The sequence below is a fragment of the Lactuca virosa genome, chromosome 1 (assembly GCF_052849685.1).
Source record: "Lactuca virosa cultivar CGN04683 chromosome 1, Lactuca_virosa_CGN04683_v6, whole genome shotgun sequence".
NCBI lineage: Eukaryota > Viridiplantae > Streptophyta > Magnoliopsida > Asterales > Asteraceae > Lactuca > Lactuca virosa.
This window is the reverse complement of record NC_136426.1, coordinates 332,317,774-332,389,862: the sequence shown is the minus strand read 5'-3', so window position 1 is coordinate 332,389,862 and position 72,089 is coordinate 332,317,774.

The following is a 72,089-nucleotide window of genomic DNA, read 5'->3' as shown; positions in this document are numbered from 1 at the left end:
CCATGTAAGTTTGCATGGTTATTCACACCCTGTTTTGTGATCCTCGGCATCCCAGTCACAAATCGAGGGGCATATCGAGATTTAAACATGCCATTGAAATGTTCAATGAATCTCAAAAGATCAAGGAATTTTCAATAGATTTAAAACTTAAATTTCTTTTTCGTTTTTCATGGTGGAAATTAGTGAATCGTCATTCACTTACCTTCAAATGTTCTACAATTTGGGTTACGACATCCCTCTCCCAAGTTGTAGAGTATTGTGTTGGGTCCTAGCCTTAATATCTCATTTGGGTGATTTATTAAGGACTCAATCAATCAACTAACTTGAATTTTTCTCCCATTTTGTAGATGTCAAAATATGACAACTATGGTCTTCCTAAATTCCGTGGAACAAGCTTTTCACATGAAGATGATATTCCACGATTCGATCGAGGAACACGAGATCATGCTTCACTTCCTCCACCTCCTACTATTATTCTCCCTAACCCACAAGTTCAAAAGGTTGAAAAGTTCAAACTCACTCAAGCCCTTTTGGCAAGTAAACACGAAGAAGGAAAGTCAGTGTGTGCACACGTCCTAGAGATGAAGTCGCACATTGATAAGTTAAGAATGTTGGGGTCTGTTGTCTGTGAGGAGATGGGTGTTGACTGGGTTCTTCAGTCACTTCCTGACTCATATAGTGAGTTCGTAAGAGAGTACTATATGATGAACCACGACGTAACCCTCATCGATCTCACCTATATGCTTATTGCTGCTGAATCAGCAATGATTTGGCGCACTGGAAAAGCAAAGTTGATTGGTGGATCTGCCTTCCAGACCTCTATGGATATAGACAATGGCAACGAAAGGCATGCCATGATCGAAAAGTTTGATCATAAGAGAAAGGCAAAGTCAGAAGTAGTTCCGTGTGTTGTTCCAAAAGAGTCAATTTGCTTTTATTGCCAAGAGAAGGGGCATTGGAGACGAAGATGTCCTATTTACCTAAGAGATCTAAGAGATGGGAGAGTCAAAACGTATGGCTCTACTTTAGGTAAAATCCATTAACTAACTCTTTTAAGTTCCTATTCTAGATTCTTAATACATAATGTGATAAGATTACATTTCGATGTCTTGTAGGATCGAAGAAAAGAGAGGAATCTTAAGGGAAGAAGTGAGCGGAATCTAATCGTGAAGAAATGGATTTCGATCGCATTACTTGAAGATTAGAATCTTAAGCTACTACTTGGAGTTAGAATAGATTGCTTAAGAATATTTAACAACATAGTTTTTCAGTTGAATTGCATTGTAAGGACAAATTTTTCCGCAATAATATAAATTTTGATTTTATATTATTTATTTATCCTTGCAATGGCGTGTATGAAAAATTGATGTAAGTTTCTATTATTAGCAATAATGGATTTGATTCTTAATTATGTTATTTGTGGAAAGGTCAAGAATATACCAAATAGGGAAAGTTTCTCATCGCCCAAGTTTCAATTGGACAGAAACTTGGAATCATACAACTTGGTTGCATGATGAATGAGAAATTTCATATTTGGAAATTAGACTAATTCATTGACAAAGTGTCAAGTGAAGGACTAGGAGATCGAGTACACAAGGTTGTGTGTTGATCAAGTCCACCACAAGAGTAACAAAGATATTCGTCATGATTTACTAAGGTTAAGTAAATATGATTATACTTATGAGATTAAGTGTAATTCTCAATTGATTGAAAGAGTTTCAATAAATAGCAGAACGAATAAGAAGAATCAAGTAGACAGAAAGATAAAAGTTTCTCTATTCTAAGAAGAAGGGATAGTACCTTTTTATTATGTTTTATGATAGGTCTTAATGATTAAGAACCATATCTCAATTGATCCTCTAAGTGACTCTTAGTGCAATTGTATGTCTGAGAAGACGAATCAAGAATTGAAGAAATGGTTAAATCAAGAAGTCAATCATACTTCGTTCCAAAACCAAGTCTTAGAGTTAAGATTGTGAATTGAGTGACAAGTCTTAAGAAGGTTTATAACATTCATCAAATGTGAAATTTGAAAAGGTTTTCTTATTCTTGCACAATTGGAAAGTTGTGATGTCTTGGATAAGACAAAGACCAACTAGGGCCAATTTAGTGAAGTGTTTTGTCTTGATAAAAACTACACTAACTCTTGAATATTTGTTTGTCGAGAAATGTTTATTGACAAAAGAATCTTATATGTCAAGGAGTCAGTGGGAGTCTTAATGGTCTTGAAAAGTTTCAAGAACTAATCGAGAATAAACCTTATCGATCATCACTAGCACACGACTTGAGGTTTACAACCTATCGTGTTGACATTATTTTGTTTCTGTGCCATTCCAATTAAGTTAATTATGCATGTGAGTTCTACGAGTTCTCATTTGAACGCATAAAAGGCAAGCACCTTGATCAATGAAAAGTACGTTGATATGAAAGGGTGAGCTGCTTAACTACTTGGAAGACATGGTGGGCACTCGTGTTACCATAAGGCAAGAAATCAAGATTGAGAAAGTTCAGTCCATATGAGTTTGGATTTGTCGCAAACTTTGGTTTTGACAAATTCGCATGGATAGGAACACATACACCATTAAAATCTAAGTGTCATAAGATTCCCTCCTTCATGAAAATGACTGTGAGGAAATGCTTTCACTAAGAGAGATTTTAAGACGATAGTGATTGTGAAATTGTATTCTCGAATTCGATTATGGTTACGGCATCCCTTTCCATAATTCGATTGTGAGATTTGGCAATTAGTCTGGATTGTTTAGACACACATATGAGCTATCTAAGGCAAAGGTGTATAAGTTTAAGAAGCTTAGATAAAGGATTATCAAAGCATTAGGTATTAGAAATATGAACTTCAGAAATTCAATAAGTATTGTTTTCTGGAAGTTCAGTTGTTTTCTAACACATGTCAAAGCTAGTGGGAGCATAAGTGTTATGCTTATATGATAATAATCATCATGATAGTGGGAGCATAAATGTTGTGCTTGTATGATTATTAAGGCAAGTATTGCAAGTTAGCAATATTAATTATAGAAAACAAGAGTCATACTTTACAAAGTCGTAAGGGTTGAATAGTTGTTTTGTTATAATTAAGGGAGAGAATATTGAGAAATTTTAATAAATTTAGTCAAAGGATACATAGTGTGTTCTTAAATTTCGATTATGATTACGGCATCCCTCTTCATAGTTCGAATTGTAAGAACGAGACACATAAAATATTATGGCAGAAGATGGATAAAGCATCATATCTTTATGTAAGACATTATGCATCATATCTTTATGTAAGACATTATGCATCGTGTCTAGCACATTTAGAGGGAAAAAGGACTAGAATCGGTTTTGACTAAAATAATTAAACAACTATCAAAGGACGATCCAAAGCTCGTTGAGGATTGATCGCTTGTGAGTAGTTGGAAGTATGGTATTGGATGACATTATTATGAATAGATAAGATTCTATTAAGAATGAATTGTCATATGGCAAATATGGAAATGCTTCCATATTGGGAGTTGGATATTGAGAATCTGTATCTAGATTAGAAACTTTTATGCAAGAAGGATGTTCAAAGGAATGTACTTTGAGTGAGAGACATCATATCTATAGAATTGTTTCTGATAGAGATTGGCCGAGTCTTGATGATTTTGAGCTGTGACTTTACGAAAGAATCATTGCATAAAATGTTAGAATCTAGCATAAGTAACAAGAATTTGATATTCTTATACTTGTGATAAGGATTGGGAGTTATGAAATGAATATGATTGGAAATGTGTTCATTTGATCTATTTCACAAGGAAAGGACCATAGGTAAACATTGTGTGCATGCTAAGAGCATGGGACAAGTGTAGTAATAATTCAAGTAAGAAGTTGATTACCCGAAATAACAAATAATGAGTAATCAATATGGTGATTAAATAAAATGTTTTATTTATACCCAGAGTTTGGGGCCATATGGGATTAGTATTATTCTTGTGTTTCACTTTGCATGTTTTGACTTCCTGAATAATTAAATTATTTCAGAATAATCAAATTATTCGAATGGTCCACAGTCGTTCATATGTTGGAAGTAGGTATGAATGAAGACTGTCATGAATTGGTTTGTAGATTGTCTAAAGTGTATTAGACATAAGCAAATGTTTGTTGCAACGTTCATGAGTGCTTATGAATATGAAATGAGCATTGGATTAAACCCACGCTCACTTGGATCACTTCATGGATTTTATCACGAGTGATTGGTGAGACGATAATATCTTATATTCTTGAAACCGAGATGTGTGAGTTGTATCTTGTGAGTCGGTTACACATTGATAATATGTAAACGCACCAGTAACTTGGTGTCATAAAACATATTGGTGTGTGTGATTCGGTGAGTGAGTGCAAGCGAGCATTGAGTCGAAGTTTATCCGTTCCTTTTACCCAAAGTAGGATAAAAGTGATATCTGTGGGCCCCTCGATGATTTAGTGATGAAACCTAAGCGCTTGGCCAAGCCGGGACTAATTTGATGTGTTCAATTGTAGTTTGTTGTCAGTCGTCATAAATCGGAAATCGGGAAACAACACATAGACAGAGAGAATGATTTAAATCCATGTCTCAGTCTATACGATATCTAGAATGGAGGAATATATGATCCCTTATCTAAAGGACACGCGTATCTGATAAGATCAGAGTTGACAGCGGCTGGAAAGCTACGATTGCAGATCAGGATCTGAAGTCATACGCAGAATAGTTATTAGACTTATCCAAGTGGGAGACTGTTGGATTAGTGTCTAAGTCCATAACTATTTTGGTATGTACTTGACCCGATGGTGCATGGTCCTTTTGGGTTGCCTTCACCAAAGCAACTTGATAGGATGAATTATGGAGAGAAAGGATTAAATATGATTTATTAATATATTATGAGAATAATATATTAAAGGAGAAATCATATTGTTTAATTAATATTAGTCAATAATTAATTCGTAATTAGTTTTGTGGCTAAAAGAGATTAATTAAACTTAAGGGACTAGAACTGTCAATTGTATGATAGTTGAATATTGAGCTAATGGACTACATATTAAAGGGGTGGACGAATTCTATGGGGAAACCCATTAGAAATCGTCCTAGGCCTTTAAGGAAGGAGTCCATGGGTTGCTTAGGGCTTAAGCATCCAAATTAGGGTTTCCTTGTTTGATAACCCTAATAGCCTCTCTATTTAAAGGACCCTTATGGCTCAAAAACGTGGTGAACTTGTTGATTAGGGTTTCCACATGTTTTTGGTAGCCTCCTTCTCTTCTCTTCTTCATCCTCTTGCTCTTGGTGTTTGTGAACCATTAGAGGAGTGACATTTGTGACTCTAAGCTTTCTAAAGTCATTACAAGGAGGATTTGAGATTGTTATTGCTACATAACAATTAAGGTATGATCTAAACCCTAATTCATATGTTAATATTGATTATCACATGCTAGATCTAGGGTTTAAAGTCTTGGATGAATTGCATGTACAATAGAGAAACCTAGATCCAAGCATTAGGGTTTGTATGAGCACATAGGATGTTCTGATGGCATAAACCCATCACTTGATTCATATCTACTTCCAACATATGACTGACTGTGGATAGTTTGAATAACTTAGTCAATCAGGAAGAACGACCTAGTTATTCTGGAAGTCAAAACATGCAAAATGAAACACAATAATAATAGAATCTAATATGGTATCAAAACCTATGAACATAAATAAAACACATTTTATTTATCACCATATGATTACATATTATTCATTGTATACTGTTTCAGCTATCAACTTTATTCTTGAATTTAAAACAATAGTTGTCCCATGCTCCAAGCATGTACACTATGTTTTCTAAACACTAGTCATGCCATACACCAAGTATGCATACTATGTTTGTATATGATCTTCACTTTGTGAATTAGATCAATTGAACATAACTCCAATGATCCTCTTTCACAGTCCCAAATCCTTACTGCAAATGCAAGAATTCCAAATTCATGCCATTTACTGAAATCTGTTAGATTCTAAACTTATATGCATTGATCCTCCTGTAATGATTATGCACAGAGTCAGAAAGACTTGACAACAACCATTACAGAGCATTCCAAGGAGATCAATTCCTTGGAAACATCCTTCTTGCATTAAGTTTCCTAATCTTACACAAATTGAATAATTTCCAACTTTGAAACATTTCCATATTCCATTTTGACTATCACTTCTGAACAAGAGTTGCCTCCTTACAGATTATGTCAATATGGTCCTTCCAGAATTAACACTATACTTACAACTGTCCTTGAGCAACCAATCTTTGGTAAACCTTAGATTGTCCTCGACAATTGCTTAATCCTTTTAGTCATATCCAGTTCTAGACCTTTTCCCTTCTTAATGCCCCAGGCATTTGGAAAATTTTAGAAAGGATAAATATAGCACATGAAATCGATCCTATATCTGAAGCGTATGGGACACGAGTCATGATGTCTCACATAAAGACTAAACCAGTCTTTTGCTATAATATTTCCATTTCTATTTGCCAAGTTCTCATAATTCAGATTATGAAAAGGGATGCCGTAATCATAATCGAATTTTAGAACGCAAATAATGGACCCATATATAGAATTTCCTTATGTTGAGCCATTCCAACATGAAATTCATATATATATCCTTGACTAAATACGATTAAAAATCTCAATCTAAGCTTTTAAAATTGAAATGAAGTATAATTTTCTCTCCCTTAATTATAGCAAAACAACTTTTTCAACCCCTGCAGCCTCACGAATTGAAACTTTTGTTTTCTATAATTAACATTGCTAACTTGCAATCTTAATCATAATTATCATGCTCCCACTAACATGATGATTATTAACATAACACTCATGCTCCCACTAGCTTTGACATGTAATCAGAAATCAGCTCGACTTCTAGAAATCAATACTTTATTGACTTTCTTATCAAAGTTCAGATTTCTGATACTAGATTGCTTTGATAAAACTTTATCAATATCATACACCTTATCTTAGATAGCTCACAGGTGTGTCTAAACAATTTTAAGAACTATGAAAAGGGATGCCGTAATCATAGTCTCGATTGTTTAGACCTTTACCACTTCTTACAAGTCCATGTTAGTGTGCCGATTAACCACACACGCTCCACTAACGACTTTGAGAATGCAAATATCACAATTGCTATCTATATAAAATCTACTTAGTGAAAGCGTTTCCTCACCATCATTACCATGAATCGAAGAGAAACCTTATGACACTTAGATTTTATGGTGTATGAGTTCCTATCCATATGAATTTTGTCAAAACCATAATCACAAGACAAGGTTACTGACAAATCCACACTTATATGGATTAAACTTGTGCAATCTTAAATTCTTGCCATTTGGTAGCTCAAGGGCCTGCCATTGCTTCCAAGTAGCTGTGCAACCAATTGAGAACTCTCAGAACTCCTATGCAAAGCCAACTTGAATAGGCACAGACATGCCGACACGATAGGTTATAAACCTCAAGTCGTGTGCTAGTGAAGAATTCAGGTTTTATTCTTGATTAGTTCTTGAGACTTTCAAGACCTTTAAGACTCCCACTGTCCTCTTGACATATAAGACTTTCTTGTCAGATATTCAAGAGATAATGTGGATTCTAATCAAGACAAACACTTCACACAATTGGCCTTAGTTGGTCTTTGTTTTATCCAAAAACATCACAACTTACCAATTTCAAATGTACAAGAGTAGAAAACTTTTACTCTTACATTTGACAAGTGTTTTAAACCTTCTTTAAGACATGTCACTCAAGTTACAATCTTAGAGTATAACTCTAAGAATTGTTTTTGGAACGAAGTATAAATCATTTTCTTGATTTAACCACTTCAACAATTCATAGCTCCTCTTCTTAGCTACCAGAATGCACTTAGAGGATGAATTGTGATAAGGTCTCTTAATCATTAAGATGATTATATAACATGATACTAAAGTACTCTCCCATCTTTTCAGATTTGAGAAACTTTTATCTTTCTGCCTAAGTTGATTCTTCTTATTCGCTCTGCCATACATTGAAACCTTTTCCAATGTCTCAGAATTACACTTAAGCTTGTAAGTATAACCATATTTACTGAATTTTAGTAAATAATGACGAATAGTCTTAACGATTATTTGTGGTGGGCTTGATCAGTGCACAAGAATGTGTACTCGATCCTTTACTTGACTCACACATCCATGTGAACAAGTAGTTAGTCTTAATTTTTTCAAATGCTTGAAAGTTCTTATTCATCATGCTATACAACTTGCATGATTCCAAGTTTCTATCCAACTGAAACTTAGGTGATGAGAATCTTTCCTTATTTGGTAAATTTAGACACTACCACAAATGAAAGAATCAAATTCATATTTCCACTCTTGTTCTTAATGGAATCTTATACGCAACACAGTTTTTCACAAATGCCATTGTAAGGATATTTTAAAATAAATAAAATCAAAAGATTTACCTTTTATTTTAAAACTTTGCGGAAAAACTCATCCTTACAATCCATATGAAAACTTGTTGTTATCTATTCCTAAGCAAAATATCATAACTCCTAAGAAGTAGCTCAAGAATCCGATCTTCAAACTATGCGATAGAAATCCATCTACGCGATCAGATTCAGCATAATCTTTCTTTAAGTTTCTTCACTTTTTCTTTGATTCTTAAAACATCAACATGTGACCCAGTCACATCATGTATCAAGAATCTCAGAATAGATACTTAGCAAAGTTAGATAGTGGACTTTACCCGAAGTAGAGTCAAACTTATTGACTTTAATATCCTTAGGTAAATTTGGCAGCTTCGCAACCAATGCCCCTTTCTTTGGAAATAGACCCTTGATAATGGGACTATCTCAGATTTAGCCGTTCTCTTTACCATTTGGTCAACCGAGTTGACTATGGCCGATCCCTTTCCATTAGGAAGAGAGTGCTTTACTGGATATCCAATGTCATCATTGTCAATGTCCATAAAGTTTTAGGAAGTTGATCTTAGCAAATATATAAGATCATTAAGGGTCTTGTCATAGTCTGTTTCATAGGAGTCCCAAAGGAACTCACTATGTGACTCAGAAAGTGATTGATCATCAGCTTCCTCTAGACTTTGACACCCAACTCTCCCGACTTGTCAATATGTGACTACATCTCCAAGATGTGATCACACATAGACCTTTGCTTGCCAATAGGGCTTGAGTGACCTTAAACTTTTCAGGAACTTGTGGGTTAGGGAGAATAATTGGAGGAGGTGAAAGAAGTATGATTTCCATGGGACATCATCTTCATTTAGGAAAACTTGTTTCAAGAGATTTGGGAAGATCATCTTTTGGGAGATATTCAAGATAGTTGATTTAAGGTCCTTAATATAACACCCAATATGAAATATTAAGGCTAGGACCCAACAACCTATTTATAACTGGAAGAGGGATGCCGTAATCCAAGTTATAAAATAGTTGAAGGTAGGTAAATGACGATTTACCAATTTCCACCATGAAAAACAAAATATAATTAAGTTTTAATTGGATTTGAAACTCCTAGATCTTTTGAGATACATTGAACTTTCAATGGCATGTTTGAATCTCGATTGTGCCCTCTCAAGTTTGTGACTGGGATGCCGAGGATCACAAACAAGGTGTGAATAACCATACAAATTGACTTGTTACCCTCAACAATATTACCTAATCGATGTGCCGGTTAACCACACACGCTCCACCGATCTATAATAAAGTTAAGTTACCCTTTGCCACTCTTACTAGTCCATGTTAGTGTGCCGGTTAACCACACACGCTCCACTAACGACTTGGTAAGGTACAAAGTGTAATTTTATTGGCTAGCACCAATTTCACATTTTCCTAAGTAACTAAGAATTGGGAATTTATAAATGTTTAGTTACTTAGTATTTATCATTAATACTTTTAATGAAGGGAGAATTATAGTCCTTTCCTACCCGTTCGGCTAACGACCCTCCACCAGTCAAGGAAGCGGTGGGTAAGAGTGGACACCCATTAAACTGCCATTTTATAGGCAGTAACCTTATACCCCCCTTATAGACCGACTTCGTGAATGAGGCCTACTAACGGTAAGATTGACTTTATCTTATAGAGATATATAATTAAAATTATAATAATTGTATAAGGGTTTGAATTTTAACTTTTAAAATTCTAAGGGCTAACTTGGAATTAAAGTATTCATAAGTGAAACTTTTCAAATTCCAAAACTTGAGGGCAAGTTTTGAAACTATTCAAAACTAATTAATTCCATAACTTATGTGTTTAAATTAGTTTTAATTAAAAAAACTCTTCAAGTTCCATAACTTGAGGACAAGTTATGGAAGACTTTAAACTAATAAAAGAATGTAACTTTTCTTTATTTTGTAATTTATGGAATTAACTAAGGTTACACATTTTATTACTTAATGAAGTGACTCTTGAACCTCCATAACTTGAGGACAAGACTCTTCATTTTTGTAACCATTGCCAACTTTTATGAGTTTTATGAAACTTAAATGTGACTTTTCATATAACTTGAGGACAAGTTAGAAAAACACATTTTAGAATCAACTCTTAGATTAAAATGGATTGAAAAACACATAATCAAATAACTTTTCTATTAATCTAAGCAACTCATAAGAACAAGATAATTCAAATCAAACTTTTTCATGTAATTAGCCTAATCACTAAACTAATACAAAACATGAATCTATTGACAATTATCTTTGAAATTGGATTAGTATGAACATTACCACATCAAAAACAAGTTTATAAGTTCAAAAACAGCTTATGGTAATGTTCATAGTCCATTTCTAGCCAAAAAACTCAAAAATATGCTGTCTGGGGCTCCTACTCGTCGAGTGTATCAACCTACTCGCCGAGTAGGATGATTTTCTTCATGGAATCGGCGAGTTCATCAGTGGACTCGGCGAGTACAGTGCCCAGAATGCCCGAAATTCGACTTTTTCAGCATTTTTTCAGCAATTTGCATCAAGTATAATTGAAAACATGCCTAGGCTCTGATACCACTGTTGGGTTTTGAGCATTCTAACACTCCTAAGTGTACATGCAACCCTAAATACCTTGGATCTATGTTCTCTCTATTATACATGCAAATATGATTATCCAAGGTATTATCCTAACTAGCATACCAAAACATTGATACTAGGATGATAAAATAGATAGAATACATACCTTGTTGTTGTTGCTTGACTCCATGAAGCTTGAGAGCCTAGTGTCCCAAGTGTGACACCTCAAATGGTTCACACAACATCATGAACTCTTGGAATAACCATGAGAAGAAGACATACATGTTCAAATTGGCTAGCCCTCAAAATATGTATCACTAGTGCCAATTTCTTGAACTAAAGGGGTTCTTATATAGTGTGGCTATTAGGGTTACACCATGTAACTCATGACTTTACCCATTCCTTATACTCCATGGGTTTTAACCTCCATGGAGTATCCATGGATCACCACATGGGTTAAACCCAACATAAAGGAATCTTCGATCATAAGCCCACATATATAAGAATGAATGATTTACACAATCAATCCCCATATATTTAATTAGTCTCTTTTTGATCACTAAATTAAGTCCAAATTAATTCTTGATCAATACTAATTAAATAAACATGATTTCATATTAATATATTAGAACTTATAATATATTAATATGTCACAAAATGTCTTTTCCTCATAAACGGTCTATCCAAATGTTTCGATGCCATGCAACCCAAATGGACCATGCCGAGTCGGGTCAAGTACATACCAATTATAGTTATGGACTTAGACACTAATCCAACAAAAGTTAGATATCAATTTTATTTTTGTTAAATTTGTTCATAGTTTTCTTCTAATTTAAATATCAGGGGAGAATTAAAAGTTTTAAAAAACCAAACAAAAATCAGAAAATTAAAAAATCCAAAAATAGTGTTATTTCTGTTTTATTTCTTTTTTAGAAAATATGAAAAATCCAAAAATATTGTGTGCTAAATTTTCTTTTAGTTTTGTTTTTGTCTTAAAAGTGAATCCATATGTAGATGAGACTCATGGCGACTGAATCGAAGATTGTTGAGCCAAGGTTTCATCCGTGATCATCGAAGAATACTCATTCGAAGGAGCAAGAAATGAAGATTATTCTTTCGACATTCAATCTTTCAACCCCAGAGGCAAGGTGAAGCTGCAATTGAAAATTATGTGACGGATTGCATTGAAGCCTCCTCAATCAATCTGATGCTATCTTGAACCTGCTGAAGTGATCCAGAAGATTTGTTCTCTCTGATGTTCTCTCTGAAGATTCTCAAGCTGAAAGTGCTATCTTTCAAGAATCAGTACATCAAGCCTCCTCACCCAATGTGCGTTCAATGTCAAATTCTGACGAAAAGCCCAACTGCTCAAGATGAAGCCATTCATTGAAGATTTATCAAGTTCATCTTGAAGTCGTGAAGAATTTGAAGATTAATGCTGAAGCCAACCTCTCGATGAAGATTGACAAGAAAAGCCAGCTACTTTTTAGGGGGAGCTTGTTGGGTCAATTAAGAAAAGAAAGCTATAAACAAGGGGGAGATTCTTGGGTCAAAATTATGGTTTATACTTTGCTTTTCTGAGCAATTGTATTTTTATGTAATATTTTATGAGTTTACGGTCAGGTTTACGGCCAAGTGGGTGTTTACGGCCATAAACAGGTTTACGGCCGTAAACCCTGTTTACGGCCCAATGGGTGTTTACGGCCGTAAACCCATTTACGGCCCATGTTTGTCATGTAGATATATAAGGGTGAGGGGTGTGAGGAATAGATTGATGAACAGAATAGAGGAGCTTAAGTGTGTACATTTGAAGGTGTTCTAGAGAGAGAGAAAAAAGAGAGTGTGTGTGAATCTTGTATCTGGATCTTCATTCTAATCAATACATTCACGATTCATCATCTTCTTCTTCTCCTTCTCTTCTATTTTATCTGACATCACCCAATTGATTGGGATTTCGCACCATCAATTGGATCTGATTGATACACAAGCAGATTAGGGACTTACAAAGTTCCTTCTTTCTATTCAATACCTTTGGGTAGCAAAGGTATACAAACATGTTCCTACATACAAACAATGTTACTAGTAAACTATAATAGGTGTAGTTTAGGAAGTTACTAATACTATTACTAGAACAATGAAACATACAATGAGTCAGTTCATACATGAGTCAATACATACTAGACAGGGAGAGAACATACAATACAGCTAGTACATACTATACATTACAATACAGCTAGTACATACTATACATTACAATACAGCTAGCACATACTATACATTATACAAGAGAACATACTATTATGAGAAACAGAGAGAAAATACATGCATACTAGACAGAGAGAGAACATACGATACAACTAGTACATACTATACATTATACAGGAGAACATACTATTATGAGAAACAGAGAGAACATACATACATACTAGACAGAGAGAGAACATACAATACAGCTAGTACACACAATACATATACAAGAACACTACTACAGTTATGTGAGCCACGTAACGGGGCATGACATCACCTGTCATGGCTCGTTTTGTATCCAGAATCTCCTGAAGTGGAGAGCGTTGAGTTCGTGTATGGATCTATACTGGATTGACTATCCTACACCTTGCTGCTCGCTACAGTGGGACTTGCAAGTCTACGGGTGCCAAACGTCATTCCTTCCGACGTCTTACATCGTCGTGTTTCTAGTCGGTAGTATGGTACAGGCCGATCACATGGTACTTTATATAACAATTGGTTTAAGGTAGTTAGTACAGCAGTAGTTACTTAATACAACACAACAATACTATTTTATTTCCCATTGCATTCACTTTGTGATCTTCACACAATGAACAGTAATGTAAAAACTATATTTTTGGTTATTGATGGTCAGATTTGGGAAAATACATACTCTTACAAGAGACACACATACAAACACTTGATGCCTTGGTAAAAGGCTACTTTTAGTAGAAAAACATAGGGTTTTCTAGGAGATTCAAACATTTTACAAACATTCACAAACTTTTACAAACTTACACATCGCATACTCACAAACACTTTCTTACAAACAATGACACTAAAATACTTATGATCTCACCAGGTTTAAAGCTGATCAACTCTTTCAAAATAACTTGTATTCTCAGGTCGCCAGTAGACAGGTACCAGTGCCAGGTTTTGAGAAGATGGAGCTCGTTCAAGACTCATCTTTTATTTTGTTTCATATTTTTGGTGTCTATTAAACTAAACAGAACACACTTGTATTAAATTATATTATTAATGCAGTGGATGATGTTGTTGCTTGTTTACTACTATTCATTGTTGTGATACTGTACATGACGTACTCCACCCCCGAACGATTCCGCCGTTCCGGTTTTGGGGTGTGACATCCAAGTCCGAGAAATCGGATTGAACCACAAAGCTCCAACCTTTGGACCAAAATCGTCCAAAAACTCAATCTAAGAGATCTAAGAAGATAATCACCAAGTTTAGATCTTTATACATTGAAATGGCTAGAAATGAAGCAACAATCCCAGATCTGCAACCTCTCCTTTGAACCACCAACTTTCCTTGTTCCTTTCTTGTTTGGAAAATGGATTCACAACACCAAGATGCTTCTCTAGTGACCTTCTAAGCTCCAAGAACACTCAAATATGGATTAGGGTTTTGTAGTAGCTCCTTTAGGGTGGAAATGGAGGCTGGCCTTTGAGACATAAGGTTCTTTATATAGGGCTCAACCCTAAAATTAGGGTTTGGGAACTCTGAGCGTACGCTGGGTGTAAGCCCTCCGCACCCGCGATCATTTTCCTTTATACGCTAGGCGTACCCCATCCTACGCTGGGCGTACTCTTTCGCTGGCCACCTTGCATGCATGGTCCTTTCTTGCCATCTTTCTCCATTAAGGACCAATATTGCCAATAACTTCAAAGTGCTATAAATCCTTCGTTCTAAGCCCGTTTCCGACGAACTTTATACCCACAAAAAGGTGGCGAGAAGCCCAACGCTCCTGACTACATACCCAAGCCTTAGAACCTTTCGAATAAAACCCGAGACCTATAAAAGACCGAATCGCTTATACCTTGGGCCACCGAACCCGCAATCGAAGTACTTTTCAAAATGGCGTGTTATAGGTCAACTCAAGTCCATGTCAAAGTCAAGGTCAAAACCTTGGTCAAAGTCAACTTTGGTCAAAGTCAACATCTTGTTGACTAGATTCACCGAGTTGGTCCACCAACTCGTCGAGTTCCCACGTCCACAAAATGCTACAACCCCGTCCCTACTCGTCGAGTCTAGCAAGAGCTCAACGAGTTATCCTTCACCAAAACATCAGGACCTTCTTCAACTGAATCGCCAAGTTCATCCTTGAACTCATCGAGTTCATCTTCATCCGTATGAAGGTGTTTAGTCTACGACTCGCCGAGTTCTCCTTGAACTCGTCGAGTCCGTCTTCATGTGGTTGGGACATTGCCTTGAACTCGGCGACTTCCTCGTTGAACTCGTCGAGTCCTTCTATCCTCAAGTCCATAACAAACCCCAACAGGCTGTGTTTTCCTTCAACTCAACCAAAGACCATTTCCAGAAGACGTTTGGGGGAAACTGCGACCCGACTCGCCGAGTCACCTAAGCGACTCCTTGAGTCCCTCTTTGTCCAAAACTATACAATCGATTTTAATCGGTCTAAATGTATCCAAAACATAGATCTGACCTCCTATGGTCCATATTATACGTAAAGTTCCAATCTTGACATCCATGCATGAGGTATTTGGCCCAAATGGCTCTAGAATGAAGTCTACAAGATGCATGGGGTGCTTATGGCAATAAAGTTGGCACCTTTATGCCATAAGAACCCCCGATGGTTCCAGATCTGAAGCCATACCCTCAATGAACCACAAAATTCCGAGTATGGCACCTCTAAGGCTTAGAAAAGGTAGAAATGAACCCTAACTAGAGATCTAAGAGATAGATGGTCAAGGTTTCAGCTTTATACCTCAAGTGATCTGGAAATGGGGCACAATCTCTGGATCTACCAGCTTCCACTCGAACTTCCAAGCTCCTCCTTCCTTCTTAAGCTTCGCAATCACCACAAGCACACAAAAATGGCTAAAGAACACTCAAACAAGGTTAGGGTTTCGATTTAGGGTTTCTCTAAGTTGGGAGGGATGATGGAGGCTGGGTTGAGACAAGATAAGTTGTTTAAAGACAAAACTACATAAATGGTCCCTGTGGTTTGCTCAAAATTGTCACTTTGGTCCAAAAAGGTTTAGACTAGCACCAGAGGTCCAAAGTTTTCATTTTGTTGCTTGTTTAGTCCAATCTATTCTGATTTTTTTAAAAATGACGGATTTGCCCCTGTTAATATGATTTTTTTCCTTAATTGTTTTTTCTAATTTTCAGATTTAAAAAAGTAAAAATAAATCTCTATCTCTCTCTCTCTCTCTCTCTCTCTCTCCAAATACCCATCTTCATCCAGAAAATTGTCTAGATGAACAAAAAAACACCATGAACAAAAAAACACCTAGAACAAATTGTTGAACACGTCAATTCTCAATGGAGATGGAGAAAAGAGAATGAGAAATCATATCTAGGGTTAGTCTTCTCCATCTGTTTTCAGATATGTTCGTCTTCTCCATCTTTTTTCATATCTGTTTGTGTTCTTCATCACTGTCAGGATCGGTTTACAACACCTCTCCCTTCTCAGTTCATCTTCACTATCTATGGCTCGATTTTCACTATCACCAAAAAACCCACCCCAACCACACCCTCCAATACCACGGTATCAGAAGACGAAATAGAGGTCAGATCGAATAAGGGAGAAAGAAGAAAACGAAATTAGAAGACGAAATCATGAAGACGAAATCATGAAGATGAAATTAGATCGATTGCGTGCGTTCTTGGGTTCTTCATCTGAACACACACAGATATGAAAAAAGATGGAGAAGAGGGACTCATCTCTCCTACGATAGTCTTAAATCGTGAGCTCATGTCTCCGATCTCCTCCTGAGATAAGAACGGATCTGCACCAGTGAAGTCTGAAAACCTTCTTCGGATCTGTTGATCTGAAACCCCTCCTCCTCTTCATATCTAGTCATCCAACTTTCTTTCATCTTTTTTATTCCTTTAGACAACCATCGAAGCATAAATCCAATTACACAAAATCGATTTCCAGATAAAGATGAGGGATGAACACCCAATAATCGATTTCCAAAAATTTAGAACACGCACACACACTCTTAAATTGATTTCAAGTAACACAAACACACATGATTTTAGTTTATGATTCGAATTTAGGAATTTGATTCTTAAGTTATCCTTCAAATAAAAACTCACAAATGATTTCCAATGAGTTATGATTTAGAAAAACCCAAATGAAAACGAGATTGGAAAGATACCTAGATGAGATATTGTCTTCAAAAGGAGAGAGAGAGAGAGAGAGAGAGAGAGAGAGATTTGGCTTTCTTAATTTTTTTAATTTTTTTAATCAAAAATATATTAAAATAAATAAATAACTAAAAAAATACAAAAAGCAAGGGCAAAATCGTATTTATAAAAATCTTCAAAGGAAATCGGACCAAACTCGCAACAAAATGAAAAATTTGGACCTTTGGTGCTAGTCCAAACCTTTTGGACCAAAGCGGCAATTTCCAGCTAACCACAGTGACCATTTGTGCAGTTTTGTCTTGTTTAAATAGGGTGCAAACCCTAAATATTAGGGTTTTGTCCAGACAGCCCTACTCGTCGAGTCGGTCTTCCGACTCGTCGAGTAGGCCACTAAACCTCCCGGTCAAAATCGAGTCTATTGGACGAGTTGGGCCTCCAACTCACCAAGCCCTGCTGCTGAATCCAGAAAAAGCTTGGGATAGTGCTCCCTCATCTTGTCCTCCGGCTCCCAAGTCCATTCTGAGCCCTTGCGGTGCTGCCATTGCACCTTTACCAACTCCACTGTGACATCCCCTAAATTCTCGGACAGAAAAGACCGATTTAATTTATGCTTTTTAAAATAAAATCAGAGAATCTTTTTAAAAGATGTTGCGGAATTGGTCCCCAAAACAACATATGATAAAAGTTTATCAAAACCTTTCTTTAAGAAATATAGAAATTCCTTTTTAGATTAAAACCTCGGGATGTCATGTTCCGATACAGATCAAAAGCATAAACAAGACATTATAAGCCTTACAACAGTTATTTATAACTACTGGCCTATAATCCATAAATCACTCATCATCATCATCCGACTATGCTCGGGGTCCACTACCTGTAATCATAAAAAGCTGAGTGGGTCAGGCTTGGAAGCCTAGTGAGCATATAGGGTTTTCAACCCACAATAAATAAATTTATTGTACTTAAACATCAAACAATCAACCAAATTACCCCAACCCCATTATCTTATTTATTTCTTAAGGGTTTAACCTAAGAATCAACTATCACTCCTTCCTAAGGATTCATCTTAGGGAATAGGCACAAGGTCACACCATCACCAGGGTTTATACAACATGCACTAAGTCCATAGCTGCCAAGGTTTATTCAACATGTGCTAAGTCCATAGTTCTCATTTATCGACAATATTATTTACAGGTATTCCCCCTGCAATACATGTCAATGGGTTTTTAGAGTACATCAAATGAACATACAGTTCATTACACCTACAGGTTGCGGGCCTGCTAGTGTTCCACAGACTGTCTAGAATAGTCCATGGTTGTCATCCATACTCTGCTGAATGACGGGGGCCAACATTTTGGGTAAGTGATTCTCTCAAATTTCACCAGTCACCCTCAACTCATGATCAATATTACTAATCATCTCATTTATCCAACTCACCTTTCATCACACCCACTACTTCATCTACCCATGTTTGACCCAACATTTTTCATAGATAAAAATACATATACAATTTAAATTATTTAAAAACCTGTATAAATCATTCCTTCAACAACCATCTCTAATAAACAAACAATATATATTCACACAACACGTATTTTATGTAAAATACTTCATATCTATGTATAAGGTGAAAGTAACTACACACTCACATGATTTGATGATAATCGGGCAGCAATTCGTTTCCTAAAACGTTCGTTTCTAATAAAACCGGGATTTTTATTGAGAAACCGGGCTCTGCAAAAGTCGGGCTTCGAAACCAAAAAGATAAATTTTCCGGGCTTCACGGGCACTTCGTGGCGTATTCCGGGGTTTATAATTGATATCGGGGCCTCGTGGGATGTTAATATGAAATAAATATGGGTTTAGGGGCTAAAAGTGACAAGTTTTGAAAATACCCCTAGGAGGTCTCGCACCCCCCTATTTATAGGGGCCGAAGCTCCTGATCCAACCGTTGAGACGAGGCCACGCGTCGCTGATCCGGAGTTCGCAGGGGAAGGCTCGCACGAGGCTCGCACCTGCGAAGGCTTGCTGGCAGCCTCCTACTGGACCGATGTCGGTTCTGGTGGTGGGGTCCGCAGGCGAGGGTGCGCAGATGGCAGCACGTGCGAGGGCCTCGGTGGCGGTTGCTGATTGGACCGCGGACTCGCAGTCCATGTGTGAGGCTTGGAGTCGTGGCGTGCGAGGTTCAGATTGGGCCTCCCTTCGGTCAAATCAGAATCTGACACGTGGCTTCGCATGACTCACCATTTCGGACACGTGGCACATGCGAGGCGAGGGTGACGTGGCAACTCGTGACTATGCGAATTTTCTCTGTTTTTGTGCAAAAACTTCTAAATTCCATAACTTTCGCATACGAGCTCCGTTTTTGACGTTCTTTATATGCACGCGTAGGTAAAATTACGCTCTACAACTTCCGTTTAGACTTCGTCGGCTTATTTTGATTTTAATTTTTATATTATTATTTTTAACAGACCGGGACAGGAAATCCGTTAAAAATTCATAACTTCTTCATCCAACGTTCGTTTTCGTCAGACTTTTTACTGTTGTGCTACTATTTACGAGACATTCGATTCTCGTTTAGGTTGTGTCAGCTAAAAATCACTCGATCTAAAATTCGAGTTTTTAGCTATCTACTGCTAAGCTGAAACTTCGAAAAATCATAACTTTCTCATACGAAGTCAGATTCGGGCGTTCTTTTTATCGAACTTCTCGGTTTAACCAACACTACAAGTTTCGTTTAGATTACTAAGGCTAAAAAGTAGTTTATCGAAAACTCACTTTTTACGACATTCAGCACCGAGCCGGTTTTGTCGTGAAACTTCGACATGTCATAACTTCTTCGTTATAACTCGGATTTCGGCATTCTTTATATATCCGTAATCCTTGTCACGACCGCTACAACTTTCTTAATAGATATCGGCTTTATCTAAAATTTAATTTTGACGCTTATTTTTATTCTTAATTAATTAACTCCTAGTAATTAAGCATAAAACACATAAAACACATAGAATTCACATAATTCCTTTTTCATTTCTTCAAAATGAGTCACAACGGTTAACCTAGACCGTTATGTCAATATTAATGCCTAGTCTAGAAACACGGGCGTTACAACTCTCTCCCCCTTAGGATGATTCCGTCCCCGGAATCACACAACAACAAACAACTATGGGTAGCGACTCACCATGTCTCTCTCCGTTTCGCAGGTGGGATTTGGCCCATTTATATGTTTCCATCGCACAAGCACTAAATCGACTATCTCACGTTACAACTTCTTAGTCTTACGGTCAACGATTGCCTCAGGTTCTCCAATTAACCTCTTCCTCTCATCCAACCTTAATTCAGAAATGGGAATTATGTCGGGCACACCTCCCGTGAACTTCCTCAAATAACACACATGAAATGTGTTATGAATACCCTCCAGTTCTTCCGGTAATTCTAGCTTGTAAGCTTGATTCCCGATCCTCTGAAGTACTTTAAATGGTCTAATAAACCTTGGACTCAACTTTCCCCTTTTACCAAATCTTATAAGTCCCTTCCACGGCGAGACTTTAAGTAAAACCAAATCTCCAACTTCGAAGGATATCGGTTGTCTTTTCTTGTCAGCATAGCTCTTTTGTCGATATTGAGCAGCTAACATCCTCTCCCTTATCACTTTCAACTTTTCAGCAGTTTGATGGACTATTTCAGGTCCCATAAACTGCTTTTCCCCAGCTTCCAGCCAACATGATGGCGTTCGACACTTTTCCCCATACAAAGCGTGATAAGGTGCCATCTTAATGCTTGAGCGGAAACTATTATTATAGGAAAATTCTACTAGAGGTAAGTGTTCATCCCAGTTACCTTGGAATTCTAGGGTACATGCTCTCAGCATATCCTCCAATGTTTGAATCGTTCGTTCGCTCTGACCATCAGTTTGCGGATGGTAAGCCGTATTCAAACACAACTTGGTACCCAATTCCTCTTACAGACTCCTCCAACACCTTGAGGTAAAACGGCTGTTACGATCGGATACAATCGTTAACGGAACACCGTGTAGCCTCACAATTTCCTTCACGTAAGAATTCGCAAATTTATCCATAGTCCATTTCTCGTTAGCGGCTATGAAATGCGCACTCTTAGTGAAGCAATCAACGAACACCTAAATCATGTCGTGACCAGTCCTTGTTCTGGGCAGTTTAGTCACAAAATCCATAGTGATATCTTCCCATTTACCCATGGGTATAGGTAAAGGTTCTAAACTCCCATACGGTTTCTGATGTTGTGCCTTAACCTTAGCACAAGTTACACACTCGGCCACATACTTAGCAACATCGAGCTTCATCGTCGGCCACTAGTAATAGGGTTTTAGATCCTTATACATTTTCGTACTGCCGGGCTGAATCGAGTACATGGTTTTGTGAGCTTCTTCCATCAGAAGACCTCTTACTCCTCCCGCCTTAGGTACCAAAATCCTATCTTTGAATACCTTCACTCCTTGACCGTTTGTATCAAACACCAACGTTTTGCCCAAACGTTCCTCCTTTCGGTCATTTCTCTCTAAAGCTTCCTCTTGAGCTTTCTTTATACTTTCCACAACTGTCGAGACAACTTCAATTCTCAACACTCTTGGCCTTTTATTTTCAAGATTTACCTTCCGACTGAGAGCATTAGCAACAACATTTGCTTTACCAGGGTGGTAAAGTATCTCACAGTCGTAGTCCTTGAGTAACTCTAGCCAGCGCCGTTGCCTCATGTTCAATTCCTTCTTCATATCTTTAAGGCGAACACTACCGCTGCCAACTCCAGACCATGAGTGGGGTACTTCTTTTCATGCTCTTTCAATTGCCTCGATGCATACGCTATCATTTTATCCCTTTGGGTCAGAACACAACCTAACCCAACTCCAGAGGCATTACTATAAAATGTGAAGTAATCAACTCCTTCAGGTAACGAAAGAATCGGTGCTTCACACAACTTCTTCTTTGACTTCTCAAAGCTTCCTATGCTTCTTATTCCAAGTATAGACAGCTCCTTTGTGGGTCAAAGTTGTCAATGGAGTCGCGATCGAAGAAAAGCCTTGGATAAATTAACGATAATATCCAGCTAATCCTAAAAAGCTTCAGATCTCCATAGGACTTTCAATCGTAACCTTCGAGTTACAAAATAAATCCTTATTGAGGACTCCTTCTTCTTCTTAGAATAAGTATTTTCCTTCGTTTATTGTAACAGACCGATGGGTCATGTTCTAATGATCTCTCATTGTATACTGCACTACTTAGACTCAGATCTCCTAGGGACAAATTTTGGAGCAAACTATACCTTCCTTCATGTTCTAATGTGATACAATCAAAGTTCAACATGTATTATTTCTAACTACCTACTTCTTTAACAATGAGTGCGATACTTCTATTAATCGCTTTGATCATTTCTCACTTCAATCTTCTGGCTTAAGTCAAATACTACATCGAACTTGGTTCTCTGAACCACATAATAAACTCATCTTAGTCGGACTCGATTTGATATGACCTCTAAGGTTGGAATAACAATCATCTTCTTAGTCATTACCGAAACGATGGCAACGACAGACTAGAATAAGACGGAATCAATTACTAGCTCCTTGGTAACCTTGTGACTTTCTCTGATCCAAGTGTGAGTCATGTGCTTCCAGTAGCATAGATCTCTACTATTATTCACACCTACTCATAATCGTCCCAAGTACTGTCTCGCAGTCCCCAAGTCCTAAAATCACAAAACAATTTAACACATACGAATGTGTCCAATTAATCATAAAATTTTCCTAGACTCTACTAGGACTTCTTCCATACGTATCTTCAATCATCAATTCTGCTTCAACTTGGTTGGTGATAGAAATTCCAGACGATTGGGACAACTTCAAAAATTACACCAACCATTCCATTCATCAGATGACAAAACCAGGGTTTATATTATTTCCTTGAAACGATTACACAAAGGTTCAAGTTTAACCTATACTATACCTCTAATAGGCTAAACCACTTGTTACTATTCACATTACTACTTCGTAACTTGATCTTCAGGTATCAAGTCTTTACTTCTACTTCCTAGCGTTATTAATCGCTTCGTCAAGGATATCCTGAAATTCCTTTGGCGTTGATGGTGCACTTGGCCTTGTTACTTCATTGTTCTTCAGACAGTTCTTAGAAATATGGCCTTCTTCTTTACATACATAACACACCTCCTTGGGAATCGTACACTTATTGGCGTAATGCCCTATTTCTCCACACCTAAAGCACTTCACCTTCCTGTCACAATCCCCAGAGTGTTTATTTTTGCACTTCCCGCACCAATTTCCTTTACCTCCTCTTTTTCCAGACTTTGAGGATATGTTGCTCTTATTAGGCCTTGAAGACCCGTCAAATTTCCTCTTCTTGCCAACATCAACCTTGTTGGCGATCCTGTCATTGATCATTTCTTCAATAGACTTAGCAACCCTAATAGTTGCCTCAAGAACAGATGCCTGACGTACTGGCATAGTAAGTTCATCCTTACTTTGTTGAAGTAAACGTTTTGTTTCTTCCATCTGTTGATCCAACATCGTACGCACCATTGCCTGCACCCCAGCCATCGTGATTGGATCAGGCTGTGGATTATCCTTTCCGAATCCACTTTGAATACTCGCCATTTCGATCTATACACCATTCGTAGGTGAATTTAGATCTTTATTTTCGATAGGCGTTAAATCTTCGTTATTACTCCGAAACGTTTATATGTTAGTTCTAATATCGTAGTCATACGTTTAGAATCCTACACACATTAGGTTTCCAGATCCGGCCTGCAACAGACCATAGATCCGAACAAATAATGGCATATATGGCAAACATATAGCATTTAGCACATAAAAACATTTTAGGCATCTTTCCTAAAATAAACTAGTGCTCGTGTCAATTTAGGTGTACTACCTAAAATATAATAGACACACTAAACTCACAATCATCGTTTAACATTCTAAGTTTAAGTCTAGAAATCCTACAAATTTCCTAGTTCGCTTAAACTAATGCTCTGATACCAACTGTGACATCCACTAAATTCTCGGCCAGAAAAGACCGATTTAATTTATGCTTTTTAAAATAAAATCAGAGAATCTTTTTAAAAGATGTTGCGGAATTGGTCCGCAAAACAACATATGATAAAAGTTTATCAAAACCTTTCTTTAAGAAATATATAATTTCCTTTTTATATTAAAACCTTGGGATGTCATGTTCCGATACAGATCAAAAGCATAAACAAGACATTATAAGCCTTACAACAGTTATTTATAACTACTGGCCTATAATCCATAAATCACTCATCATCATCATCCGACTATGCTCGGGGTCCACTACCTGTAATCATAAAAGGCTGAGTGGGTCAGGCTTCGAAGCCTAGTGAGCATAGAGGGTTTTCAACCCACAATAAATAAATTTATTGTACTTAAACATCAAACAATCAACCAAATTACCCCAACCCCATTATCTTATTTATTTCTTAAGGGTTTAACCTAAGAATCAACTATCAGTCCTTCCTAAGGATTCATCTTAGGGAATAGGCACAAGGTCACACCATCACCAGGGTTTATACAACAGGCACTAAGTCCATAGCTGCCAAGGTTTATTCAACATGTGCTAAGTCCATAGCTCTCATGTATCGACAGTATTATTTACAGGTATTCCCCCCTGCAATACATGTTAATGGGTTTTTAGAGTACATCAAATGAACATACAGTTCATTACACCTACAGTTTGCGGGCCTGCTAGTGTTCCACAGACTGTCTAGAATAGTCCATGGTTGTCATCCATACTCTGCTGAATGACGGGGGCCAACATTTTGGGTAAGTGATTCTCTCACATTTCACCACTCACCCTCAACTCATGATCAATATTACTAATCATCTCCTTTATCCAACTCACCTTTCATCACACCCACTATTTCATCTACCCATGTTTTACCCAACATTTTTCGTAGATAAAAATACATATACAGTTTAAATTATTTAAAAACCTGTATAAATCATTCCTTCAACACCCATCTCAAATAAACAAACAATATATATTCACACAGCACGTATTTTATGTAAAATACTTCATATCTATGTGTAAGGTGAAAGTAACTACACACTCACATGATTTGATGATAATCGGGCAGCAATTCGTTTCCTAAAACGTTCGTTTCAAATAAAACCGGGAGTTTTATTGAGAAACCGGGCTCTGCAACAGTCGGGTTTCGAAACCGAAAAGATAAATTTTTCGGGCTTCACGGGCACTTCGTGGCGTATTCCGGGGCTTATAATTGATATCGGGGCTTCGGGGGATGTTAATATGAAAGAAATATGTGTTTAGGGGCTAAAAGTGACAAGTTTTCAAAATACCCCCGAGAGGTCTCGCACCCCCTATTTATAGGGGCCGAAGCTCCTGATCCAACCGATGAGAAGAGGCCACGTGTCGCTGATCCGGAGTTTGCAGGGGAAGGCTCGCACGAGGCTCGCACCTGCGAAGGCTTGCTGGCAGCCTCCTAGTGGACCGAATTCGGTTCTGGTGGTTGCTGATTGGACCGCGGACTCGCAGTCCATGTGTGAGGCTCGGAGTCGTGGCGTGCAAGGTTCGGATTGGGCCTCCCTTCGGTCAAATCAGAATCCCACACGTGGCTTCGCATGACTCACCATTTCAGACACGTGGCACATGCGAGGCGAGGGTGACGTGGCAACTCGTGACTATGCGAATTTTCTCGGTTTTTGTGCAAAAACTTCTAAAATCCATAACTTTCGCATACGAGCTCCGTTTTTGACGTTCTTTATATGCACGCATAGGTAAAACTACGATCTACAACTTCCGTTTAGACTTCGTCGGCTAATTTTGATTTTAATTTTTATATTATTATTTTTAACAGACCGGGACAGGAAATCCGTTAAAAATTCATAACTTCTTCATCCGACGTCCGTTTTCGTCAGACTTTTTACCGTTGTGCTACTATTTACGAGACCTTCGATTCTCGTTTAGGTTGTGTCGGCTAAAAATCACTCGATCTAAAATTAGTGTTTTTAGTTGTGTACTGTTGAGCTGAAGCTTCGAAAAATCATAACTTCCTCATACGAAGTCAGATTCGGGCGTTCTTTTTATCGAACTTCTCGGTTTAACCAACACTACTAGTTTCGTTTAGATTACTAAGGCTAAAAAGTAGTTTATCGAAAACTCACTTTTTACAACATTGAGCACCGAGCCGGTTTTGTCGTGAAACTTCGACAGGTCATAACTTCTTCGTTATAACTCGGATTTCGACATTCTTTATATATCCGTAATCCTTGTCACGACCGCTACAACTTTTTTAATAGATATCGGCTTTATCTAAAATTTAATTTTGACGCTTATTTTTATTCTTAATTAATTAACTCCTAGTAATTAAGCATAAAACACATAAAACACATAGAATTCACATAATTCCTTTTTCATTTCTTCAAAATGAGTCACAAAGGTTAACCTAGACCATTATGTCAATATTAATGCCTAGTCTAGAAACACGGGCGTTACATCCACCCACTTGTTCCTCAGATCCCTCGCCTTCCTTTCGAGGATAGCTATTGGCCGCTCGATATAGTTCAGGCTGTCATCCACCTGAATATCCTCTAAAGGCACCACTGCTGAATCGTCTACCAGATACTTCCGCGGCTGCGAGACGTGAAAAGTACTTTGAATCTGATTGAGTTCGATTGGCAGGTCCAACCTATATGCCACCTTGCCCACACGGGCAACAATCCTGAAAGGTCCACTGTACCTGGGGGCAAACTTGCCCCGCTTCCTGAACCAAATGACACATTTCCAAGGCGACACCTTCAGGAGCACCATATCCCCGACCTTGAGTTCCCGGTTCGAACGACGCTTGTCGGCATAACTCTTCTGCCGACTCTGAGCAGTCTGAAGCATGCTCCGAACCTGCTAGATCCTCTCTGTAGTCTTCAGTACCACTTCGGTACTCCCCATGATCCTCTGTCGAACCTCACCCCAGCATATCGGGGTCCTACACTTCCTCCCGTACAACATCTCAAAGGGAGGACGGTCGATACTCGCGTGATAGCTTTTATTGTAGGAAAACTCTGCCAAGGGAAGGTAAGTATCCCAACTACCTCCAAAGTCTAAAACGCATGCCCGCAACATATCCTCCAAAGTCTGGATGGTCCACTCGCTATGACCATCCGTCTGTGGGTGAAAAGCGGTGCTAAAGTGAAGACGAATACCCAGCTCGTCTTGAAACTTCTTCTAGAATCTGGAAGTGAACTGCACATCTCTGTCAGAAACCACCGAGACTGTCACCCCGTGCCGAGCCACTACCTCTCTAATGTAGATGTCGACCATCTTTTCGGCCGAAATGCTCTCCTAAATTGAAATGAAATAGGCGCTCTTGGTCAACCGATCCACGATGACCCAAATCGAATCCACTCCCTGCGTGGTCCTGGGAAGCTTCGTGATGAAATCCATAGTGATATCTTTCCATTTCCGCATCGGGATATTCAACGGCTGGGTCTTGCCGTGGGGTCTCTGATGCTCGGCCTTGACCTTTCCGTAGGTCAGGCATCTCTCAACATACCAAGCTACATCCCGCTTCATGTAGGGCCACCAATAATCAAAACGAAGATCCTTGTAGATCTTCGTCGCCCCGGGATGGATGGAAAACCTGGATATGGGACCCATACCCTACGGTGTAGTGTCAACAATCCACGACTGTCATAATCGAAGGAGGAAACTGACCCACAATACGCTCACTCTTACGATGTTCCTCCTTCATAGCCTCCTGTTGGGCCTTTCCAATCCGCTCCAACAGCGGAGTTACCACGGTCATCTTAAAGCAGATATCTCTGATCGGCGCTGCCTTGCGGCTAAGCGCATCGACCACGACATTGGCCTTCCCCGGGTGGTATAGGATCTCATAATCATAATCCTTCACCACATCTAGCCATCGATGTTGTCTCATATTTAGATTTGGCTGATACATAAGGTACCTCAAACTCTTATGGTCCGTGTAAATGGTAGAACAGACCCATACAGGTAACGACGCCAAATCTTGAGGGCAAAAACAACTGCTGTAACGCCCGTGTTTCTAGGCTGTGCATTAATATTGACGTAATAGTCTAGGTTAACCTTTGTGACGCATTTTGAAGAAACGAAAAGGAATTATGTGATTATTATTTGAATTATGTGTTTTATGCTTAATTACTAGAATTTAATTAATTAAGAATAAAAATGAGCGTCGAAAATTAATATTAGATAAAGCCGATATCTATTAAGAAAGTTGTAGTGGTTGTGATAAGGATTTCGGATATATAAAGAATACCGAAATCCGAGTTATAACGAAGAAGTTATGACCTGTCGAAGTTCCGCGACAAAACCGGCACGGTGCTGAATGACGTGAATAGTGATTTTTTGATAAACTACTTTTTATCCTTGGTGATCTAAATGAAAGTCGTAGTGTTCGTTAAACCGAGAGTATGCATAAAAAGAACGCCCAAATCTGACTTCGTATGAGGAAGTTATGATTTTTATAAGTTTTAGCTTAGCAGTAGACAACTAAAAACTCGAATTTTAGATCGAGTGATTTTTATCCGACACAACCTAAACGAGAATCAAAGGTCTCGTCAATAGTAGTACAACGGTAAAAAGACAGACAAAAACGGACGTTGGATGAAGAAGTTATGAATTTTTAACAGACTTTTCCTGTCCCGGCTTGTTAAAAGTATAATAATAAAAATAAAATCAAAATTAGCCGACGGAGTCTAAATAAAAGTTGTAGAGTATGATTTCACCTACGCATGGATATAAAGAATGTCAAAAACGAAGTTTGTATGCAAAAGATATGATCTTTTGATGTTCGGGGCACAAACTTCGAGACTTTCATGAGGTGAACATTCAAATTCACGAGGTGAATTCGTTGCATGACACCTTTCGAGCCTAGAAGATACACGGCAAGCCTAGGAGATGATCAGGATCAAATTCACGAGGTGAACATACTTGGTTCACGAGGTGAACATACTTGGTTCATGAGGTGAATCTCAAATTTTCACCCTATAAATAGAAGTTCAAGGGGCAGCCGAGTTTGGTTGTTCCTTTTTCACTCTCTCACTCCCGATAGTCTCTCTAGCCATCTTGAAGTACCCCCGAAGCCCCGGTATCATCCCGACACCTGAAGCAAGTCCCGACGCCTCGAAGATCCTGAGAAAAAGAGCTTTCAAGCCAAAACTCTGCCCGCGTGAAGCCCGATTTTTGGGAAAACATCCCGATTTTATCGGAAACGATTGTTTTAAGAGACGAAGTGTTGGTCAACCATCGTCTTATCATGTGAGTGTATAGTCACTTTCATCTTACATATAGATATGAAGTATTTTATATAAAATACGTGCTATATGAATATATATTGTTTATTTGTTTGAGATGGATGATGAATGAATGATTTATACAGGTTTTTAAATAAATTTAACTGTATATGTATTTTTATCTACAAATTTTTTTGGGTAAAACATGGGGTAGATAGTTGATGTGTGATGAAATAAAATGATGAGAGGCCTCGATGTTATTGTGATCCAGTCATCTAGCGGAGTATGGATGACGACCACTGACTTTTCTAGACAGTCTAGTGGAACGCTGGCAGGCTCGCAACATGTAGGTGTTAATGAGCTTGGGTGTTCATTTTCTGTACTCCATCCCCCACATGGTTGCCTTATTTGACATAAATTTCTGGGAAACCCCCAAATCAGTGTTGTCGCCCCGATGAAAATCCTTAGACTAGGTCCCTTGTGATAGTTGTTTTAGGGCCGTAAAGTGAGGATAACGGGAATGGGTAATCGGGTTATTGTTGTTTGATGAAATTAATAAATCTCTTTATTGTGGGTTGAAAACCCTATATGCTCATCAGGCTACCAAGCCTGACCCACTCAGTTTTCTTTGTATTACAGGTAGTGGCGCGAGAGCATAAGTTGAACAACTTATCAATATAGTTTGATTATAGGCCTGTAGTGTATATAACTGTTGTAAGGCTTATAATGTGCCGTTTATGCTTTTGGTCTGTATCGGAACATGACATCCCAAGTTTTGTTATATAATGAAAATATATTTCTTTAAGAAATGCTTTGGTAAATCTTATTTTATCATATTTCATTTTGGGAACAAATTCCGCAACTCTTTTAATCAAAGGATTACTCTGAAATTATTTTAAAAGCATAAATTAAACAGGTCTTTGACAGGGCCATGATTGGATGCATAGGCTTCAGCTGCCTCGAAGCGTAGGCGATAACATGCCCCCTCTGCATCAATACCTTGCCCAAACCCGAGATGGACGCATCGCAATACACTACAAAATCCTCCACGCCCTCTGACAGGGCTATGATTGGCGCCTCTCACAATCTCTGTCTCAGTGTCTCAAATGCGGCCTGCTGCTCAGGCCCCCAGCAAAGGACCACGACTTTCCTTGTCGACCGGGTCAAGGGCACGGCTATCTTGGAGAAGTGCTGAATGAATCTCCGATAATAACCTGCCAGTCCCAGGAAGCTCTGAATCTCAGATGGATACCTCGGAACCTCCCACCTCATCACGGCCTCCACTTTGGTCGGGTCGACCGAAATCCCATTCTGGTTGACAAGGTGCCCAAGAAACTGCACCTCGCATAACCAGAACTCACACTTGGAGAACTTGACATACAAGCTCTCCTTCCTCAGAGTATCCAACACCTCTCGCAAGTGCTCCTCATGCTGCTCCTGCGTCTTGGAATAAATCAAGATGTCATCAATGAAAACTATCACAGACTAATCCAACATCGGTCTGCACATGTGGTTCATGAGATCCATGAACGCGGCAGGAGAATTGGTGAGCCCGAAAGGCATCACCATGAACTCATAGTGACCATATCGTGTCCGAAAAGTAGTCTTCTGCACATCCTCCTCCCTGACCCTCATCTGATGATAACCTAAGCGCAGATCAATCTTGGAGAACCAAGATGCTCCCTGAAGCTGGTCAAATAGATCATTAATCCTCGGGAGTGGGTAACGGTTCTTCACCGTTACCTTATTCAGCTACCGATAATCTATACAAATCCGATGCGACCCGTCCTTCTTCTTTACAAATAGGATTGGGGCTCCCCAGGGTGAACTCCTTGGTCTGATGAATCGCTTTTCTAATAACTCCTGCAGCTGTGTAGACAAATCCTACATATCAGGAGGATCCAACTGATACGGTGCTTTGGCTATCGTAGCCGCACCAGGGACTAGTTCGATCCTGAACTCTACCTTCCTCTCTGGAGGTATCCCAGGCAGCTCCTCTAGGAATACATCTGCGTACTCTCGTATCACCGGTACGTCACTCACTGTCGCCTTACCTGCCTCCCGGGTATCCAAGACATAGGCGACATACCCTACGCACCCCTGCTGGAGATAGCGCCTAGCTCTCGCTGCTGAACATAAAGCTGGTCCACGTTGTGGCCTCTCGCCATGAATCACCAGCTCTCCCCTACTTGGAGTCCTGACCCGGACCAACTGTTGCGCGCGATCGATGACTGTCCCATTGGGGTTCAACCAATCCATGCCTATAATAACCTTGTTCACCCGCAATAGTATGGGAACCAAGTCTACCAAGTAGCGCTCCTCGAACAACCTCAAAACACAATCCCTGAAAACCTCTGATGCTCGCACTGATCGGTCGTCCGCAATCTCGAGCTCTAGAGGGCAATCCAACATGCCCGAAGACTCAGGGAACCTCTTACTAAGCGCAAGAGAGACAAATGATCGGGTAGCACCCGAATCAAACAACACCTGAACTGGGATACCGTTCACATGGAACGATCCTAAACAAAACATATAACATGGCACATCAATATCACAAGCGACATATATTAAAAGTTAGAGAGAGAAGAAATCATACCCTTCATCACATCGGGTGCGGTGTGTGCCTCCTCGGCCGTCAACTGGAAAGCTCGGCTCCTCACAACTGGAGCCTCTGACTTGACCTTACGGCCATCCGTGACCCTAGTAGTCGCTGGAGTTTGTGCCACCACTGGCGCTGCTGCTGCTGCTCTCAACCTAGGGCAATTGTCCTTTTTATGGCCCCTCTGATTGCAATGAAAGCAAATCAGCTATGATGTCTTAACAGTGGGGGCAGGTGCAGTACAATCCCTGCCAAAGTGCCCTGTCCTGCCGTACTTGTAGCAGCCCGATGATACCACTCTACAAGCTCCCTCATGCGGCCTGCCGCTGCTCTGGCCCGGTTGGCCCTTCGACCTAGTGTCGGATCCCTTGGGTTTCTTCCCTGAAACCCCAGTAACCTGCTCCGTCTCTGCCTTCCTCTTCCTAAGGTGCTCTAAATCAATCTCCCTCTCCCTCGCCCTGGCAATCATGGACTCCAGGGTCGGGCAGGCTGAGTAGCTGACATGCTCCCGAATATTAGCCCTCAACATGTCATGATAGCGGGACTTCCGCATCTCCTCATCCCCTGCATACTGAGGTACCAACAAGGCCCTCTCTCGGAACTTGGCGGTGATCTCCACCATTGTCTCAGTAGTCTGTCTCATGTCAAGAAACTCCCTGGCCAGTTGCTGAATCTCTACAGCTGGCGCAAACTCAACCCTAAACCTGGTCACAAAGTCTGACCAAGTCATAGCCTCGATGGCTGGGGCTCCCAGTGAGTCACCAACCGACTTCCACCAATCCCTAGCTTTGTCTCTCAAACAACCTGCAGCAAAGCGAACCTTTGACCCCTCCGGGCAGAAGCTCGTCAACTGTACAGACTCGATGTCTGCGATCAATCTCCTGGCAGCAATGGGGTCCTTCGCCTCATGAAAGTCTGGTGCACCACTCCCCCTGAATTCATTGAAGGACAGTGTGCGCGTCCCTGACTGGCTGGACGCCAAGTCATTCCTGAATGTGCGGAGGCGATCCTCCATCAGCTCAATAATCCCCTCCTTGATCGACCCGAAAATGACTGGGGTCGCCTCAAGGATACCTCTCGTGATATCAGACGCGATGAACTCGCGTAGCCCGTCATCAACCTGCTCGGATCTCGCACCCGAGCCTGATCCTGATCTTGATCCAAACCCTGAACCTCCTGCTCCATGACGCGTAATCACCATTTTGAAATAAAACACATAAACGTCAGGGTCATACATACTCTCGAGAGGTCTCACGCACTCTCCAAGTTCCCTGGTTCTGTCTTAGTCCTCCTTGATTCGAGTACAGATCCTCTGCTTCCAGTAGTACGAGCACATACTACCTTCCACATCTATCCGTACCTTTCTCAAGGATTGCTTCGACTTCACCAAGTCCCTTTCACTAATACTGCTTTCCAAACTAACCTCATCCTAGGCTTGTCCTTGGGCACTCTCCGACCTACTCTCCGCCATCAGCTGCACAAGGAGTCCCTACCATCCTTCCCTAACTAGATTTCGAATATTGTTACATATTCGCTTACTAGTTAGTTAAAGCTAGCTAGAACTCCTATAAGCACAAAGCAAGCAGCATTCGTGTATCGAGTAACCATAACCAAGCATAAACTAATCAGGCTATCATACTGCTGACTAACCAGCCCTAGCATATAGCTCAATAAGCGCATACAATAGGCATATAAGGCATCCTTCCTAGATCCTTAGCCCTAATCTAGCATGCAGTTATCATAATCACATAACAGGCATACAAGGCATCCTCCCTAGATCCTTAGCCCTAGTCTAGCATGCAGTTCTCATAATCATATCATATAACATAACATATCATGTATGGGTAGATTGGGGAAAACTTACTTGAGCTCGACCGGTCGCACGCATCACACACCTTGTTCTTTCTCAAAACTCTTTATTTTTAAATTTTAGAAAACTATTTTGTTGTAAAAATCTTTCAAGCCCTCGATTGAGTCCAGATGCCCCGAAGATGTGCCCGAATCCCTCAAATCAAGGCTCTGATACCAACTTGTAACATCCCAAAAATCGAGACCAAAATTTTTGTTTTAATTATATTGCTTATAAAATTTGTTTGAGGAAAACATTACTGATATCATACTAATTCATAACCCATAGTTACATGTCTCAAAAACCATTTCGTCAAATAGTAATAATGTCAGAGTACAATCCCAGAAATCTCAAATGCGGAATCATGTGTGTGCGATGCACTGCTACCCTGCTGGCGCCTTCCCCTTAGACGAAGAGGTACCTGAAACCAAAACTGAAAACCTTAAACGCAAAGCATAGTGAGTTCCCCCATCATAACACATACCATACAATCATACATACGGCCGGGCAATTCTGGGGTGCCCGACCTACCCATGTCAAGTCATTCTGGGGTGCTGACCTACCCATGTCAAGCCATTATGGGGTGCTGACCTACCGATGTCAAGCCATTCTGGGGTGCCTGCCTACCCTCCGGTCTATCTCAACCGGCCACGGGGACTATTTCACCTCTACCACTATCACATAATAACATATCATAATCATGCTGTCAGACATATCTGGGGTGTCCGACCTACCCTTCGGTCCTAACGACCGAATCGGGGGACTATTCCCTCCTACTACCACTATCGCATATACCATATCATACTGGCACATAGAACACTTCAGGTAGTAGCAAACCTAGACAATTATCACAAAGACAATCATCTAAAGACATTCTCTGCTGGTGGGCCAGCATTATGGCCGTAGACCCACCTCTACTGGAAGGTAAATCACCTCAATGTCGTGTAGTGTCTGCACTGTCCTCGGTATGGAAATCAACTCTTCTCGACTCCTCAATCACTACACAACATCCTTTCTACATTACCATTTCATACTCATAACCCCTTCAAGGGTCAACTCAAGTCCAAGTCAAAGTCAAGGTCAAAACCTTGGTCAAAGTCAACTTTGGTCAAAGTCAACATCTGGTTGACTAGACTCGCCGAGTTGGTCCACCAACTCGTCGAGTCCCCACGTCCACAAAATGCTACAACCCCGTCCCTACTTGTCGAGTCTAGCAAGAGCTCGACGAGTTCTCCTTCAACAAAACATCGGGACCTTCTTCAACTCACTCGCCGAGTTCATCCTTGAACTAGTCGAGTTCATCTTCATCCGTATGAAGGTTTTTAGTCTACGACTCGCCGAGTTCTCCTTGAACTCGTCGAGTCCGTCTTCATGTGGTTGGGACATTGCCTTGAACTCGCCGAGTTCCTCGTTGAACTCGTCGAGACCTTCGATCTTTCAGTCCATAACAAACCCCAACAGGCTGTGTTTTCCTTCAACTCAACCAAAGACCATTTACAGAAGACGTTTGGGGGAAATTGCGACCCGACTCGCCGAGTCACCTAAGCGACTCGTCGAGTCCCTCTTTGTCCAAAACTATATAGTCGATTTTAATCGGTCTTAATGCATCCAAACCATAGATCTGACCTCCTAGGGTCCATATGATACGTAAAGTTCCAATCTTGACGTCCATGCATGAGATATTTGGCCCAAATGGCTCTAGAATGAAGTCTACAAGATGGATGGGGTGCTTATGGCAATAAAGTTGGCACCTTTATGCCATAAGAACCCCCAATGGTTCCAGATCTGAAGCCATACCCTCAATAAACCACAAAATTCCGAGTATGGTACCTCTAAGGCTTAGAAAAGGCAGAAATGAACCCTAATTGGAGATCTAAGAGATAGATGGTAAAGGTTTTAGCTTTATACCTCATGTGAGCTGGAAATGGGGCACAACCTCTAGATCTACTAGCTTCCACTCGAACTTCCAAGCTCCTCCTTCCTTCTTAAGCTTCACAATCACCACAAGCACATGAAAATGGCTCAAGAACACTCAAATAAGGTTAGGGTTCCTTTGAGTTGGGAGGGATGATGGAGGCTGGGTTGAGACAAGATAAGTTGTTTAAATAGGGTGCAAACCCTAAATATTAGGGTTTTGTCCTGACAACCCTACTCGTCGAGTCGCTCTACCGACTCGTCGAGTAGGCCACTAAACCTCCCGGTCAAAATCGAGTCTACTCGACGAGTTGGGCCTCCAACTCCACGAGTCCCAGAGCAAAACATGAAATTACTTGAATTTAAATACGTACAAGGAACCGGGTTTTACAGCTACTATCGGGTCAAGTACATACCAATTATAGTTGTGGGCTTAGACACCTAATCCATTAGTCTCCCACTTAGATAAGTCTAATAACTATAACTGCAAGTACAACTTCAAAAACCGACTAGCAATTGTAGCTCTCAAATGCCACCGTTGAACTTGTTGGATTAATGTCTAAGTCCATAACTATAATTGGTAAGACTTGACCCGACCCGGCATGGTCCATTTGGGTTGCATGGCATCATGCATTTGGATAGACTATAATGAGAGAAATAACACTTAAGGTTGGTTAAAATATTATAAGTTCTAATATATTAATAAGGTTATTTAATTATTATTGATCAAGAATTAATTTGGAATTAATTAAGTGATCAAAAGGAGACTAATTAAATATATGGGTTGATTGTGTAAATCAGTCATTCTTATATATGTGGGCTTGTGATCCAAGATTCCTTATGTTGGACTAAGTCCATGGGGTGACCCATGGATACTCCATGGAGGTTAAAATCCATGGAGCATAAGGAATGGGTAAAGTTATGAGTTACATGGTGTAACCCTAATAGCCACCATATAAAAGAATCCCATGGCTCAAGAAATCGGGCACTAATGTGTGAGTGTGAGGGCTAGACGATTTCAAGGAGTGTTCAAGTTTCTCTCAAGTTATTCCAAGTGTATTTGGTGTTGTGTGAACCATTTGAGGTGTCACACTTGGGGTACTAGGCACTCAAGCTTCATGAAGACATTCTACATCAAAGAGGTATGTATTATATCTTGTTATATTTATTATTTTGTGTGCTAGATTAGGATAATACCTTGGATGTTCATAATTGTATGTATAATAGAGAAAACATAGATCCAAGGTATTTAGGGTTGCATGTACACTTAGGAGTGTTAGAATGCTCATAACCCAACAGTGGTATCAGAGCCTGGTTTGTTTTCTTGTTATACTTGCAAAAGTAGCTGAAAAATCGAGTTGGATGCATATATTCGATTGTTTTGGCTGGAATTGGACTAGGAACATTACCCTAAGATGTTTTTGTAAACTTGTTTTTGATGTGGTAATGTTCATGCTAATCCAATTTCTAAGATAATTGTCATAATTTCAAGATTTGTATTAGTTTGTATCTTCATGCTAATTTGTTGAAGATTGATGATTTGAATTATCTTGTTCTTATGAGGTTCTTAGATTAATAGAAAAGTTGTGTGAAATAGTTGTTTTCAATCCATTTTAATATAAGAGTTGATTCCAAAGTGTGTTTTTGTAACTTGTCCTCAAGTTATATGAAAAGTCACATTTAAGAATCATAAAACTCATAAAAGTTGGCAAAGGTTACAAAATGAAGAGTCTAGTTCTAATTAAATGGTTTTATGACTCCATAACTTGTCCTGAAGTTATGGAGGTTCAAGAGTCTCTTCATTAAATTAAAAAAAAAGTGTAACCTTAATTAGTTCCATAAGTTACAATAAAAAAAAGTTATTTTTTTTATTAATTAGTTTAAAGTCTTCCATAACTTGTCCTCAAGTTATGGAACTTGAAGAGTTTTTTTTTAATTAAAACAACTTTAAACTCATAAGTTATGGAATTAATTAGTTTTGAATAGTTTCAAAACTTGCCCTCAAGTTTTGGAATTTGAAAAGTTTTTACTTATGAATACTTTAATTCGAAGTTAGCCCTTAGAATTTTAAAAGTTAAAATTCAACCCTTATACTTTATAATATTATAAGTTATTAATATTTATATATATGTATAAGAGTAAAGTCAGTCTTACCGTTAGTAGGCCTCATTCACGAAGCCGGTCTATAAGGGAGGTATAAGGTTACTGCCTATAAAATGGCAGTTTAATGGGTGTCCACTCTCACCCACCGCTTCCTTGACTAGTGGAGGGTCGTTAGCCGAACGGCTAGGACAAGGACTATAATTTTCCTTTCATTAAAAGTATTAATGATAAATACTAAGTAACTAACCTGGACTTAACAAGGTAGGCAAAGGGTAACTTAATATTTATCATAGTATCGGTGGAGCGTGTGTGGTTAACCGACACACTGATTAAGGGGTAAATATTAAGGGTACCAAGTATATTTGCATGGTTATTCACACCTTGTTTTGTGATCCTCGGCATCCCAGTCACAAAACCTGAAGGGCACACTCGAGATTGAAACATGCCTTTGAACAGTTCAATGAATCTCAAAGATCTAGGACTTTCAAATCCAATTAAAACCTAATAAATTATTTCGTTTTTCATGGTGGAAATTGGTGAATCGTCATTCACCTACCTTCAAATATTTTATAGCTTGGATTACGGCATCCCTCTTCTAAGTTATAAAATAGTTTGTTGGGTCCTAGCCTTAATATTTCATATTGGGTGTCATATTAAGGACTTTTAATCAACTATCTTGAATATCTCCCAAAAAGATATCTGGTCTAGACATTTATGATCTTCCCAAATCTCTTGAAACAAGCTTTCCTAAATGAAGATGATGTCCCATGGATATCATACTTCTTTCACCTCCGCCAATTATTCTCCCTAACCCACAAGTTTCTATAAAGTTTAAGGTCACTCAAGCCCTATTGGCAAGGCAAGGTCTAGGTGTGATCACATCTTGGAGATGTAGTCACATATTGACAAGCCGGTAGAGTTGGGTGTCAAAGTCTTGAGAAAGTTGGTGGCTCAACTACTTTCTAAGTCACATAGTGAGTTCTTTTGGGAATCCTATGAAATAGACTAAGAGAAGACCCTTAATGATCGTATCTATTTGCTAAGATCAACTTCCTAAAACGCTATGGACATTGACAATGGTGACATTGGATATCCAGTAAAGCTCTCTCTTCCCAATGGAAAGGGATCGGCCATAGTCAACTCGGTTGACCCAATGGTAAAGAGAGAGGCAAAGTCTGAGATAGTCCCATTATCAAGGGTCCATAGGTAACTATTGCCAAAGGAAGGGGCATTGGTTACGAAGCTGCCAAATTTACCTAAGGATGTTAAAGTCAATAAGTTTGGCTCTACTTCAGGTAAAGTCCATTGTCTAACTCTATTAAGTACATGCTGATTCTGATCGCGAAGATGGATTTCAATCGCATGGTTCGGTGATCAGAATTTTGGGCTATTACTTAAGAGTTATGATATTTATATATTGCTTAGGAATAGATAACAACAAGGTTTTCATATGGATTGTAAGGATAAGTTTTTCCGCAAAGTTTTAAAATAAAAGAAAAAGGTTTTGATTTTATTTATTTTAAGTATCCTTACAATGGCATTTGTGAAAAGTTGTTGCTTATAAGATTCCATTGATAGCAATATTGGAAAAATGGATTTGATTCTTTCGGTTGTGGTAGTGTCTAATATTACCAAATAAGGAAAGATTCTCATCACCCAAGGTTCAATTGGACCGAAACTTGGAATCATGCAAGTTGTATAGTATGATGAATGAGAACTTTCAGCTTGGAAAATTAAGACTAATTCCTTATGTGAATAAGGAAAGGACTAAGGGATCGAGTACACATTCTTGTGCACTGGTCAAGTCCACCACAAAAGATCAAGAAGACTATTCGTCATGATTTACTTAAGTTCAGTAAATATGGTTATACTTATAAGTTTAAGTATAAGTCTGTAGCATTGGAGAAGTTTCAATGTGAGACAGAACGAATAAGAAGAATCAAAGTATGGCAGAAAGATAAAAGTTTCTCAAATCTGAAAAGATGGGAGAGTACTTTAGTATCATGTTTATGATCATCTTAATGATTAAGATACCATATGACAATTGGTCCTCTAAAGTCATCTTAGTGCATTCTTATGACTAAGAAGAGGAGTCATGAATTGTTGAAATGGTTAAATAAAAAAGATGAGTCATACTTCGTTCCAAAACAATTCTTAGAGTCATACTCCAAGATTGTAACTTGAGTGACATATCTTAAAGAGGGGTTGTTAACACTAGTCAAATGTAAGAGTAAAAGGTTATCTACTCTTGTACATTTGAAATTGGTAAGTTGTGATGTTTGGATAAAACAGAGACCAACTTAGGCCAATTGTGTAAAGTGTTAGTCTTGATAAAGAATCCGCACTATCTCTTGAATATTTGACAATGGAGTCTTATATGTCAAGAGGACAGTGGGAGTCTTAAAGCTCTTGAAAGTTTCAAGACTTAATCAATAATAAAACCTAAAGTCCTTCACTAGCACACGACTTGAGGTTTATAACCTATCGTGTTGAAATTTTTGTGCCTATTCAAGTTGGCTTTGCATAGGAGTTCTGAGAGTTCTCAATTGGTTGCACAACTACTTGGAAGCAATGGCAGGCACCTGAGCTGCCAAATGGCAAGAATTTAAGATTGCAGTAGTTTAATCAATATGAGTTTGGATTTGTCACTAACCTTGTCTTGTGATTATGGTTTTGACAAATTCACATGGATAAGAACACATACACTATTAAATCTAAGTGTCATAAGGTTTCTCTCCGATTCATTAAAATGATGGTGAGGAAAAACTTTCACTAAGAAGATTTTAGCTAGATAGCAATTGTGATATTTGCATTCTCAAAGTCGTTAGTGGAGCGTGTGTGGTTTACCGGCACACTAACATGGACTTGTGAGAAGTGACAAAGGTCTAAACAATTGAGACTATGATTACGGCATCCCTTTTCATAGTTCTAAAATTGTTTAGACACACATGTGAGCTATCTAAGAGAGGTGTATGATTTTGATAAAGTTTTATCAAAACAATCTAGTATTAGAAATCTGAACTTTGGTAAGAAAGTCAGCTGATTTCTGAGTACATGTCAAAGCTAGTGGGAGCATAAGTGTTATGCTAATAATCATCATGGTAGTGAGAGCATGATAATTATGACAAAGGTTGAAAGTTAGCAATGTTAATTATAGAAAACAAAAGTTTCAATTCGTGAGGTTGCAGGGGTTGAAAAAGTTGTTTTGCTATAATTAAGGGAGAGGAAATTATACTTCATTTCAATTCTAAAAGCTTAGATTGAGATTTTAATCATATTTAATCAAGGATATATATATGAATTTCATGTTGGAATGGCTCAACATAAGGAAATTCTATATATGGGTCCATTATTTGCGTTCTAAAATTCGATTATGATTACGGCATCCCTTTTCATAATCTGAATTTTGAGAACTTGGCAAATTGAAATGGAAATATTATAGCAAAAGACTGGTTTAGTCTTTATGTGAGACATCATGAATCGTGTCCCATATGCTTCGGATATTGGATATGACTAAAATGATTAAGCAATTGTCGAGGACAATCTAAGGTTTACCAAAGATTGGTTGCTCAAGGACAGTTGGAAGTATAATGTTAATTCTGGAAGGACCATATTGACATAATTTGTAAGGAGGCAACTCTTGTTCAAAAGTGATAGTCAAAATGGAATATGGAAATGTTTCAAAGTTAGAAATTATTCAATCTGTGTAAGATTAGGAAACTTAATGAAAGAAGGATGTTTCCAAGGAGCTGATATCCTTTGGAATGCTCTGTAATGATTGTTGTCAAGTCTTTCTGACTTCGTGGATAATCATTAAGAGGATCAATGCATATAAGTTTAGAATCTAACAGATTTCAGTAAATGGCATGAATTTGTAATTCTTGCATTTGCAGTAAGGATTTGGGACTATGAAAAGAGGATCATTGGGGTGATGTTGAATTTATCTATTTTACAAAGTAAAGATCATAGACAAACATAGTATGCATACTTGGTGTATGGCATGACTAGTGTTTAGAAAACATAGGGTACATGCTTGGAGCATGGGACAACTATTGTTTTAAATTCAAGTATAAAGTTGATAAAACCGAAACAATGAATAATGAGTAATCAATATGGTGATAAATAAAAGTGTTTATTTATATTCATAGGGTTTGATACCATATTTGATTCATTTATTCTTGTGTTTCACTTTGCATGTTTTGACTTCCAGAATAACTAAGTCGCTCTTCCTGAATGATTAAGTTATTCAAACCATCCACAGTCGGTCATATGTTGGAAGTAGATATGAATCAAGACTGTCATGGGTTGGTTTGTAGAGGTCCAAGTTGGTGGACAAAAGTGGTGCTACAACACTCATGAGTGCTCATAAGTTCTGAGTATTGGATTCAACACGCGCTCATTTGAATCACTTCATGGATTTTATCACTAGTGATCATGAGACGATAATATCTTATATTCTTCAAACCTAGAGATATGAGTTGTTACTATGAGTTGGTTATACATTGATTGCACGAAAACGCATTCGTAACTCGATGTTATAAAACGTGCCTTTGTGTATGATTCAACAAGTAGTAGAACAAGCCATATGAGTCGAAGTTTATCCATTCCTTTTACCATCGGGATAAAAGTGATATTTATGGGCCCCTCGATGATTTAAAGATGATACATGTGAGTGCTTGGCCAAACCAGGACTGATTTGATTTGTTCAATCAGTCAGTCATCATGAATCGGAAATCGGGAAACAACAAATGGACAGAGAGAATGATTGATAATCCATGTCTCAGTCCATATGATATCTAGAATAGAGGAATATATGATCCCTTGTCTAATGGACAAGTCATTGACAAAGGTCAGAGTTCATCGACAAGGTCATAGTTCGACAGAAGCTTTTGAGAGCTACGATTGCTGATCGGTTCCTGAAGTCATACGCAATAATAGTTTTAGACTTATCCAAGTGGGAGACTGTTGGATTAATGTCTAAGTCCATAACTATAATTGGTAAGACTTGACCCGACCCGGCATGGTCCATTTGGGTTGCATGGCATCATGCATTTGGATAGACTATAATGAGAGAAATAACACTTAAGGTTGGTTAATATATTATAAGTTCTAATATATTAATAAGGTTATTTAATTAGTATTGATCAAGAATTAATTTGGAATTAATTAAGTGATCAAAAGGAGACTAATTAAATATATGGGTTGATTGTGTAAATCATTCATTCTTATATATGTGGGCTTGTGATCCAAGATTCCTTATGTTGGACTAAGTCCATGGGGTGACCCATGGATACTCCATGGAGGTTAAAATCCATGGAGCATAAGGAATGAGTAAAGTTATGAGTTACATGGTGTAACTCTAATAGCCACCATATAAAAGAATCCCATGGCTCAAGAAATCGGGCACTAATGTGTGAGTGTGAGGGCTAGACGATTTCAAGGAGTGTTCAAGTTTCTCTCAAGTTATTCCAAGTGTATTTGGTGTTGTGTGAACCATTTGAGGTGTCACACTTGGGGCACTAGGCACTCAAGCTTCATGAAGACATTCTACATCAAAGAGGTATGTATTCTATCTTGTTATATTTATTATTTTGTATGCTAGATTAGGATAATACCTTGGATGTTCATAATTGTATGTATAATAGAGAAAACATAGATCCAAGGTATTTAGGGTTGCATGTACACTTAGGAGTGTTAGAATGCTCATAACCCAACAGAAGTCTGATCAATAACGCGTCCTTTAGATAAGAGATCATATAATCCTTTGTTCTTCAAGATATTGTGTACACAAAGACATGGAACATATGCATACTTATTGTCCATCAGTTTGTTTCCACATTTCTGATTTGTTTGACATAGAACTTAATTGAACACATCAATTGAGTCCTGACTGGGCCTGGCATATAAGTCAAAACAAAATCATTGAGGGGCCCAAGATATCGCTTTTAATCCTCTTAGGATAAAAGGAATAGATAAGCATCGACTTATATGCTTGTACTAATTACTTGTTAAATTACACACAATAGCACGTTTTATAACATCAAGTTACTGATGCGTTTTCGTACTATCAATATACAACCAACTCGTTATCAACAACTCAGATATCTTGGTTTGAAAATTATATGATATTATCGTCTCACAATCACTCGTGATAAAATTCCATGAAGTGATTCATGTGAGTGTGGGATTAATCCAATACTCAAATCTTATATCAGGAGCACTCATGAACATTGTAGCAAGCTTTTGCTATGTCTAAACACCTTAGACAATCTACAAGCCAATTCATGACAGTCTAACCTCATAGCCTTGGATGGTTTGAATAATCTTATTATTCTGGAAGTCAAAACATTAAAATTGAAACAATAGTAAACAATTGACACAATATAGTAACTTTACTCATAAATAAAACTCCTTTTATTCAATCATCAAATGTCAATTACATTTTATCTATTACAAGTTTCTAAACATCTATCTAATCACTAAAACTAATATCGTCCTTCAGCCCAATACTCCTAGCATGCTGCAAGTGATTAACCCTACTCAGTCCCTTCGTAAGGGGATCTGCTGGGTTCTCCTCTGAAGATACCCTCTTTACTACGAGGAGTCCTTCTTCTATCCGATGTCTTATGAAGTTATATTTTCTGTCGATGTGCCTGGATCTGGCATGATCCCTTGGTTCCTTGGTTAAGGCAACCGCACTCTCGCTATCACATAATATCTCTATAGGCTCCTTTACAGCTGGTACAACTCCAAGGTGTCGGATGAAGTTCTTTAGCCATATCGCCTCCTTCGACACTACACTTGCTACGATGTACTCTGATTCGCACGTTTAATCAGCTATAGTTTCTTGTTTGGAACTTTTCCATGTTACTGCTCCTCCATTTAGGGTAAACACCCACCCCGACTGAGAGCGGAAATTATCTCTTTCGGTCTAAAAACTGGCGTCACTATACCCTGTCACTCTGAAGTCATCACTCCCACCGAGGGTAAGGACACATTCCTTAGTCCTCGGTAGGTACTTAAGAATGTTCTTTACTGCAGTCTAGTGAGCTCTACTAGGATTCCCTTGATATCTGCTGACCATGATCAAAGCAAAGGCCACATCAGGGCGAGTGCATGTCATAGTATACATGATCGAGCCAACTGCGGAAGCATATGGTATTCGACTCATCTATGCTATTTCGGTATTGGTATTTCTCTGGATAGGCAATTCTCCTTTCTTGGAATTATCCATGCTGAAACGTTTCAACACCTTGTCTAAGTAGGTACTTTGACTAAGTCATATTAGTCTTTTACTCCTATTTCTCAATTTCCTTATCCCTAGAATGTAAGTAGCTTCCCCGAGGTCCTTCATAGCAAAACACTTCCCAAGCCAGGACTTTACCTCTTGCAAGGTTGGGACGTCGTTTCCTATGAGTAGTATGTCATCCACATACAATACCAGAAAGCTAACTATATTCCCGCTAGCCTTGACATACACACATGACTCATCCTCGCTTCTCGAAAATCCGAACTCTTTGACTTTCTCATCGAAACAAAGATTCCATCTGTGAGATGCTTGCTTTAATCCATAAATGGATTTCTCAAGCTTACACACTCTATTAGGGTACTTCGCATCTACAAAACCCTCTGGCTGACTCATGTAAACATCTTCGTCCAACTTCCTATTAAGGAAAGCGGTTTTGACATCCATCTGCCATATTTCATAATCATGAAACACAGCTATGGCTAGCATAACCCGTATAGATTTGATCTTCGCTACTTGTGAGAAGGTCTCGTCATAGTCAACTCTAGGAGTTTGAGTAAAGCCCTTCGCAACCAATCGTGCATTATATGTGTGTACTTTCCCATCCATGTTGGTCTTCTTCTTGAAGATCCAATTGCACCCGACTGTCTTGCGACCCAGTACTTTGTCAACCAAGTTCCAAACTGTGACAACCCAAAATTCTAACGTGTACATTCTTCATTTTCATCAAAGTTAGCCTCGTTTCACTATTTTGTAATGAAGTTTTGGGTCTATATGAGTGCTTGAGACTTAGTATGACCTCGATATGAGTCTTAGGAAGGGTGAGAATGTGTGTAGCATCACTAAAACGGGCCAAACACACCTTGCAAGGCGTGTGCGGCCGCACACCCGAGTGTGCGGCCAACCAGCCGCACACAGCCGACCGCACACCCATCCTCCAGCCGCACACTCCCCCTTATATATATAAGGAGACCCCCTTCACTCATTCCTTTCCTTTGGCTGCACTATACTTTCTCTCACTACTTTCTCTCTCTAAAAACATCATCCAAAAACACTCAAAAGGCCTCAAAAACTTGAACTACTTCATCATTCAGCTCGTTATATTGGTAAGGCATCTGAATCAAAGCCTAAAACTCATAGTGTTCTTCGTGTTCTTCATCCTTTGAAGGTGTAAGGCCGCACACCTTCATAAGGTGGCCGCACACGCCATAAAAACTCTCCAGAGTGAAGAGTTTGGCCTCCATTTGCTAGTTAGACTTGGTTTAGACTTTAGAACACCTCAAAATCGACGTTTCGGACACAAATGAGGAGTGTACGGTCGCACACCCCTGTGTACGGCCACACACACCCTCTGTACGGCCGCACACTCTTGTGTGCAACCGCACACACAGTGTGGCCGCACACCCTGGCCGCACACACATACTGATGGCTGCACACTTCCTTTATTCGATCAATTATGGCTCCGACACTTAGTTCCAAGCATTTCCAAGTCCTTAGGGTGGTTTCCCATCTTGTTTTATCATGAAATGTCTTAATCTAATACGTATAATCATTATTATATGTTAATAGGATCCACTCGTGTACAAAACATCAGTTGACACTCAGTGCTCGAAACCGATCGTACATCCGAATCCTACGTCAAACTGTGAGTTCATACCCCTACGCTTTTATAAGTTTTTATAACGTTTTCAGGGGGGGAATACAAGCCAAACATAAAGCTTTTCGTAACTTAAAAACTGATGCAATTTGAATGGTTTTATGCTAAAACATTTAGATACTTTATCCCTTTTGTAAAATACGGAGCATAAGGGACGTTTTCTAAACATAATTGCATAGTTTTCCGAATAGTACATGAACATAACTTATCAATCAAACTATAATAGGTATACTTTGGAGAATTTCATTTCCGGTTTTCAGAATCAAACTCCATACAAGTCAAATATATAAACTATGACTGATTTAATTTATCCATACAAATAACGAGAGTATCTTACTAGATAATTATTTTGTATAATTATTATACTCCACATTGTTTATCAACGATTTCGAAATCGAGAACAACTGAACTACACGTAAACTAGTTAATACCGGCTTGTGAGATTAGTCTTCGTTTTGCCCTTCGGGGTACCAATAAATCCTTTCCGGAAGTATAACCAGAGTCTCCTGGAGGGAGAGCGTGAAATTTGTGAATAGATATATTCGGGACTGACAATCCCACACCTGCACTGTTAGCTACAGTGGGGCGGGCACGCCCGGGGTGACAAATTTTGTAATCGTACGACGTCTGAAGAAACATCAAGAAGGTCTTAGGTCAAAGTAGTATGGTTATCCGACTCACAATAAGTATAACTAACCTTTGTTTACACGATATTTTCTTCAATAGTTTTAATTAATTATTAAAACTATCTATCTACTTACTAGAGGGGAGTCCAGCAATCAAATTCTTGGTTTTATTTGAATAATAAAACTACTTATCTACTGGTGGCAACCAGCGTTTTCGAATGAAACTTACTCTTATTCAACGAACATGTTAGAAAATATGGGATTTTCTTGGAAAGCATGCATATCTATTTCTAAAGCCAATAACGAATGTTTTCGATACAAAACGATATTTACTTATAGTACAAAGAAATAATTTGTACAAATTTAGTGACTAGTTTCCAATACATAAACATGCTTATGAACTCACCAGCTTTATGCTGACCCGTTTTCAAAACCGCTTGTATTCTCAGGAAATCGATAGACAGGTACCTCCGCTCATTTTTGGAGAAGACGGAGCATCTTGAAGTCCAGTCTTTATCTTTTGTTTCTTCTAAATATAACGATATGTACAAATTATGTTTCCAAACAGATGTAAATATTTTTAAATCAATGTAATGGTTGTGTTTACTTTGATTACTATGATACGATTGTTGTGATACTACGAATGTCGTCCTCCGCCCCGGAACGTTTCCGCGTTCTGTTCCGGGGTGTGACAGATTGGTATCAGAGCTATTGTTTATAGTGAACTAAGTATACCGAACCTTACATGGTATACAACTATAAACACAAAGGGGAAAAAGTGTTCTGAACTAAAAGTATACTTTTCAAAATACAAGTATTTTCACAAAAAGTATATAAGTATACCTACGTACCATAAACAGTCTCATGAACATAAGAAGACAATAGTATTCGGATGTTGAACACTGCAATTAAACATGGGCAGTTATGTAATCATGTCTAGGGTCAATATAGCCTGATCAACTATATTAATTCGAGACAAGACCAACATGTGCTTGGTAGTAATGGTGGCGTTACAACAGACCCAAAACTTACCAAATATCCATACACCAAGTCATCGAAAGAACAAAACAGTCAAACTTAAAATACTATAGGAGTATTTTAATAGATCCAAATTCATCGCAGAAATTCACTTCCAACTGTTGCTACTCATTCCTTAACGATAATTTATTCGCATTGGTAGTCTTTCCTTGCTTATCGCTTAGTAGAGCACTCTAACTATCATAGTGAGATATATTTGCTTCATATCCCTTGATTCAATTCAGAGGACTTACAATCCTCATCTTCCTATTCATTTTAGAACAAGATGCCTCCTCGAAGAAGACCCATCAGAAGAAATGACGATGCTCCACCACCACCACCGCCACCTCAATTCGATCCCGCTATGTTTCAGGCGGTTGTTACTGCTGCGGTGGCTGTCGCGATGTCACAGATAAATTCTAGTGGATCTGGCGGGCAGGGAAGTGGTACTCATCCTGAAAGGAGTCAAGGGCACCAGAAAGAGTGCTCCTATAAAGACTTCATGAACGCAAAACCTACTCCCTTCGACGGCACTAGAGGTGTTATTGCCCTGACTCAATGGATTGAAAAGATCGAGTCCATCGTCGAAATCTGCTCTTGTTCTGAACCCGACAAGGTGAAATTCACCGCTTGCACTTTCACCAACAAAGCATTGACCTGGTGGAACGGTCGGGCCAAGTCCCTAACCCTGCCGATAGCAAATGCTATGGGTTAGGAGAGCTTGAAGGAGCTCATGCTAGCTGAGTACTGTCCACGAGACGAAATGCAGAAACTGGAGCACGAACTCTGGAACCTAAAGATGAAGGGTTCCGACATTGCTGCTTACACTTCTAGGTTTGAAGACCTAGCACTTCTTTGTCCGGGGATGGTCGCTCCGGAAAGCAAACAGGTTGAAAGATACATCTAGGGACTGACCCAGCCAACCAAAGGAAACGTCTTGGCCACTCGGCCAACTACATTCGATAGCGCCAAGTGCCTGGCGCAGACTCTGATCGATCATGGGGTCGATCTCGATGAAGTGATAGCCACTCCTGAACCGGCTAAAGGGAGTGGTGAGAAAAGAAAATTTTGGAAACAGAAAAAGGGCCAGTCTTCGCAGGAGCCCTCAAAGAAGCAACATACGGTAGCAGTTCACGCTGTTACTACCCATGTCGCTGCTCCTACAACTCAAGCACCTACCAGTAGGTATACTGGTACCCTCCCTTGGTGCAATAAGTGCAGTTATCATCACCGCATCCCTGGTCCATGTCGTGAGATGCTCTGCACCAATTATGGTAAAAAAGGACACTTGGATCGAGGCTGCAGAATCCCAGTCCAACCAACCGATCAGGCCTCTGGAGTAGGTGTTGGTCAAGCCTGCTACGGCTGTGGGGAAGTCGGGTATTTCAAGAGAAACTGCCCCAAGGCAGCAATAACTGGCAACACTGGGAGAGTACTATCTATGGGGCAAGAGGAGGCTGTGGCTGACCCTACCGTTGTGTCGGGTACGTTCCTCCTCGATAACTCTTATGCATGCATTCTTTTCGATTCTGGTGCTGAAAGAAGTTTTGTTAGTCATACATTCAAGCATTCTCTAAAACATAAACTTCAACCCTTAACCAAAACATTTACCGTCGAAATGGCTAACGGTTAGAAGGAGAGCGCTAATGAAATAATCCGCGGTTGTACTCTTACCCAGAACGGTCATTTGTTTCTCATCGATCTTATGCCAGTTTCCATAAAAAGCTTTGATGTCATCATCGGCATGGATTGGTTGAGCCCCAATCGTGCTGATATCCTTTGTTTCGAAAAAGCCATCCGTCTCAACCTTCCCTCTGGTGAAGCCCTCAAAATCTACGACGATAAACTTAGTTCAAACCTCCATATCATCTCGTGCATCAAAGCTCAGAAACTTATGCGGAAGGAGTGTCATACGTTCCTAACCCACGTTGTCAATGAAAAGCAGGAAGATAAAGACCTTGCGAGCATTCCCGAAGTTTGCAACTTCCCTGATGTCTTTCCTGAGGAGCTTCCGGGAATCCCTCCTGAACGCCAAGTCGAGTTTCGTATCGACTTAGTCCCCGGAGCTACCCCCGTAGCTAAATCTCCATATCGCCTAGCACCAGCAGAAATGCAGGAGCTATCTAGTTAGCTCAATGAGTTGCTCAACAAAGGATTCATCAGGCCGAGTTCCTCACCCTGGGGAGCCGCGATCTTGTTCGTGAAAAAGAAGGATGGATCCTTTCGAATGTGTATCGATTATCGAGAGCTGAACAAGCTCACTGTCAAAAACCGTTACCCTCTTCCTCGAATCGATGATCTCTTCGACCAACTATAAGGAGCCATCTATTTCTCGAAAATAGATCTAAGATCAGGGTACCATCAGCTACGAGTCCACGAGGGCGATGTTCCTAAGACAACATTTCGGACTCGATATGGTCACTACGAGTTCGTAGTAATGCCCTTCGGTCGAACCAACGCACCGGTTGTGTTCACGGACCTGATGAACCGGGTGTGTCGTCCTTTCCTAGACAAGTTCGTCATCGTATTCATCGACGATATACTTGTCTATTCCAGAAGCGAGGGAGATCACCAACAGCACTTGAGATTGGTGCAGGAAACTCTAAGGGCGGAGAAGCTTTACGCAAAGTTCTCCAAGTGCGAATTCTGGATTCGTAAAGTAACCTTCATAGGTCACGTGGTAAGCGAGGAAGGCATACACGTGGACCCTTCCAAAATCAAGGTGATAGAGAGATGGTCGGCACCGAAGACACCCACAGAAATTCTCCAATTCTTGGGTCTCGCTGGCTAGTATCGCAGATTTATTCAAAACTTTTCCAGAATTGCCAAACCCTTAACCACTCTGACTCAAAAAGGTGTACCTTTCTATTGGGATAAGAAGCAAGACTCTGCGTTCCAGACTTTGAAGCAGGCCCTATGCAGCGCACCTATCCTGTCTTTGCCCGAAGGGACGGAGGATTTCGTTGTTTACTGCGATGCATCCAATCAGGGCCTAGGTTGTGTGCTCATGCAGCGGGGAAAAGTTATCGCTTATGCCTCGAGACAGCTGAAAGCACACGAAGTCAACTACACAACACATGACCTGGAGTTGGGATCGGTGGTCTTCGCACTGAAGATATGAAGACATTATCTCTACGGAACTGTCACACCCCAAAACCAGAACGACGGAATCCTTCAAGGGTGGAGGACGTCATGTTTAGTATCACGAGATATGTATATGGTAAGCAAGTAATGAACAACCATTTCGTTTCGAAAGAAAGTGTTTACAAAGTGTGTGTCACAAAACATAGAATTCATAAACAAATAACAAAACAAGACTTGAAGCCATAATGCTCCATCTTCTGAATTCCCAGCACGAGCACCTGTCTAATAGTCTCCTGAGAATACAAGTTATTTGAAAGAGTTGATCAGCAATTAAGCTGGTGAGTTCATAAGATTTTAGTGATGTGAGTAAGTTGTAAAGTGTTGTTAAAAATATATATGTAAAAATGGTGTAAGTTGTAAGCTCTGTTTTGAAAAGATCAGCTGTTCCTCTAGAAAATCATATATTTCCTACTTTGATGGAAGTTTAAGTAAAATGACACTACAACCCATTCTATGGGTACTAAGTGGGTACAAGTTATATAAGACTCAGAGTAAACAAAAAATTGATTGTGCGTATCTACCTCAAGCTCACAACCAAACGAGGAACAGAAATTGAGGCGGATAGCACACATTCCATTGGTTGTTAGATCATCGTCATATATAACCCTGGTGTAATCACTTGTTACTCATGGAGTTAATTGTAATGTTTCCTTTATATCTAATGAAGAAGTTCTTTAAGAAAACCCTTATTTCTTATAGTAAAATAGTGACCACAGTGACTACTTTTATAATAGCTTAGTTTATACTGCTATATATAATCTAATATCGGATAGAAAGTTAATTGAGTGAATCTGCCCTAAGCCCACAACCAAACAAGGAACAGGAAGTAAGGCGGAAAGCACACATCTAACTACCTACTGGGTATTAGTTTTATATATAAACATGATGTATAAACTAAGGTATTATAGAGTTACTCACCTAAGGTCTTTTAAATTAAACTGGTTTAATAAAATGGATTAAACCCTTTACTTGGAAGTTTCTACTTTTGTATACCAAAAGTACTGATTTTGGGAAGTATGTTTTGTACTAGAAAAACTGTGCTTTGACTCTGTGTCCTATAACCTGACCCATACCTGGTACCCTTATGATGACTTAATGCATACTAAGCATACATATATATAGAATCGGGTAGATAATAGATTGGGTGAATTCGTTCCAAGCACACAACCAAACAAGGAACAGGAAATGAAGCGGAGAGCACACATCCTATTAGTTGTCGGACCCTATTGGTATATATGTATCCTGTGATGTATACATTAAGGAATCATAAGACTAGCATTATGGTCCTATCTTTTAATCGTAGCCTTCTACCAAGGCATCTTCTGTTATGTGCTAGACTCGACTGATCCATTTGTCGTTTGTAAAAATGTATATTTTCCCTAGTTAATAACCTGAAAATAGATTTAGTTCGACTTTCAAGCAGTACTGTCACTTTATGAAAGTAATGGGAAAAGTAAGTACACAGTTGTCGTTTATAATGACATGCGGATGTACTAATAACCTAAAAACGTATTTGTTTTATTCGGTTATAATGTGAAGGCTAGAACCCTTACTATACGCTCTCCCTGTCAGGAGATTAGGGGAACTAAACACGACCTCTGTAAATTCTTGCAAGCCATGTAATTCACATTAAAGTATATGATCATGTATACCCAATATAACTATCACCTTTTGTTTAAAACAATGAGTTAGTGATTCATTGGTATAATTAGATCCTGTATGTGTGTTCTCATGCTATAGCAACCTAACTTGTTTTTTCTGTATGGTATTGTTTGATTCTCTTCACTATATGTTCTGTATGGTATTGACTCTTTGTGTGCTTCATTGCACTAGAAGTAATGAATAACATTCTCCTAAACTATACCTATTATAGCTTACTAATGTTCTACTTGGACTGTTACTGGAAATACTCGTTTATCTACTAAGTTATGTTTGTACTTTAAAAACAAAGTTTTGTATAACTATAAAGCAACATAACTTTTAAAAGAGTTTTTGAAATGTTTTGATAACTTATAAATAACGTAAGTAATAATTCTGAAAGATGTTTATAACAAGCATTTACACAATTATCATTGTGTTCAACTTGTATTCCCCCCCTTAAACAGTTAAAACAGTTAAAAGATTCATTACGGGGTATGAACTCACCTGATGTGGGTGATTCAATAAGTCCTAAATGACATATGAGGACACATATTGACATGAATATAGTGTTTATAAACTAAGTATATTAAAGGAAACACCTTCCGGGACTAGGAAACACCTTGTTTCAAGTGTTATAAGTACTAAGGATTGCATCTAAGGGTGGTAGGACATTGCTATTGAGTTTAGGGTTCAAGGGTAAACCCCCTTGGAGTTTACGGTTCTGTGACCATAACTCATTGAGTTTACGGTCGTAAACCCATGAGTTTACCGCCGTAAACTCATGGTACTTTTACCATGTTGAGTTTTGAAGATTTACAAGTCCAAAGAAGCATTCCTACTTCAAGTCTGAGCCTTTGGAAGAGATTAGGGCACCATTTCACTCCTTTGTGGAGTTTACGGTCCTTGGACCATTTCTCTTTGTGTTTACGGCCGTAAACCCAAATGGTTTATGGTCTTTTTGTTGTTTTGAGTTCCTAGCACATCAAGGAAGGGGTCTAGACTAGTTTCCAATGCTTGCTAAGGGACCAGGGCACACTTTGGCCCCTTTGTTAGGGTTTACGGTCCAAGAACATCTTGGACCGTAAACACCTTTGATCTTGTGTTTCATTGGTGTTTTCTTGATGATTAGAAGTGTAACAAGTCTTATAATACACTAGGGTAGGAGTACTTACTAGGTAGAAGCTTGAAAAGGTGCTAAAAGTCCAAGAACACTAGTGTGTGTTCTTGGTGAAACTTGAAGATCTACACTTTTGGAATGATTTCACGGATGGAATCATGTAAGATCACTAGATTAAGTAAGATATCAACTTTTTAGGGCTAGAAACACTTACAAAGTTGAAGATCTAGAAGAAAAGTTGGATGATACTTGAGAGGATTTGAGTTTGGTTCTTGAAAATGTGAAAAACTGGTAAATAATGACTAAGTGTCATATTTATACCCCCCCTTTTAGGGTTTACGACCGTAAACACCTTTGCTTAGGCAGTAAACTCCAAACACTTGGAGTTTTGGGACATCATTGTTGCACAATAAACCCTAGCGCATCCCCTCTCCTGATATCTCCCGAAGTACTATCCTTAAAAACACTTAAACTTATTCCAAAAAGTTTGAAAGTTAACAGAAACTGATCTGACTTCTAGTGAGTTGAATGGTTGTACAGAATAGAAATTTCGGGTTGTCACATGAACCAAATGCACTATCTTCACTGACCATAAAATCCTATAGCACATCTTCGATCAGAAGGAGTTGAACATGCGACAACGGCGTTGGGTTGAGCTACTCAGCGATTACGAGTGCGAAATCCGCTACCATCCCGGGAAGGCCAATGTAGTGGCAGATGCCATCAGCCGGAAAGAGTACTCCGGTCGTAGGGTGAAGGCACTAACTATGAGTATCCATTCCCACTTATCTGCGCAACTCAGAGAGGCTCAGCTGGAAGCCCTAAAACCAGAGAACATGCCGGGTGAAGCCTTGAGAGGAATGGATAAGAACCTAGAGATCAAGGGAGACGGAGTCTATTATTTCATGGACCAGATCTGGACCCCAAGGTTCGGAGGTTACAGAGAGGTTGTCATGAACGAAGCCCACAAGACCAAATACTCCGTTCATCCAGGTTCGGATAAGATGTACCTCGATCTCAAGAAACTATATTGGTGGCCAAACATGGAAATAGAGATCGCTACATTTGTTGGCAAGTGTCTGACTTGCGCCAAAGTCAAAATCGAATATTAGAAGCCCTCAGGTCTGCTCCAACAACCGAAAATTCCCGAATGGAAGTGGGAGAGGATTGCCATGGACTTCATCACCAAATTACCCAGATCTCCGAGTGGGCACGACGCTATCTGGGTGATAGTCGATAGACTGACTAAATCCGCTCACTTCCTGCCTATCAAAGAAACCTTCAAGATGGAGAGACTTACACGAATCTACATCTAAGAGATAGTCCGACTGCACGGTGTGCCTATGTCCATTATATCTGATAGAGATAGCAGGTTCACTTCAAGGTTCTGGCAGTCATTGCAGAAGGCTCTTGGAACTAAGCTGGACATGAGTACAACTTATCATCCTCAGACAGACGGGTAGAGTGAGAGAATATCCAGACCCTGGAAGACATGTTGAGAGCATGTGTTATCGATTTCGGGATGTCGTGGGACACCCACTTACCCTTGGCCGAGTTCTCCTACAACAACAGTTACCACACCAGTATTAAAGTTGCACCGTTTGAAGCCCTATATGGTCGAAAGTGCAGATCCCCTCTATGTTGGGCTGAGGTAGGCGACACGCAGCTTGCCAAGGGACAAGTCCCCGACAGCACTCTCACAGGTCCAGAAATCATTCGCGAAACCACGGAAAAGATCGTACAAATCCGAGAACGACTAAAGGCCTCGCGAGACAGACAAAAGAGCTACGCCGATATACGACGAAAACCCTTGGAATTGCAGGTGGGAGACCGTGTCCTGTTGAAAGTCTCGCCCTGGAAAGGCATGATACGCTTCGTAAAGCATGGAAAGTTGAATCCAAGATACATAGGACCATTCGAGATCCTCGCCAGGATCGGTCCCGTAGCTTACAAACTCAATCTACCCCGCGAACTCAGTAATGTACATCCTACCTTCCACGTCTCGAACTTGAAAAAGTGCCTATCCGACGAGACTCTTGTAATCCCACTCGACGAGATCGAGATCAACGAGAGCCTCAACTTCATGGAAGAACTTGTAGAGATCATGAACCGAGAGGTCAAACGAACGAAACAAAGCCGCATCCCAATCGTGAAGGTTCGTTGGAACGCCAAGCGAGGACCGGAATTCAATTGGGAGCGCGAGGATCAAATGAAAATTAAAATATCTTCATCTTTTCGCTTAGTTATTTGTAACTACTTATTGTTTAAACTCTAATTTCAGGACGAAATTGCCTCTAACGGGGGGATGATGTAACAAACCGAAATTCTAACGTGTACATCCTTCATTTTCATCAACGTTAGCCTCGTTTCGCTATTTTGTACTGAAGTTTTGGGTCTATATGAGTGCTTGAGGCTTAGTATGACCTCGATATGAGTCGTAGGAAGGGTGAGAATGTGTGTAGCATCACTAAAACGGGCCAAACACACCTATCAAGGTGTGTGCGGCCAGCCAGCCGCACACAGCCGACCGCACACCCATCCTCCAGCCGCACACTCCCCCTTATATATATAAGGAGACCCTCTTCACTCATTCCTTTCCTTTGGCTGCACTCTACTTTCTCTCACTACTTTCTCTCTCTAAAAACTTCATCCAAAAACACTTAAAAGGCCTAAAAAACCTGAACTGCTTCATCATTCAGCTCGTTATATTGGTAAGGCATATGAATCTAAGACTAAAACTCATAGTGTTCTTTGTGTTCTTCATCCTTTGAAGGTGTACGGTCGTACACCTTCATAAGGTGGCCGCACACGCCTTAAAAACTCTCCAAAGTGAAGAGTTTGGCCTCCATTTGCTAGTTAGACTTGGTTTAGACTCTAGAACACCTCAAAATCGACGTTTCGGACACAAATGAGGAGTGTACGGTCGCACACCCCTGTGTACGGCCGCACATACCCTCTGTACGGCCGCACACTCTTGTGTGCAACCGCACACACAGTCTGGCCGCACACCCTGGCCGCACACACATACTGATGGCCGCACACTTCCTTTATTCGATCAATTATGGCTCCGACACTTAGTTCCAAGCATTTCCAAGTCCCTAGGGTGGTTTCCCATCGTGTTTTATCATGAAATGCCTTAATCTAATACGTATAATCATTATTATATGTTAATAGGATCCACTCGTGTACAAAACATCAATTGACAGTCAGTGCTCGAAACCGATCGTACATCCGAATCCTACGTCAAACTGTGAGTTCATACCCCTACGCTTTTATAAGTTTTTATAACGTTTTCAGGGGGGGAATACAAGCCAAACATAAAGGTTTTCGTAACTTAAAAACTGATGCAATTTCAATGGTTTTATGCTAAAACATTTAGATACTTTATCCCTTTTGTAAAATGCGGAGCATAACGGACGTTTTCTAAACATAATTGCATAGTTTTCCGAATAGTACAAACATAACTTATCAATCAAACTATAATAGGTATAGTTTGGAGAATTTCATTTCCGGTTTTCAGAATCAAACTCCATACAAGTCAAATATATAAACTATGAATGATTTAATTTATCCATACACATAACGAGAGTATCTTACTAGATAAATATTTTGTATAATTATTATACTCCACATTGTTTATCAACGATTTCGAATTCGGGAACAATTGAACTACACGTAAACTAGTTAATACCGGATTGTGAGATTAGTCTTCGTTTTGCCCTTCGGGGTACCAATAAATCCTTTCCGGAAGTATAACCAGAGTCTCCTGGAGGGAGAGCGTGAAATTTGTGAATAGATCTATTTGGGATTGAAAATCCCACACCTGCACTGTCAGCTACGTCAAGAAGGTCTCGGGTCAAATTAGTATGGTTATCCGACTCACAATAAGTATAACTAACCTTTGTTTCCACGATATTTTCTTCAATAGTTTTAATTAATTTTTAAAACTATCTATCTACTTACTGGAGGGGAGTCCAACAATCAAATTCTTGGTTTTATTTGAATAATAAAACTACTTATCTACTGGTGGCAACCAGCGTTTTCGAATGAAACTTACTCTTATTCAATGAACATGTTAGAAAATATGGGATTTTCTTGGAAAGCATGCATATCTATTTCTAAAGCCAATAACGAATGTTTTCGATACAAAACGATATTTACTTATAGTACAAAGAAATAATTTGTACAAATTCAGTGACTAGTTTCCAATACATAAACATGCTTATGAACTCACCAGCTTTATGTTGACCAGTTTTCAAAACCGCTTGTATTCTCAGGACATCGATAGACAGGTACCTCCACTCATTTTTGGAGAAGACGAAGCATCTTGAAGTCCAGTCTTTATCTTTTGTTTCTTCTAAATATAACGATATGTACAAATTATGTTTCCAAACAGATGTAAATATTCTTAAATCAATGTAATGGTTGTGTTTACTTTGATTACTATGATACAATTGTTGTGATACTACGAATGACGTCCTCCGCCCCGAAACGTTTCCGCCTTCGGTTCTGGGGTGTGACACAAACTTGATTATCATATATGGATTGAATCTCGCTGTCCATAGCCTCTTTCCATTTTGTGGACTCGTCGGCCCGCCATGGCTTCCTTGAAGTTATTTGGCTCATCCAAATTTACCAGTGTACAATCACTAATAAATGTAGTAATATCGAAAGCATGCATATCTGTAGTAATATCGAAACCATAAAACTTAGGTGCCATTCTAACTCTACTGAAACGTCTCAGAGGTAATGACTCGTCAACTGGTTCAACATGAGTTTCCTCCCCGGGTTGAGCGCTAGTGTTTGAGATTCCTTCATCACTTAACTCTTGAAGCTCTTCAAGGTCAATTTGCCTCCCACTGTCCTCTTGGCATATGAGTTCTCTCTCGTGGAAAACCCCTCTCCTCGTAATGAAGACAACATTGTCACTTGGTCTATAGAAGAGATATCCAAAGGATTTCTGTGGGTAGCCGATGAAAATACAATGCTCACTACGAGGTTCGAGCTTGTCGTGAGTCTCTCGTCTTACAAAAGCCTCGCAACACCAAAACCTTGATATGTACCAACAAGGGAACCTTCCATGTCCACATTTCGTGAGGTGTTTTGGCAACCTTCTTAGTTAGGACTAGATTAAGGATATGGGCGGCAGTCTCTAAGGCATACCCCCAGAATGAGATAGGTAACGAAGCTCGACTCATCATGGACTGAACCATGTCTAACAAGGTCCGATTTTGCCTCTCAGCCACACCATTTAGCTGCGTTGTCCTAGGTTGCATCAATTGTGAAACAATTCCACATTCCTTAAGATAGTCGTGGAACTCAATACTAAGATACTCACCACCTCGATCGGATCGAAGTATCTTTATTTTCCTGCCAAGCTGATTCTCCACTTCTTGTTTAAACTCTTTGAACTTTTCAAAGTTTTCTGACTTATGTTGATAAAGTAGACATATCCATATCTGCTATAATCATCGGTAAAAGTCACATAGAAGCGGTTATCATTCCTTGTGGCGGATCTGATGGGTCAACACACATCGGTGTGTATGAGATCCAACAAACCCTCACCTCTTTCACAAGAACCAGTGAAAGGTAACTTGATCATCTTTCCAGGTAAACAAGATTCGCACGTGTCATCTGACTTTAAGTCAAATGACTCCAACACTCCATCCTTTTGGAGTTGGGCTATGCGCTTCTTGTTGACATGTCCAAGACGACAACGCCACATGCATGCTTTGTCCAAACCATTAGATGAGTCAATTGATGGGTTATAAGCACTACATCATTCCTATGTTGTACATGCAAACCCTAAAGCTTTAGATCTAGTTTGTCTAATGAACATGCAATAATCATCCAAAGCCATAAACACTAGATCTAGCATGTGATAATTAATATAAACATAAGAATAGGGTTTAGATCTTACCTTGATTGTTATGTAGCAATAACAATCTATTCCTTCTAGTAATAGGCTTCTAAAAGGTTAGAGTCACAAATGTCACCCCTCTAATGGCTCACAAACACCAAGAGCAAGAGGATGAAGAAGGAGAAAAGGAAAGGCACTCAAAAACGTCTAGAAACCCTAAGGAATCAGATAGCCACGTTTTTGGTGTCACACCCCAAAACCGAGAACGGCGGAATACGTTCTGGGGTGGAGGACGTCATGTACAGTATCATAACAAAGCATAATAGTAAAGACAAGCAACAACATCCATTGCATTAAGATAATAATTGTAATACAAATGTGTTCAGTACAAATGTTAGACACCAAAAATACAATCAAAATAAAGTGGAGTCTTATGTGTGCTCCGTCTTCTCAAAAGCGGCATCCGTACCTGTATACTGATGACCTGAGAATACAAGTTATTTTGAAAACGTTTATCAGCATAAAGCTGGTGAGTTCATAAGTATTTAGTGTCATTTCCTGTATAAAAATATTCACAATTATACATTTGTAAAAGAAAGTTTCGGTGTTTGAAAATAGTATGAGCCCTAGAAAACCCTATGTTTTCCAGTTACGTTATTACAACACAACTAAGCAAAGAGATGAGGATAGTTAAGTTTCATTTGATCCTCGCGCTCCCAAGTGAACTCTGGTCCTCGTTTGGCGTTCCAACGAACCTTCACAATCGGGATGCGGCTTTGCTTCGTTCGTTTGACCTCTCGGTCCATGATCTCCACAGGTTCTTCCACGAAGTTGAGGCTCTCATTGATCTCGATTTCATCGAGTGGAATTATGAGAGTCTCATCGGATAGGCACTTTTTCAAGTTCGAGACGTGGAAGGTAGGATGCACATTACTAAGTTCGCGGGGTAGATTGAGTTTGTAAGCTACGGGGCCGATTCTAGCGAGAATCTCAAAAGGCCCTATGTATCTTGGATTCAGCTTTCCGCGCTTTCCGAAGCGTATCAAGCCTTTCCAGTATGAGACTTTCAAAAGGACTCGGTCTCCCACCTGGAATTCCAAGGGTTTCCTCCGTTTGTCTGCGTAGCTTTTCTGTCGGTCTCTTGAGGCTTTAAGTCGTGCTCGGATTTGTACGATCTTTTCGGTGGTTTCGCGGATGATTTCTGGACCGGTGAGAGTGTTGTCAGGAACTCGTCCCTTAGCTAATTGAGTGTCGCCTACCTCGGCCCAGCATAGAGGGGATCAGCACTTTCGGCCGTATAGGGCTTCGAATGGGGCAGCTTTGATGCTTGTGTGATAACTGTTGTTGTAGGAAAACTCGACTAGGGGTAAGTGGGTATCCCACGCCTTACCGAAGTCGATTACACAGGCTCGCAGCATATCCTCCAAGGTTTGAATAGTTCTCTCACTCTGTCCATCGGTTTGAGGATGGTAAGCTATGCTCATATCCAGCTTAGTTCCAAGAGCCTTCTGTAGTGACTGCCAGAACCTCGAGGTGAACCTGCTATCCCGATCGGAAATAATGGACACAGGTACACCGTGCAGTCGGACTACCTCTTGGATGTAAATTCGCGTAAGTCTCTCCATTTTGAAATTTTCCTTGATAGGAAGGAAGTGGGCGGATTTGGTTAGCCGGTCGACAATTACCCAAATCGTGTCGTACCCACTCGGAGATTTGGGCAATTTGGTAATGAAATCCATAGTAATTCTCTCCCACTTCCATTCAGGTATCTCTGGCTGTTGGAGAAGACCCGAGGGTTTCTGGTATTCGACCTTGACCTTAGCGCAAGTAAGGCACTTATTCACGAAGGTAGCGATTTCCGCTTTCATGTTAGGCCACCAGTACGATTTCTTGAGATCCAGGTACATCTTGTCTGAACCTGGGTGAATGGAATATCGAGTGTTGTGCGCTTCTTTCGTGACCAAGTCTCTGAAGCCACCGTGACGTGGTGTCCAGATCCGGTCCATGAGGTAGTAAGCTTCGTCATCCTTGACTACCAGATTTTTATCCATTCCTCGCAGGGACTCTCCCGCCACATTTTCCGGTTTCAAAGCTTCAAGCTGTGCTCCCTTAATTTGTGCGGGTAGATGCGAATGGATAGTCATGGTTAGGGACTTGACTCTTCGCCCAGAATATTCCTTCCGACTTAGGGCGTCTGCTACTACATTGGCTTTACCCGGGTGGTAACGAATTTCACATTCGTAGTCATTGAGTAGCTCGACCCACCGTCGTTGTCTCATGTTGAGCTCCTTCTGGTTGAAGATGTGCTGGAGGCTTTTGTGGTCGGTATAGATGGTGCTCTTTGTACCATACAGATAGTGTCTCCATATTTTTAGGGCGAACACGACCGCTCCTAGCTCAAGGTCGTGCGTGGTGTAGTTGACTTCGTGTGTCTTCAGCTGTCTTGAGGCGTAGGAGATGACCTTACCTCGTTGCATCAGAACACAGCCGAGCCCCTGATTGGATGCATCGCAATATACTACGAAGTCTTCTGTCCCTTCGGGGAGGGACAGTATCGGCGCAGTGCACAAGGCTCGCTTCAGGGTTCGGAATGCCTTCTCTTGTTTTTCTTCCCAGTCAAAGGCCACGCCTTTCTGGGTCAATGTCGTAAGAGGCTTCGCAATCCGAGAGAAATTCTGAATGAATCTTCGGTAGTAGCCAGCGAGGCCTAGAAATTGGCGAATTTCTGTAGGCGTCTTCGGTGCTGACCAGTTCTCAATAGCTTTAATCTTGGATGGGTTCACGTTGATTCCTTCTTTGCTAACCACATGTCCTAAGAATTCGACTCTTCGGATCCAAAATTCGCACTTTGAGAACTTTGCGTAAAGCTTCTCCGATCGTAGAGTTTCTAGGACCTGTCGCAGATGATCGCTATGCTCTTCCTCACTTCTAGAGTAGATAAGTATATCATCAATGAAGACGATGACGAACTGATCCAAGTAAGGACGGCATACTCTATTCATCAAGTCCATGAAGACTGCGGGCGCATTGGTTAGTCCGAACGGCATCACTACGAACTCGTAGTGCCCGTAACGAGTCCGGAAGGCTGTCTTCGGAACATCCTCCTCGAGCACTCGCAACTGGTGATACCCGGACCTTAGATCAATTTTGGAAAAGTAACTCGCCCCTTGCAGTTGATCAAATAAATCGTCTATACGAGGAAGGGGATAACGGTTCTTGATTGTCAGCTTGTTGAGTTCTCTGTAGTCGATGCACATGCGGAACGATCCGTCTTTCTTCTTTACGAACAAGACTGGTGCTCCCTAGGGTGAGAAGCTTGGTCTTATAAAGCCCTTGCTGAGCAGTTCGTTAAGTTGGCCGGATAGTTCTTGCATCTCGGCAGGCGCTAGACGATAGGGCGATTTAGCTACGGGGGTAGCTCCTGGAATTAAATCGATTCTGAACTCAACGTGACGTTTGGGAGGTAGGCCCGGCAGTTCCTCTGGAAAGATGTCAGGGAAGTCGCACACGACGAGGAAATCTTTTAGTTCTTTCTTTTTCCGGCTCGTGTCGACAACGTGTGCAAGGAATGCGCGATATTCCTTGCGCAAGTATTTCTGAGCTCGAATGCTCGAGATGATGCGAAGGCTCGTACTGGGTTTGTCTCCGTAGATCATCAATGTTTCATTGTTGGGCAGGTTCAGACGGATGGCTTTGTCGAAACACAGGATGTCGGTATGATGGAGACTCAACCAGTCCATGCCTATGATGACATCAAAGCTCTTGATCGCTACTGGTATGAGATCGATAGGAAACGAATGATTATCTAGCGTGAGGGTACAACCAATGTAGATTTCGTTAGAACTTTCCGTCTTGCCGTTAGCCATTTCTACGACGAAGGTTTCTTTCAGTGATTGCGGTGATTGTTTGAGTAAGTGTTTAAAGTTTTGATTTACGAAACTTCTTTCTGCCCCACTATTGAATAGAATACAAGCATAAGAGTTATCAAGAAGGAACGTACCCGTGACTACGGTGGGGTCTGCTACAGCCTCATTATGGCCAATAGCAAGTAGTCTACCTGCTCCTCCCGCGTTGCCAGCCTTTGGACAATCTCTTTTGAAATGTCCGACTTCGCCACAACCATAGTAGGCCTGGCTCGCTCCCGAGCTGGGAATTTGGGAAATAGGTTTGGGAGGTGCTCTGCAGAACCGGATGGTGTGGCCCTTCCGGTCGCAATTGGTGCAGTGTATTTCACGGCATGGGCCGTTATGATGGAAGGCGCACTTATCGCACTTGGGTAGATTCCCCGCATATGTTTTGGCGGGCACAAGGGCAGTAGGAGTAGTGGCAGCATGGACAGCCACTATTTGCTGGTTACTGGAAGAGGATTTGACTGATTTCCCTTTCTTTCGATCTCCCCGTTTTCTCTTGTTGTCGGAGGCGTGAGTTGGAGCAGTTGTGATGGTTGTAGTTGTTGATAGAGCACGGGGAACTTCATGATCGATAAGCAATTGGGCCAACTCCTTGGCACTTTCAAAGGTCGTTGGTCTTGATGATAGAACGTTCCCACGATACGGAGGCACTAGGCCCCCGATGTATCGCTCAATCTTCTTAGCTTCCGAGGGGATCATGTTAGGGCATAGGGCTACCAACTCGCAGTACCGGGTTGTGTAAGCTACTATATCGGAACCCTGCATTTTGAGATTCCAGAGTTCCTCCTCCAATTTCTGAATTTCTCCCTTTGGGCAGTACTCTGCCATCATTAGGTCTTTCAGTGTATCCCAACCCATGGCATTAGCTGCTACCAGGGAGAGGGCTTTGACATGGCCCTTCCACCATGTTAGGGCCCTTTGGGTAAGGGTACAAGTAGCAAACTTTATCTTGCTCCCTTCGGGGCAGGAGCACATTTCGAATACTGCTTCGGTTCTTTCGAACCATTGGGTTAGGGCAAGGATTCCCCCGGTCCCGTTGAAGTAGGTAGGCTTGCAACTGATGAAATCTTTGTAGGTGCATTCCCGAGCACGGGGGTGGGTTTCACCCTGGCTAGAGTTAGTGCCCAGTCCACCTCCACTAGCACCACCAGAATTGACTTGCGCCAGAGCGGCGGTCACGGCTGCAGTCACGGCTGTTTGGAACAACACCGGGTCGAACTGCGGAGGAACCGGCGGTGTAGGTGGTGGTGGTGGAGCTTGAGTTGCGGGAGTTCTCCTGGTTGGACGCTTGCGAGGCGGCATCCTGTACTGAAAGATTACGAAAATGATGACAATAGTAAGAATTGGTTTGTAAACAGGATAAGAGTGTTTCTTGGACTAAATCTCTATAGTCCGACAAACAAAAGGGGTATGTACTACTAGGTTAGGGACACCCAAAAGCACAACTTCTCCCTCGATTAGATACTGCCAATATTACTGGTATTACTGATGTATAATGAGTTCGGGAAAGGAAATGACCTAACAGGAGGTCTTACATCAAACCATCAAGGAAAATGTTGGCAGTTTAGTAGTCTAGCTAGAGTACTTCCAAAGTTAGGAATGTTTACAAGCATGTACTCTATTGACTATAGAGAGAAGGCTATTCCTTAATCGAAAGAGAGGGATGAGTTGGCATATTTTACTGGCGACAGGGATCCTTCGGGCAAACCCTAAGATCAGCCAGTTGGCGCACAACTCCCTGAAGATGTCGCTCGTGCGTCCTCTGACGTGCTCGGAGTTCCATGACTTTCGCTCGGGATGCGGTTATGCCATTTACGCGAGAATGGGGAAAGAAAATTGATAGGCGCTAATCTATGATACTTATAAGATGATCGTTATTAGTCGACCCAATATTTGCATAGTGCATACCAATTACATGTAATCGAAGCAGAATAGACCTTCGAATAAGTGACCCTAACTCCAAGCCCACAATCAAACAAGAACAGGAAATGAAGCAAAGGTCACAGATTCTAAGTCTATAACGCCTTAGTCACATGTAACCGTGGTGTATCCACTTAGCAACTATTGCCCTACTAGTAACGACCCTTTTAGTTCTCACATATGTTGTAACTAGAATGCAGAATACTCCTATAGTATTCTTGTTCTGATGTTCTTGTAGTAGTATTGGTAAGTCTTAGACTTGTTGCAACACCACAACCATTCTTAGGCACATGCTAGCCACTCCTAGGAAAATGTAGTTGATCAGGCTACATCCGCCTAGTTTTGGCCATATGTCTCTAAGCCTAACTATGCTGTTCAACAATCTTAATACTTTTGTTCTGTTGTAGTATGATACTGAGCCTTTGTATGAATGAACGTATATATATATATATATACTTTGTTAAATATTTTATTATTTAAAAGTATATATTCTTGTTCAGAGTGTTTTAGTCCCGATGTGCTTATAGTTTGTATATCTTTTATGGGTTGATATACTTGATTCACTATAAACAGTGCTCTGATACCAATCTGTCACACCCCAAAACCGAGAACGGCGGAATACGTTCTGGGGTGGAGGACGTCATGTACAGTATCATAACAAAGCATAATAGTAAAGACAAGCAACAACATCCATTGCATTAAGATAATAATTGTAATACAAATGTGTTCAGTACAAATGTTAGACACCAAAAATACAATCAAAATAAAGTGGAGTCTTATGTGTGCTCCGTCTTCTCAAAAGCGGCATCCGTACCTGTCTACTGATGACCTGAGAATACAAGTTATTTTGAAAACGTTTATCAGCATAAAGATGGTGAGTTCATAAGTATTTAGTGTCATTTCCTGTATAAAAATATTCACAATTATACATTTGTAAAAGAAAGTTTCGGTGTTTGAAAATAGTATGAGCCCTAGAAAACCCTATGTTTTCCAGAAAAAGTAGTCTTCACTAAGACCCGATGGTTTGTTTGTTCCTTTGATAATGTACAAGTTTTCCCAGTAGTTATTTGTTTGAAAATATAGTTTGACTTTATCCATGTATAGTAATGAGAAAAATGTTTTACCCCAACAATATCACTGTCGGCCATATGTAATGAAATGCAGGCTCCAGGTAGTATTAAATGTACAATACTCCTCAGGGAGTCTGTTGCCTTTAATTTTTAAAGTATTAATTAAAGGTTTGAATGTGAACTCGTACGTAACCATGCTGATTGACGATCGAATCCCTTTGACCCTCCGAGTCATATGTAGATGTGACATTTTGTCACCCCTGGGCCTAGACGGCTCGGACTGTAGCTAGCAGTCGGGATGTGGGAGTGTCTGTCCCGTATAGATCTATACACATAATGCCCGCTCTCCCTCCAGGAGACTCTGGTTACGCGGTGATAGCACAAAGATGTGTCGTATCGAGAAATAGTATGTCACATTCTATTTTAGTAAGTTCTCTTGTATAGTATGTAGTGTTCTCTTTGTATAGTACATAATGTTCTCCTTGTATAGTATATAGTGTTCTCTTGTATAGTATATAGTGTTCTCTTGTATAGTACATAGCATGTATTGACTCACAACTGAACTGACTCTAGTAGTTGTCATGGCAATAGTAGTACTGAGTAGTATCCCTTAACTATACCTATTATAGTTAAATAGTATTGTTGGTTGCATGTCTTTGATATCCAAAGGCATTGAACTGATATGAAAACTTTTATATCTGACACAAATATAAGATATATAACTAAGAATTCAACGAGAGTCGGACTAATAACAAAATACCCTAAGCCCACAATCAAACAAGAACAGGAAATAAGGTGAGCTATTAGTCCTAAGTCCTTCAAGTCTTACTTATATAAATATATTGGTGTAGATATGGTTTGAGACAAAAATTGGTTTAAACAAATTTTGGAAAATAGTTTTATAGTGATTTAACATGAAAATGAATTTGGTAAGCATTTGAAAACAGTTTAATTGGCAATATAGTTGAAAACATAGAAAATCCCTTTTTGGTGGTAAAAACAGTTAATAGTGTAGAAAATCCTTTTGGTTGCAAGTTATAATTCACATGCGATTGTTACTATAACTTATTTGGTTCAATTTGTATTCCCCCCCATAAAACAGTTAAAAACATTTAAAAGGTTCATTTTGGGGTATGAACTCACCTGTAGTGATTGAAGTGGATGGAAACGCCGGGTAGGATGCTAGGTGTCAAGTGAGGACTTGAACACACACACGGATCCTATGTAACATGTAGTGATGTATAAAGTATCTAATTAGTTGTGTAATCACTAATTAAGTGAGTAAAGGTACTTTAATGTATGCAGACACTTTGTTTCAAGTGTTAGGAGTGCTAAAGGTGGCATCTAAGGAGTGTATGGCCTCACTATGGAGTTTACACTTCACTTGGCCACACTTAAGTGTGTTTACGGTTGGGAGACCATTTCCCCCATGAGTTTACGGCCGTAAACTCATGGAAATGGTGATTTTGTGTGTCTAAAGGTCTCATGCATCACAAGGAAGGTTCCTAGTATCAATTCGAGGGCTTTGGAAGTGATTAGGGTTCAATTGGGTACTCCCTTGGAGTTTACGGTCCTTGGACCACTCCTTGGGAGTTTACGGTCGTAAACTCTAGGGTTTATGGCCGTAAACCCTTGACCACTTCAACCATTTCATGTTTCAAGGTCCTAAGCTCATTTACACTAGTTTCTAGTTCATCAAACAAGCTAAGGAAGGGTTTAGGGGCATCAAAACACCATTTGAGGTGTTTACGGTTTTTGGGTTTACGGTTCTTGAATGTCCCAGAACCGTAAACTCAAGTTTATGGCTAAAAAGTCATGATCTTGGGTTCCTTTGTCCATGCATGCAAGTATCTAAGCTATATCTAAGCATTAGAGAAGGTTTGGAAGTGTTTTTGGGGCTTCTAAACCCCTTTTTGGGAGTTCACGGTTTTGGGAGGCTCCCCAAACCGTAAACACATGCATGTTAAGGCATTTGGATGATTCAACTCGAAATAGCATGAATACCAAGCTAGAAAATCAAGTTAGGAAGATTACCTTTGATTTTTGAGGCTTGAAAGTGGTGTTCTTGAGCCAAACCCGATTTTAGAGAGAGAAAGTAGAGAGAGAAAGCTCCAAGGTGGGAAAAGGCTCTAAAGGTGGACACTCCTCCCTTATATATGGCTGCCTAGTGGGGACCCACCATACACTGTCGTTTAAACGGAGCTAAATGTTTTTACCGGGTAAACTAACCGTAACCCGACTTAGTTGTTTTTATTCCGTCATTATATATTATTTATTTTAATAACTCAAAATGAATTATTTTAATAAATAAAAGTTAACGGAAAATTTTAATAGAACTAACTTTTATTAACGGAAACGGGTTACAGTGACGGAGTAAATTTCGGGTTGTCACATTTGGTGCCCTAGGGGTGATTAAATAGTGAGGCTATTAGGGTTATCAAATAAGGAAACCCTAATTTGAATGCTTAGGCCCTAAGCAACCCATGGACTCCTCCTTTAGAAGCCTTGGGCGATTTCTAACGGGTTTCCCCATAGAATTCGTCCACTCCTCTAATAAGGAGTCTAATAGCCCAATATTCAACTATCACACAATTGACAGTTCTAGTCCCTTAAGTTTAATCAATCTCTTTTAGCCACAAAATTAATTCTTAATTAATTATCGACCAATGTTAATTAAACAATATGATTTCTCCTTTAATATATTATTCATATAATATATTAATAAATCATAATTAATCCTCTCTCTCCATAATTCATCCTATCAAGTTGCTTTGGTGAAGGCAACCCAAAAGGACCATGCACCATCGGGTCAAGTACATACCAAAATAGTTATGGACTTAGACACTAATCCAACAGTCTCCCACTTGGATAAGTCTAATAACTATTCTGCGTATGACTTCAGATCCTGATCCACAATCGTAGCTTTCAAAATCCACTGTTAACTCTTATCTTATCAGATACGCGTCCTTTAGATAAGGGATCATATATTCCTCCATTATAGATATCGTATAGACGTGAGACATGGATTGAAATCATTCTGTCAGTCTATGTGTCGTTTCCCGATTTCTGATTTATGACAACTGACTAATTGAACAAATCAAATCAGTCATGGCCCGGCCGAGCACTTTCCTTTGTCATCACTAAATCATCGAGGGGCCCACAAATATCGGTTTTATCCCACTTTGGGTAAAAGGAACGGATAAACTTCGATTCAATTCTCGCTTGTACTCACTCACCGAATCACACACAACAATACGTTTTATAACACCAAGTTACTGGTGCGTTTACATATTATCAATGTGTAACCGACTCGCAAGATACAACTCACACATCTCGGTTTTAAGAATATAAGATATTATCGTCTCACCAATCACTCGTGATAAAATCCATGAAGCGATCCAAGTGAGCGTGGGTTTAATCCAATGCTCAAGTCATATTCGTAAGCACTCATGAATGTTGTAGCAAACTTTTGCTATGTCTAATACACTTTAGACAATCTACACACCAATTCATGACAATCTTCTTTCATACCTACTCCCAAAGTATGAGCGACTGTGGAACGTTCAAATAATTCGATTATTCTCAAATAACTCAATTATTTAGGAAGTCAAAACATGCAAATTGAAACACAAGAATAATACTAATCTTATATGGCGCCAAACTTTTGAGTATAAATAAAACACTTTTATTTAATCACCATATTGATTACTTATTATTTGTTGTTTCGGGTAATCAACTTCTTACTTGAATTATAACGACAATTGTCCCATGCTCTTAGCATGCACACTATGTTTACTTATGGTCCTTACTTTGTGAAATAGTATAATTGAATAGCATTTTCAATCACACTCATTTTACAATTCCCAATCCTTACCACAAGTGTAAAAATACCAAATTCTTGCCACTTATAGAATATGTTAGATTCTAACACTTTATGCAACAGTCCTTTCGTAATGTCATGGCACAAAAGTCACCAAGACTCGGCCAATGAAATTACAAAATGCTCTATTGGAGATTGTTACAAGACAATTCCAAAGACATGAAGTCTCACATTCAAAGTACATTCCTTTGAATATCCTTCTTGCATAAAAGTTTTTCTAATCTAGACATACAGATTCTTAACGTCCAACTCCCAATCTGGAAACATTTCCATATTTTCCATATGACAACTCATTTCAAATAGAATCTTATCTCTTCATAATAATGTCAATATGGTCCACCCATGACTATACTTCTAACTGTCCACAAGTGACCAATCCTTGGCGAACCTTAGATTATCCTTGACAGTTGTTTAACTAATTCAGTCAAATCTGATTCTAGTCCTCTTTCCCTCTTAATGCCCTAGACATTTGGAAAATTTTAGAACAGTCGAATATTACAACGACATGATACTTTACCAGTCTTTTGCTATAATATTTCTATTTGCCATGTTCTCACGATTCGAGTGTGAGAACGCAACAAATATTTCCATATATATAGAATTCTCTTATGTTGAATCCTTTCAACATAATATTCATATATCTTTTTGACTAAATTTGATTAAAATTTCTCGATCTAAACTTTTAGATTGGAAACGAAGTATAACATCCTCTACCTTAATTATAGCAAAAACAACTTTTCAACCCCTGCAACTTTGCAAAATGCAACTTTTGTTTTTCTATAATTAATATTGCCAACTTGCAATAATGATCATGCTCCCACTAACATGATGATTATATTCATACCAGTATAACATTTATAC